This window comes from Chenopodium quinoa, unplaced genomic scaffold (genome assembly GCF_001683475.1).
Source record: "Chenopodium quinoa cultivar QQ74 unplaced genomic scaffold, ASM168347v1, whole genome shotgun sequence".
NCBI lineage: Eukaryota > Viridiplantae > Streptophyta > Magnoliopsida > Caryophyllales > Amaranthaceae > Chenopodium > Chenopodium quinoa.
Window position 1 is genome coordinate 2,536,734 of NW_018745063.1, and position 72,089 is coordinate 2,608,822.

The 72,089-nt window shown below is 38.3% G+C and overlaps 2 protein-coding genes across 2 annotated transcripts; both read right to left on the minus strand.

Annotated features, from left to right (window-relative positions):
* Positions 1 to 8,774: 8,774 nt before the first annotated feature.
* On the minus strand, positions 8,775 to 36,216 carry LOC110709317 (peroxidase 2-like). Its single transcript, XM_021887529.1, has 6 exons — positions 36,156 to 36,216; positions 35,295 to 35,518; positions 35,035 to 35,175; positions 10,019 to 10,200; positions 9,587 to 9,755; positions 8,775 to 8,873 (listed from the first exon to the last, which is right to left on the minus strand). The coding sequence occupies exons 1-6, from the start codon at positions 36,214 to 36,216 to the stop codon at positions 8,775 to 8,777; spliced, it is 876 nt and encodes a 291-aa protein (XP_021743221.1).
* Positions 36,217 to 36,938: 722 nt separating this feature from the next.
* On the minus strand, positions 36,939 to 40,367 carry LOC110709264 (late embryogenesis abundant protein ECP63-like). Its single transcript, XM_021887479.1, has 3 exons — positions 39,181 to 40,367; positions 37,602 to 37,717; positions 36,939 to 37,501 (listed from the first exon to the last, which is right to left on the minus strand). Exons 1-3 carry the CDS (start codon positions 40,240 to 40,242, stop codon positions 37,213 to 37,215), a joined length of 1,467 nt encoding a protein of 488 aa, XP_021743171.1. The 5' UTR covers positions 40,243 to 40,367; the 3' UTR covers positions 36,939 to 37,212.
* Positions 40,368 to 72,089: the final 31,722 nt, after the last annotated feature.

The following is a 72,089-nucleotide window of genomic DNA, read 5'->3' on the forward strand; positions in this document are numbered from 1 at the left end:
AGGCCGAATGACATAACTTTGTAACAGTACAACCCCTGCTCAGTTACAAACGCTATTTTCTCTTGATCTTCTTCCCATAAGGGAATTTGATGGAATCCGGAGTATGCGTCCATGAAACTCATCAGGGCATGCCCGACCGTCGAATCAACCAGTCTGTCGATTTTTGGCAAGGGAAAGCTATCCTTAGGGCATGCCTTGTTCAGATCTGTGTAATCCACACACATTCTCCAAGTTCCATTCGGCTTTTTCACGAGAACTACATTGGCTACCCAGTCTGGGTAATAACACTGCCGAATGAAACCGACGTCCAAAAGCTTCTTCACCTTACCCACGACCGCCTGATTCCTTTCCTCTCCATGATTTCTTTTCTTCTGTCGGACAGGTTTTACCAATGGATTCACGGCTAGCTTTTGCACGACCAGGATAGGATTTATTCCTGGCATCTCACCAACTTCGACTGCAAATATATCTTTGAATTCTCTTAGCAGTTGAACTAACTCATCCCAAAGTATACCCAAAGCTGTAGTGCCTACACTAACCGTCCGACCTGGTTGATCGGGGTCAAGCACTATATCTTGGTGACTGACGGTCGGATGGGGCTTCAACTCTTCTGGCCAACCGACAGTCATTAGCTGCTATGCTTGCTCTATCTTGGCCGCCTTACGCTTCTGGCCGACCTGGTTTGCTGGGAGTGAGGTTCCTTCTTCTTTTGGCTTGGACGATTTTGGTTCGCGTGCGGTAGGCTTAACAGCCAAATGATTACATTCCTTAGCCATTTTCTGGCTTCCCTGGATCGTTCCAATTTTTCCGTCCGTCCTCTCGAACTTTAGCAGCATTAGATGAGGTACAATCACTGTCTTTGCTGCATTTAGGGTGGGACGGCCGAGTATGACGTTATAGCCAGTCATCTCTTTTACCACCAAGAAACGGACAACCATATCTCTTCCTTCCCCTTTTTGCCTAAAGCGGACGGGTAGGTCTATCCGCCCAATTGGGTGGATAACATTCCCCCCAAATCCTACCAGCGGATGGGTGATGTCTTGAAGAGCGTCCTCTGGGAAGCTTAGATTCTTTAGGGCAGCCTAATGATGTCGGCCGAGCTACCCGTAACAATCAATATTCGTCCGACCTTCAAATTGGCTATCTTCATAATGAATACCATGGGATCATTATGTAGGGCTTTGACCTCCCCCCGGTCAGCCTCGCTGATGATTACTTCGGGAAAGGGTTTGGCCTTTACTGCATCCGTTTGCATCACCTTTCCCAAGTTCCAGGCATCCTGCTTGATCCCTTTCGTGGTTGGGCCGCCTGAGGCGAAACCTCCTGATATCACGGCCACAAAGCCTGAATCAGTGCTATTCCCATCATTTTCCTTATCTTTGCTCTTATCATTTTTCTATCTCTTCTCAGACGTGTTGTATGTCCATGTGTAGGTGAATTTGGACTTCATCACATAAGATTTCAGCATGCCCTTCTCGGCTAGCTTGTCCAACAATCTCTTTAAATTGATACAATCGTTCGTGTCATGTCCCACGTCCTTGTGGTAATGACAGTACTTGTTCTCGTTCCTGTACTGAGCCGGGCCTCTTAGCGGCTAGGGCTTTTCAAACTCAAACTTATCTTTGATTTCCATCAGGATGGAATAACAGTCCTTGTTGAACTCATACTGGGGCTCGTACTTCTTGACCTTCTTGGATTTCTGTGGCTGGCCATCGGCCACCCATACTTCTTTTCTCTTTTTTCCTTCTTTCTTTTGGTCGGCCGAGTCTTGCTGAGAAGATTGTTTCTTCTCATCCCCCTTGGTCGACGCTTCTGATTTTGTGAGCGAACAAAAGTCCGCAACCTCAATATAAGCTTCAGCTTCCCGCAAAACACCTGCGTATGTACGAATATTTTTCCTTACCAGGTCAAATTTAAAACTATTATGCCTTAATCCCCGGAGAAATTCAGAGTAAGCAATTTCATCCGGCAGATTATGAATTTGGGCCTTTTCTTGGTTAAATCGCTGGACGTACGACCTTAGGCCCTCATTTTTTCCTTGAACAATTGTTGCCAAATTAAGGCTGGTCTTTCGAGGCGGTATGTTGTATGAGAAATTTCCCACAAACAACAAACTAAGAGTAGTAAAGCAATTGATACATCCGACCGGGAGGCTGTTGAACTAATCCTATGCCACACCCTTCAAAGTGGCCGAAAACATTTGCACCAGGTAGCATAATCTACACTTTGCAAGTACATCAGGTTCCTGTATGAGGTGATGTGTTCCTTTGGGTTGCCCGTGCCATCATAGGCTCCCACGAGTACACTCTTTACCTTCGGCGGCTAAGGGGCGGTTAAAATATCTTGCAAAAACGGAGACGGATTATCCCTAAGATTCAACAACCGCATCTTCCAATCAATTGGCTAGGGATGCACAACAGCACAGGCTGTCCGGCCATATAAGGAGTCTGACCGAACGTCTGAACGAACGTACCATATTGTCCGAAAACCTGGGGGCTCGGCTGCACAATGCCGTTAAGACCCTGAGGGGGCGTATACTGCGGTGGTTGTACTGGAATGGGGGTTAGAGTACACACAGCTTGACTCTTGCTGGAGATGGCCGTGTTGCGATGCTGAGAGAAAGAGTGGTTGGAAAATTCATCCGGCATAGTTGGGGTTGAGGCCTTGTCTGACTATGCGGCACGTTCCCGTTGCTTATGCCGGAGGTAGTCCCTTGCATCCTTCCATCTTCTAGACGGCTCAGGTTCCTCTCTTTGTGGCCGCCTACCTCTCCCCCCAACCGACTGGGCTTTCTCCAGCAGATCAGAGAAATTCGTCCGCGGCACCCTTGGAGACCTACCATTCATTCGGCGAAATGGGGTGTTCCCAGCATCTGTTGCGTTGGTTGTCTTATTTTGAGCTTTCTTTGGAGCCCTCTCCCCCTCTTTCCTGGGCGGCTTCCTAGAGGTAGAGGCTTTGTTTCTCTCAAACTCCTTCCGGAGCTTGTTGAGTGCGGCCTTCAGAGAGGCTACAGTAACAGGAGGGTCATCGACCTCTTGAAATGAGGCGATTAGCGGATCACTAGTATGGATTGTAGGGATTATGTCCTCTACATGCTTGTCCTCGCCTGGACGAGGGCCGGGATTAGGTGTCTGACCATCTATTGCCATAACGGACGAGTATCCCCACAGACGGCGCCAAATTTTTCGGGTATTTTTGTGATCTCCTCGGATACTGGTCACGCTCTTCAGGAAATGAGACACGAACAGCTGCAAAACAACGAATATTCCTTTACCGGAATATTCGCCTCCGACGATCAAGTTAGAGATCGGGAAACGGAAAGTTTAGAGAGAGAAAGTAGAGAGAAGTTGGAGCTCTTTAATGCTCTTTTTTTAGGTTATGTCATCATTTTTTTTCCTCCCATCATAAATGATTGGGGTGTTTATAGGGGTGAAAACTTGTGCCCCTTTAGGGTTTGTACCCTAAAATTACGTGATGTGATTGGCTGTGCAATCACACACGCGATGCCACGTGTAACATGGGAGCGCCGTTTTGCGGCTTTCAGGGATATCTCTCGGAATTTGGGCCCTGATGTAATAAGGGCCCTTTCTCTCGCTGATTTTAGGTGCTCTTAAGGACATCTGACACGTTTCATCTTCCTGTAGGGACACGTGTCGCTCTTTGACTCTGCCACGTGTCACTATGGGATTGGACCACGTTTCTTGGGGTTATTTTTACCCTAAACAGAATCGGTTTTAGAATCTCTTTAAACCAGGAGGGAAGCTCTAATCTCTTGAGCTACCCCTCACTCTCTACATAAAATTGTATAACAATATTTTAATGTCATTATAAACTTTAGTAAAAAAAAAATGTACAAGTAGTAGTTTAATTTTATAACAAAACTAAAATACAAGGCTCCAAGCCTCCAACTCGTATAAAGATTGTTTTAAAAAAATATAGATTATTTATTTGCAAAATTAAAATTACTATATGAATATTAAAATACAAGGCTCCAAGCCTCCAAGTCAAGAACTTCTAATGTTGTATTCAACAAAGTAAAATCAACAAAAATTATTTTAAAAATGATTCTGAACATAGGAAAAAGTTTAGAACATAAGGTGTTCTTACATAAGAAAGAGTTCTTATCGAATCCCTTCCCTATATATATTTGGTGTATAGAGAGCCACTAAGAAATGGGGTGATAATCGATTTCAGAATCTCTTGAAACTGAGAGGGAAGCTCTAATCTCTTGAGCTACCCTCACTCTCTACTTAAAATTATATAACAATATTTTAATGTCATTATAAACTTTAGTAAAAAAAAAAGGAAAAATGGAAACTAATAATCCCACCTTTACTTGTTTTGCTCAAAATAATCCTACCTTTTGCCCCATTCTTCTTAAAACAAGCCCTTTTCATTAATGACCGGTTAAACCTATTTCCTTTAATTTTTAGCTGGTAATTTCTTTATTACCGTTGAGCTCCATTAATAACCCATTTACTCCATCTATCTTCCTCTGCAACTCTCTATAAATGCCGTAGACATCAAAGAAATTGTTCAACCCCCTCCTTTCTGTAATTGTTCATCTCCTCTTAAAAATATTCCCAAAAAAATCCCTTCCAAGTTTATATTTTTAGTAATGACAAGTCAGCAATCCCTTGGCTCTTCTTCACAGTCCAAGAATTCAGGCTCCCCACATCTCCCACTTTACTGTTACCACGACGAGGTAGCTCCGTTGAGGATTGTAAAGGTTGACGACCCCACGAAAGGAAAGCGTTTTACGGTTGTTCTTTTTGGCCGGTATATTTTCTCGTCTCTTAAATGTATTTGTAATTATGTTTGAATGGGTGATGAATTGATTTGTTGTGTTTGTTTGGAACAGAGGACATGCGGTTTTATCAAATGGATGGACGAGGTTGATGATATTCGTGTTCTACAATCGCACATTATGGATAAGAACTCAACTATCAATGAATTGGAGGACAAGCTTGATCTGGTGAAGGAGAAGGTCAGGAAGTTGAAGGCAAAACAAGAAGAATTGGTTGATGAAGTGGCAGAGGTGGAGATTGCAGCAACTGAGTCCCTCTATGAGATGAAGACGAACAACAAGGAGAAGAAGCTAATGATGGCTTTGATCTTGTCTTCGGTTTTTTTCACTGTTGTATTCTTGATGAAGTGAAGGTTGTAGTACCTAATCTGAAGTATTAGGTTGCGGTTTTAAATTTTTTTGTGGTATGATCTAGGTTTGGTGGGTTAATGTTCTGGGATTGTAGGTTTTTTTTAGGTCATGGCTTATGATGGTAATGTAAGTAGTTATTATCTAAGTAGATTTTCAGTAATGCAGCACTAGTAGTACTTTTATTGGTGTCATGGCTTTAGGATGATAATGCTGCATTATTTAGGGGTTTATTGTAAATCTTTTGCACTTAATGCTTGAATTAAATTAATATCAGTTATCTTTTGCACTTAATGGGTGAAGTAAATCTTTTGCACTCAGGGCCGTTTCTGAGATTTCGGGGGCCCATGGGCGAAAGAATAAATCGGGGCCCTATTGCATGTAGTACGAAGTATTTATTTTATTTTATTTTATTAATATTGAAGAGGAAATTTTTTATTTTTTTTATATATGTATATATACTTTAATATGAACAAATTATCATCCTTAAGAAAAAGTTTTGAACAAAAAATCTAGTTTTGACTATAGTTAAAAAAACACTTATAATAAATTATACTGAATGGAAAAATAAATACTTTTATATACTACTATAAGTCTACAAGTATATGGTTTGTAAAAGAAAGAAGGTATAAAAGAAGCTTTATGGTCGATTTTCTCTTACGAATGAAATGGATCATTCTTCATAATCTAAAATCTAAATCCATAAATAATATTTTATTTTATTTTTTTAGGAACATAGCAATAGATATTTTATTATAATATAATAATAATCATCAATTATCAATTACATACTACTAAAAGCGAATATGAAGGAACACTTGGCAACATATTATTAAAAAAATTCCCGCCAAAATTCCTTTCTTAAAAAAAATCGTTATTATATAAAAATAAAGATTGCATTTAATGTATATAAAATCTAAAATAAACTTCCTAAAATATCAACTTGCACCTTATAACTATAAATATTTTCTCTCACATGTTTTAATTGTTTTAATATATTTCATGCACTTTAATACCTGATGAATCGATTCATTAATTTTTATATAATTATATTATTATCATAATTATTCAACAACCGTGCATTTGCACGGGGTTTAACCTAGTATTATACTAAAGGCGAAACATAGAGAACACTTGGCAAAATATTGTAAAATGTTTTCCCTCCAAAACCACTTACTAAAAAAAACTTATTATAATTAAATTATGACTTTTAGTTTGTATAAAATCTAAAATAAATGTCCTTAAATATCAAATTGCCCATTATAACTATTATATGTTCAATTAATTTCTTTCACAATAATTCATACTTTTTACTACTAAGTCTATTTATAATATTTATATCCATTATTTTTGGTAAAATTTATTGTCATTAGAATTATTTAACAGCCGTGCATTGTACGGGGTTTAATCTAGTTTAGGCTATAGTAGTTTATATATATACTATGCAAGTAGTAATTTTATTTTCACAAAAAAGGGGAAAAAAAAAATTCAAATTGGAGCTAAGAGTAGTCGAACCACTGACTTATGTGTATATTAAGTACTTACAAACTTGTACCAACCACCAAGCTACAAAGGACAAGAGATACTAGTATTGATAATTTTATCTCTAAATAAACATAATTGTAATGAGGCCCTCTTTGAAGATGAGGCCCTCTCTATCCGTGGGCCCTGGGCGGGTGCCCCGGCTGCCCTAGGTCAACGACGGGCCTGTTTGCACTTAATGAATATGATGATTTCTAAATTGAAGTAAATTGATATCAGTTATCTTAGCTTGAATTTGCACACAAAATGTGTGAAGGTACTTAGTTATCATTACAAATAAACAGAGGGTCATTACATATAACAAGTTCCATAAGTGTTTGACAAACACATAATAAGCTAAATTAAACATTTGTAAGGGTTACAACCAAAAGCCCTAACACTAGTAGAAAATATCAAAAAGGCACCCCCTAATTGGCACCGGTTCAGTCCAAATCGGTGCCAAAAATGGGCTACAAAATTGGTGGGAAGTTAAAGCAGAATAAAAGGCACCGGTTCAGTCCAAACCGGTGGCAAAAACATAAAGGCCACCGGTTTGAACTGGTGCCTTTGTGAACCGGTATTTTAAGTATTAAAAAAAAAGCGGCTGCTACTTAAATTTTCTCAACCCTAACCTAATTCATTCCTCTTTCTCTTTCTCTCTCCTCTCCTCTCCTCCTCCTATCTTCTCCTTCTCGAGTAATTAGATTTTCAGCCGCCATTTCACCGCCACAACAACCACCGTCACAACCACCACCTCCGGCCCAGCCCAGCCCAGCCCACAAAAATGTCAATCTCCTTTCTCTTTCTTTCTCGATCTCCTTCTCTTTCTTTCTCGATCTCCTTCTTTCTTTCTATTGAAGACCACCACTTGCACCACCACATGCAACACCACCAAGACCACCACATGCATCACCAATTCGAGGTTTGTTTTTTTTTTTATTATTTTATTTTATTTATTTTCTGGGTTTGTTTTTTGTTACTCATTTGAATTCGTTTTTTTTATATTTATTTTCTGGGTTTTTTTTTAATCCAAGGTTTTATTTTCTGGGTTCGTTTTTGTTTTTTATTTCTGGTTTTTTGTCTTAATCAATTTATTGATCGATTTTTTTTAATTCGTTTTTTTTAAATTTTCTGGGTTTTTTTTTTATTTTAATCGATTTTTTTTAATTTAAGCGATTTTATTTCGTTTTTGATTTTTATTTTCTGATTTTTTTTTTATCGATTTTTATTTTTTATTTTCTGGGTTTTAATCAGTTTTTGATTTTTATTTTAATTGGTTTTTGGTTTTTTTTTTTCTGGGTTTATTCGATTTCAATTTTTTTCGTTTTTGGGGTTTATTCGAATACTGGGTTTTCAAGTTTTTTTTCGTTTCAATTTTTTTCTGGGTTTGAATTTTTGGGATTAAATTTCTGGGTTTAAATTTTTGTGATTAAAATTCTGGGTTTTTTTTTTGAAGCTTGATTATATTAATCGATTTTTATTTTTGTTCTAATTGGTGCAGGTATGTTATTTAGATATGAAATCGAAGAAACAAGTTACAAGAATATTGATTTAGATGTGAATGGGTTTTTTTTTTATTTATATTGTAATTTTTTTTAATTTATATTGTAATTTTTTTTCATACTTATATGTTGTAATCAAACTATTTTATTGATGTATATTATAATTTTTTTTGATCATATACTGTAAATATTCGATGATATTGGATTTATGTTTTGATGTGGTTATTAATTTAGTCTATTTAATTTTTAAGTGGATAAAACGATAAAACAAAAAAAATAAAATAAAATAAAAATTTTGGGGCACTTTTGGCACTGGTTAACCGGTGCCAAAAACAAGCAATTTTTTTTTTTGCCATTTTTAGCACCGGTTAACCGGTGCCAATTCTGAGTTTTGGCACCGGTTTGAACCGGTGCCTTTTTAAACCACTTATTGGCACCCCCCCACATTGGCACCGGTTCAAACCGGTGCCTTAGGCCGGGTTTGAACCGGTGCCAAATTCATTTTTTCACGTAGTGTAACCACTTAACAAGTACACAAAAGTAGCAACAACCAAAATGGGAAAATGACATGAGATTGCTTGTTGACTATCCTAGCTCTATTGCCCACCAGTTTTAGATGTTGAACCTTGACTGAAGTTGAATGTGTAGGTATTGGTGAAGGCAGAAACATCAACAGCTGCACTACTTCCTGGTTCCTGTAACAAATACCATTAAAGTCAGTCACTGAAGAAGGTTCTGTGAATACACACACTTAACAAAAAAAATAAATAAATTTGGGATCCTTAAATTTGTGAAGGATCTTCCATCAGGGGTGACAAATACACCAAATCCTTGAGGCATAGCATTGGTGCCACCCCTTACACCCCTTCTACCTCCCCTGCCACCAGTTCTCCCTCCCCTTTGCACTAAGTCACCTCCCCTGCAACTAGTTCTCCCTCCCGACCCCTTTGCCCTGAATCAGTACCCCTCCCACCAGTTCTTCCACCCCTTGCACCTGTTGGTACTACCCTGCCACTAGTACTACCACTACTTCTTCCTCCCCTTGCACCTCTACTACTACCACCTCTAGTGACAACTCTGCCTCCTCTGCCTATTCAAGAGGGTTCTGCAGTAAGGTTGTGGTGTGCAGTTGATTGTGGAAGAGCTTCCTCTTGTTGTGGGGCAGTTGTTTTCTTTGGTCTGCCCCTAGGTCTTTTAGTAGGTGGTTCTATTGGAGGGAGTGTAGCAGTACCAGGGCTTGGCAACCTCTTTTGTTGTGCCCTTTTTCTCTGCACAAACTACATGTCATTTCCATGCCATGCTTAGTCAAGCTCCCTAGCTTCTTGGGATTTTCAAAAGGGTCCTTTCTTCTGTTTTTCCTAAGTCTTCCAGGCCCCACTTTGATTGGCAAGGGATAAATAGGAAATACCTTCACAGGCAAATTCCTTTCACCATCAATTGGGGGAATAAAGTGTGCATAATCTTTAATGTACTTTGCAGTTGTGTATGCTGGGTCAACAAAGTCTTCTGCATTCTTGTGTAAGTAAAACATTGCTGCCACAACATGGCAACAAGGCAGACCAGTCATATCCCGCTTCCTACAAGTGCAAGTCCTAGCATGTAAGTCTATTGTTAAACTATCCAAGTGGTAGCTTACTTGAAATCTAGTTTGTGTGGATGGGAGTAAATGACATTATGCATCTTCTTCCTTCTCATGTGCAAGTTTCTTCACAATCCTAGGGCATAAGGCGGTCTTCCACTTCATCATTTCCTCCCTTTATTGACTAATCTCTGCATAAAGGTTGACCTGATGTCTTCTAACATATAAATCAAATGCTTTGTCCTAGCATTGATTATGTACCCATTAAAAGTCTCAACCATGTTGCTGGTTATAACATCAGCCTTCACATGTGTTTTTAAGAAGGCTCTACAAAACACACTAGGATTATATGCTTCCAAAGCTTCTACAGCAAGTGGATTCACCTTTGTTAACACCTCTAAGGCATCATTATAGTTTGCCTCACTATAAGCCTTTGCACATGTCTAAAACATTAATTTGAACTCATCACCCCTATAGCTCTTATGGCAGTTAGCAAATATGTGCCTTACACAATGCCTATGTTCAGCCTTTGGTATTACCACTGATACCCCCCTTAGAATGGACTGTACATGTTATAATTATCCAAAAGGCAAAATACAATTATAAACTTGGCAAAAAAAAAAAAAAAAAAAAAAAAATCAGAACAAAAGGGAATACAAATGGATACCTAATGTTCATCAGACATAATTATACATTGTTCTCCATCCTCTAGTGCAAGGCTTTTCCTCAAGTTCAAAACGAACCACTCCCAAGATGCATTATATATTCTCACCTTTTACCACAACCTAGGCAATGGGATACATTTGATCATTGCCATCCCTACCCACTGCTGCCATCAACTAGCCTCCAAGAAAAGTTTTTAGAAAGAAGACATCTACGCATATTATTTTCCTGTATCCTGCAATCCATCCCTTCCTCAGTCCATCAAAGCATATATATAGCCTCTAAAAAATGAGTGGACTGATGAATCTTATTTATATAGGTTTTATAGGCACGTTTATACTAGCTTTTATAGTTACTTTTAGGTCTTTTAGTCGCTTTTTAGGTTGCAAATGCATAATTTCTTTGTTTTGTGCTCTATTACGCTCCGTTTGTGTTTTTCGTAATGTTTCAGGTGATTTTATAGTTATTTGGATGCTTTCGAAGTGTTTGGAGTTGATTCGGATGATATTTAGATGGAAGTCGACGAATCAAGTTTATTAATCGAAGATACCATGTTCGTGAATGTTGATTTTTGAGATTTATATGCATGAGGAATGATATTATCATCCATAAGGGTCGCTATGCACTTTTCGGAAATGAATTTGAGTTAGAAACGAAGAAAAACGAAGGTTTTCAAAGTGTCAAAACTGACCTTTGGCCACTCTTTTGATCATAACTTGAGTTCTACATATCTTATTGAAGCAATTCAGATTGTTTTGGAAACTAGACTTGAAGATCTTTCAAACGATAGGTCACATTACTTTATAAGATCTCTAGAACAAAAGTTACAGCCTCTGCAAATCTGCCTTGCGAACTAATAGACGATCAGCGCCCGAAGCTCGATACGCCCAGCCACGAGCGAGCTTCTGCCTAGCCCGATGGATACCCAGCGGGCACTGGTTTGGGCGTGGCTGGCAGCTCGTGATGGACCTCGTTTTCCCACCTACGCAAGCTTCCTTGACTACGATTCCATTAATCGCCTTAGTCGACCAATCATAATACGACTTATGTGATTGCTATTTTTCTTATTTTATTTTATTTATTTATCTTTAGATTAGTTTTAGGATAATATAAATATTTCAGCCTCCTTTTCTCCCTTCTCTCTCCTAAACCTAATCTCCATTGTCAATTTTAAAGGGGCTTCCGTCGGATTTCACCGGTGGAAAGCCCCAATCTTTATTTTCTTTTAAGCTTTTTGTTTTAGGTTGTAATAATGTCTCCCTCGAAAGAAAGGGTTTATCTCCTTCGAAAGACAAGGTTTTTTCGATCTCCTTCGAAATACAAGGTTTTTTCGATCTCCTTCGAAAGACAAGGTTTTTCGTACTCCTTCGAAAGACAAGGTTTTATTTGTGCTTAATTTGGTCTCCGGTTGTGCGGGGCTACTATTGATTGTGGCTCGGATTCGGGTTACAGAATCAGCACAAGAATTTACTTTCTCACAAAATTGCGAAGCGACGACGGATCCACTCAAAAAGTTGTATGAGACAACAAATCGAGAATATGCCGAATTGTTATATTTATGTATTTGGATTCTTAGCCCTTCCCCGATTAATTCTTGTTTGATTTTGTTAAATTCGTTTTCATTATCGTTCATTGTCAATTGTAGATGTCGTATGGCTTATATCAATGAAATTTAGTGTCTTTTAGGACTTTTTTTAAAAAAAAAAGGATAATATAAATATTTCAAGGGATTATTATTTTTTCTTTATGCCTTTTTGTGCCTTTTATATCTTTTGTTATTTTACGTTCTTTTTAGTTTTCTATCGAACCCTAGTTTCTCATGGCGTCTACATGGATTCTTCCATGGATGATTCTTAGGTTTATTATTTAAATTCATTGAGGTATTTTATTTCTATTTCTTTCTTTTAATTATGTTTTATTCCTTAAATCTAGCTTTTATTATATATTTCATGTTTGAGTAGTTTATTTCTAGGGTTTGAGAATCCATATTTATATAATGAATCTTGATTGGTATTTTTAATATTTTGATGATTGATATCTCTAATTGATAGTGTTTTATTGTTAATCTTGCAACCCGATCAATTGTTTGATTAATTATTGTTAATAAAAGTTTGAATCGAAAGATCTTACTTTTAGAGGCTTATCTACAATTAGCAATTCTGATTATGTTAGCGACCGAACTACATATATTACCTACAATTGTCATCAATTAATTAACTTCAATTGCTCACTCAACATCAATTACACATGAACTAATAACAAATTAGACACTAATCGACATTTGCAAATTAGGGTTCGCACATTTACCTGGAATTATTTCCCCAATTCGCTTCACAAATCACAACACCACTGCAACAACCTTCAATTCCACCGTCTTCAACTACCTTTAATTCCTCCGTCTTCGTCTTCAACAGCGTTCAATTCCTTCGTCTTCAGCAGTGTTCAATTCCACTCTTTTTTTTCTTTTTTTTAAACAATTTGAAGAAGAGTTAGTTAGAACACTAGGATTATGTGAGAAAGAAGGAGGGAAATAAAAAGATTTAACATGTTGTTTAGGTAGCTTGTAAAAGGGCTTGTTTTAAGAAGAATGGGGTAAAAGGTGGGACTATTTTGGGAATTCGAAAATGTGGGACTGTTTTGGGAATTCGAAAAGGTGGGACTGTTTTGAGCAGAACAGGTAAAGGTGGGATTATTAGTTTCTATTTTTCCAAAAAAGAAAAAATGTACAAGTAGTAGTTTAATTTTATAACAAAATTAAAATACAAGGCTCTAAGTCTCCAACTCATATAAAGATTGTTTCAAAAAAAAAAATACAGATTATTTATTTGCAAAATTAAAATTACTATATGAATATTAAAATACAAGGTTCCAAGCCTCGAAGTCAAGAACTTCCAATGTTGTATTCAACAAAATAAAATCAACAAAAATTATTTTAAAAATGATTCCGATGCCGGGAATCTAACGTAGCCCAACATGATGGACGACATCGGTGAAAGCCAGATATCCTGGGTGAAAGCCAGATATCCTAACCGCTGGACGACATCGGAATTGATGTTTTAATTGTGTTACAAAGTGTGTACTCAAACGTAGCCCAACGTTCCCAACCCAGAAAAACGACAAAAATCATTGAACACCAACATTTTATTTTTATTTTTATTTTATTTCTATCCTTTTCTTAATCTTTCTACTTTTACTTACTGTAGCAATAAAAAGAGAGTGCGAATTGAGTCTTTTTAATGTTTTGGACAGGGTGTTTTTTGTACATGGCTAGATAGTTAGGTAATTTATGTCGCCTTTTTTACTACAACAATAATGTGGTTTATATCGTGGTGTTCATCCTTGAACGTAGCCGTCTAAGACCCGACTAGATTAACTGAACTAAAATTTACAAGTTTACAAATTACAACCCCAGGTCAACTGATCTTATTTGGTTAATGGCCATCAACCCATACACTGATATGATGAGGTAACCTAACGTCCTAACCCGAACATTGATACAAATCATACAATGTCTCAATCTCCATTTGTACCTGGCTAGCATATTACTTCAAGCTATTTCCAAGATGGTAATCTGTGTAATTGAGTGAATCCTGGCAAATTTAGGCCATGTTCACTTCACTTTAGAAAAAAATAATATTCTGTAAAAATAATTTAATAAGTTCAATAAAAATAATTTCAGTTCAGTAAAAATAAGTTCAGTTCAGCAAAAATAATTTCAGTTCAGTAAAATTAATTTCATTTCAGTAAAATAATTTCAATTAAGTAAAAATTAGTAAACTTAAAGAAGAAATATAATAGAAAATTAGTAAAAAAATTCAGTTCAGCAAAAAAAATTTCAGTTCAGTAAAATTAATTTCAGTTTAGTAAAAATAATTTCAGTTCAATAAAAATAATCTAAGTTCAGCAAAAATAAAGTGAAGTGAACAGGCTTTATAGTACCACAAATACAAAGTACAAATAAGTAATTTAATATGAGTCGAAATGCAATTAGGTACCCAGTTTTGGTACTTGTACCTACTTGGTCCAAGTATGATTCTTAAAATTAACTACTTAGTTTAACCAATTCCAATTCCAAGTCCGAGAGAGATCCGGACCTCCGATGTTGGATTTTATCTATCTATGGTAGAACTTTTCAAATTTAATTATGTGGTAGACCCTAACTTTTAGTTATATGTCTACTAGGTTAGTTCCCGTGCGATACACGTTTATACAAAAATAGTGTGTCAAATGCCAATATTAATTTCTCTCTATAAACTTCACAAAACCGCAATTCAAATTATCTCGACCTCAAAAGACAAACCTTAATTATTTTTTTTTAGCAAAGCTAGCTATTTGTGCAAACTCAAACAACACTAGGGGTGAAAGTTCGGTATTCGGTTTGGATTATACCCCAAACCGAATTATTTCGGTTTTGGATTTTTGAAACCGAATCCAAACCGAATTTGGATTCAATCCAATCCAATCCAAACCGAAATAATTCGGTTTTGGATATTAAATCCAAACCTAACCGAATTTCTTTGGGCTGTTTTTTTGGGCCTTGAATTCTGGGTTGTTATTGTACAAATAGTTTTGGGCCTTTTAAAGACCTAATTTTTGTACCTGTTCCTGAACAAAACATAAATTTTTAGACAAAGCTTCCACCACCACAATTAATGTCATGAATTACAACACTAAAGTCTGTCCAGCCAAAAAAAAAAATTACAGACAGTCAAACACAACAATAGTCTCAAACATAAAATGACAGTATGGCAGATTGGCAACAGCTTCATTCAAATCTGGCATTAGCTTCTTCATCTTGGTAGAGTACTCTTAATGCATTCAATCAAGCTCAACCAAGTTTGGGTTGATTGGATCAGTAATTTTCATATTCTTCAAGTCTAACATTCAAAAAATAAACAAGTTACATAATATATATGACATAATGAAAAAAAAAACATATGATAATTAATCATTATACTACAAAAATAAGGCTCATATTATAATGAATCTATCAAAAATAACATAAGTACTCACCAATTTGAACATAACAGAACAAAACATCACTATAAAGATTGAACAAAACATCACCAATTTGAATGGAATCAATTCGAACATAATAACCTAGAGATATCTCAAAATTCCCAATTTGAACATAATAAATTAATAACTCAATTTCACAATTCGAACATAATAAATTAGTTTCCCAGAAATAACTCAAAATTCCTAATTCGAACATAATTCAAATTCCCAATTCAAAAAAAAAAAAAACAAATGAAAGAGGAAGAGAGGAGTAAATAAAAAAATCCTTACCTTTGAGTGACCGAGAGAGGTGGTGGCGACTGTAGGGAATAGTTTCAAGCCTTAAAATCCCACTAGCTTGAACCCCACTATGATCATACACCAAAGTACGGTGGCGTCCAAAAGGGAAGAAGATAGAGCAAAAGAGTCGCCAACAAGTTTTTAAGGAACTTGTAAACCGTTCACGAGGTGAAGGTTACACCCCTCAACGATCCAAGAGATCGTCAACTCCATAAGGCCATGAACCAAATAAGGGTTCGGGGATGAAGGTACAAATACAACCTAAAAAAGATTGAACCTGCCCTAATAATAGTCCTCTACTTTATTCTGCTCGTATTCATGTGCGCTTTCTAATTAACATGCAACCAATAGGATTAAACCTAAACCTGTTTAATCTATGTTGGTTGAATATTAATGCACAAATAAATCTATTATTGGCGATCACTTGAATTTATAATCACATTAACCCTAACAAGATTATTAATATCTTATTAAACGCGATTACAAGTACCAATTCCCTTTAAACATGCAATAAAAGGTGATCAAGCAATAAATAATAAGCAAGCAACATAAAATAATCATGTTAATCATCATAATAAATAATCAATCATTGGAATAAACATAAATAATAATATCAATCATAATTAATAATAATAATAATCATGTTAAATCATAGCAAGATCTTAGGCATGATACTAACAAGATTAATAACAAACCCTAGCATGTCACTAAACAATAAAAATCAAATCTTTAGCCCTAACATGATACTAAAAATCATAAATATTAGGAAGAGAATAAAAGTCATCATACTTTTAATCATACTTAATATTAAAGTTACCCTAAACATGATACTAGGAATCAAAATAACAATCTAAGCATGATTTCTATATCATAATATCAATTAAACCATTAAAGTACTTACTTGGATGCCTCATACCTCTTTCTAATAACAAAATACACACGTTAGTAACTTCAAGAAAAATAATAATCAAAACAATTAAATTAAATAATTGAAAGAGAGATTTGGGACCAAACCCTCAGAAATTAAAACCTTTCACGTTTAGGGCGAATGCAACTTCGAATATGGCTAGGTGTTTCTAGATCTTGTGAATGCGGAATTTTGTATGAAAAAGTAAAGTTTAGAAAAGAATACTAAAGAATTAATATTATTGAGAATTGATGAAAGAAAGATGATGAATGAATGAATTGTGAAGAATTAGATGAATGATAATTGGTGAATGATGAAGACTTAAGAATAAGGAGAATTGGTGAATGTTGGTGATTGAAAAAGGGGAGATATGACCTCTATTTATAGGAAAAAAGAGGGTCGAAGAATTAAGAAAAGAATCCAAATTCGAATCAAAATAAAACTCGTAGACAACAGTTTTTGCAGATTTTGTTTTTATCATATCTTTTGATCCAGGAATCGGAATAAGATGAAAAGAAGTCGTTGGAAAGATCTTGAAGTCTACTTTTTAACCCAATTGGAATCAGATTAAAATATGTTGTAGAATAAAACATATGAACGAAATAGTGAGACGTTGTCAGTTTTGGATAGAGTTTGATATCATATTCATATCTTTTTGGTTATAGCTCGGAATTATTATTATAATATGTAATTGGAAAGATAATTTCAAGATCTATCCAACCATATAAAATTTGGATAAAAAATATGAGGCAAAAAAATAATATCTGACCTTCTTTGAACATGTTTAAATCCGAATAGAATTAGGACTTTAAAAAAGGAAAGTTTTATAAAAAAGGAAAGTTTATATTTAAATCAAATTCCTTAATCTTATCTTTTCAAAAAAGGATAATTTAGATATTTTAGAAACTTATAGAAGATTCTTATCAATCCTAATTAGTTAAGGAATAGGATTAAACCTTTGGACCCTCCTCATGATCATCGGGTTGTAGGTAAAATCTGGTTTGGGCCCAGTTTAGTATTTTGGCCATAACTTCCTCATTATCCATCAGAATTGGGCTTATAATATATCGTTGGAAAGATCTTTTCAAGCCCCATCCAACTACACCATTATTGGACCCTTATCATGGACCAAACTAAACTGGAATGGACGTTTTCATAAAATAGAGTGGGTTTTCGAAAACAGAAAGAAAGAATTTTAACAAAAACTAACCGCAACACTAGACTTTTCACACTTTCACCTCATTCGATTATGGTTTGAAGTGAAAGGTATTCATCACTGGGTTTGGTTTTGGGGAGACACAAATGGGTGTCTACAGAAGCCCCCACTTTGACTGAGTTTGGAGAAACGCAAGTTTCGAAAACGAAATTCAAAGTAGCGAAAGAGACGGAGAATGATTCAGAATGTTCTGCGATCCTAAATCAATCTTGTAACGCCGATACATGCAAAACTAGCGTTAGTTGAACAGATAAAAGAGTTAAGAAACGCGTATCTTGCACCGTCGAGCACACGTCTCTGAAAGTAACCGATCTGCTGCCACTTTACTGTTGTTTTGATGACCTCCTGCAAGCTAGATAATGCCATCCCGCTTGAAAACTGCTACGCCTGTAACTGCTTCCAAATTAGAAGCTTGCTTCGCCTAAAACGATCCTCCTCCGCTTTGATAATATTCCACGTCCAAGGGAATACCATCAAAAATTGCTTCTCTTGAAACAATCCTCATCCGCATTGATAATATTCCGCGTCCAAGGGAATACTATCGAAGATTATTTCTCTTGAAACAATCTTCAACTGTTTGTGACAACTCTCCATAATCCAGGGAACGCCACCTTGCTGTTTCGATGTTCACTCGTCTCTGAACAAAGAGCTTCTTTTTGATATGTCCACGCGTCTCTGAACGAAGAGCTTGATAATAGGATGCCCACGCGTCTCTAAGCAAAAGAGCTTGAAAATAGGAGATGTCCACGCGTCTCTGAACAAAAGAGCTTTGATGGTATGTCCACGCGTCTCTGAACAAAAGAGCTTTGATGAAATGTCCACGCGTCTCTGAACAAAAGAGCTTGACTGAAATGTCCACGCGTCTCTGAACAAAAGAGCTTCGGTGCTTGAATGCTTGTTGCGATAATGTTCTGAAGAAAAATTTCCGAAGACCAACGTTTGTCGATCTTTAAAGCTCGCCTGAACTTTTCTTTCGCTAAAACCAGTATGTCGGTGTTTCCGTGATTAGGCACTTTAAGTTAAGTGAGACGATCTTTCATCAGGTCGAACACTTATTGCAATTGTAATCAAACAGACTACTTAATCATGTCAAATTGCTTATAGGGGCTAACTGGCGCACCAAGGAACCCAAAATTGCTGTATGAAGTCGAAATCACCTTTCTAAGAGGCTTCGAGCTTTGTCGTTGCTGAAATATTTCTGGCGCCAAGAATTGATTCTGTCGCCGAACGCTGTGATAGGGTCTCCCCTGTTCTGCTGCACCTGTATTTATTTTTTACTATAGAACTTTGCCAATTTCTTTAATTATCTTAGGGTTGACCTAAGGCTTAGCGTTATCTTAGGGTTGACCTAAGGTTTAATGTTGCTTGACTCATCGACTTGACACGACTCAAGGTATAAACTTGACTCGTCGATTGAGTGACTCGAGGTTGACTCGACTCGAAGTGTAATGACACATGTGTTAGACTCAAATCAAAGTGATATGGCACGACATGACTTAATGTGTACATGACTCATGTGTGCATTGTAATGTGATCGTGCGACTCGAAAAATGTAAAAAAGAAAAAATTCAAAAATTTTCCGTCATTTTTGTGGAGGGTACCGACTTTCTCCCGAAAAGGAAAGACGCGAAAAAGAATCGAAAGTTTGAAGATTCATGTTGAACGAGCTTAGTCAAATGTAATTTGATACTATCTCTCAAGGTGCAAGGATTAATTCATTCTAGGCTATCTCAACTGTTGACTCCATGATGAAAGTATTTGGGTAACTTAGGCACGGAGGCTAAAGCACTTCATACTTTGTGAAGCAATGACAATTATGAGTGATTTTGACGAAGCATGCTTCAGCGTTAAGATTTCATGACAAAGGGTTGCTAAGGGAAATATATTTGGTCATGTATGCGTGATGTGTGTGATAGTGACACTAATGTTAGGCCGCAAGAGCTAAGTGTGTGGAAAAATATATTATTGAAAAGAGTCAAATGGTGGTGACTCTTAGGCTAGGTAAGCTAATGATGTAGGGATCAAGCCCCCAAGTCTAGCTCTAAGTGAATAGGGATGAGCATTGGAGATCCCTTGATATGATCATGGTGTATGTGTGTGAATGTGAATATGAATGCATGTTTATTACGGCCGCACCTCGATGTGAGGTTGCCTACGTATCCGTTAGGAATCAGGTCGAACGTAGCTCTAGCCAAACCTCGCACAAGTGTGTGTATACCTCAAAAAGGTCTTTTTAAGGGTTGTAACGTGGTTAGGCTAAAGGTTTGAAGAAGAAGGGGATAAAGGTTCAAGACCCTAGATAAGCCCCCAAGGTGTGCAACCTCGCTTTTGAATATTTATTTTTTTATGCTTGAGTTCCTACTCTCTTTTTTTAGCTCACTTTTATCTTTTGCTTTATCATTTATTTTATTTTTGTAAGCGTGGGCAATCCCGATCATGCGGTCTATCACTCACTTGGCATTCGTGTTTCTCAGGAACGGTACCGAGCACTCGATAAGAGACGCAATCTGAGACGTGTTCTTATCGAAGATATTTTCATATCAAAGACATTGGAACACTTGCCTTTTTGTACACTTTTATTGTTTTTTATTATTGCTTATTTTTACTATCTTTTGAATTACACAAGCTTTCTTTAGAATTGCAAAAGTTGCACGCTATCCCATCCCAAGGTTAGATAGATGTAGGTTGAAAAAAGAGAAAGGTCGATCGTTAGACGAGGCTCAAAGTGGTTTATGAAGAAAGGATGTATAATTGAAAGATGAAAGGAGATATGATGTGGCTACAAGGGGTGCCTTAAATCATTGGTATACCTTGTGCTTAATTCGACATGTTTTTTTTTTTTATTTTTGTTTTTTTTTAATGCAATATAATGAAATGATCATATATAAGGAAATAAATGCTCATTTTATTAAAAAGGAAAAGAAAGAAAATAATCTACAAAATTAATCTAAAGGAAAAGAAAAGGTGCCTATGCTAGACTTATTGGGGAAGGGGTAAAATGAAAAGAAATAGAAAAAGAGGTCATAAAATCTTGTCATTAAAGCTCGCCTCTTGTCTTGTGTTGTTTGCCTTATCATTACTCGCTCTTCTTGTTAACTGGAGGTATGGGAAGCTTGTTGTTATCAATTAAATACTGGATGGACTCCTTTAGCTTCTAACAGCTCTCAGTAGTATGACCCCTGCCTTGGTGGTACTTGCAGTGTTCGTATGGATTCCAACTAGGCGATCGTTTCTTAAGTGGGGGATCTTTAGTAGTTCCAATGGGAGTAATGATTCCCTTGGCATGGAGTCGATTGAAAGCATCATCGTAGCTAATTCCGATAGGGGTAAATTCCCTTTTCGGTTGCTTTCGATTACCCATGGCTAGGATCTTACTAAGGTCGAAAGTACCAACACTATTACTAGAGTAGGTGTTTTCGGAAGAAGAAGGATAGTCGTTCTTTTTCCCTTTACAGCCACTGTTACCACTGTTACTAATCTTGGCCTTCTTATCGCGCGGAGGAGCATGAAGGAGATTTGAATCAATGAAGTCTTGAACACGATCCTTGAGGGCGAGACACTTTTCAGTAGTGTGACCGCGACCTTTATGGTATCGACAATAGGAATTTGGATCCCAATTAGGAGAACGTTTTTCAGGTGGAGGGTGTTGACTGGGACCAATGGAGTGAATGAGACCTTGATCGTGAAGACAGTCAAAAGCTTCATTATAAGTCATTCCTATTGGTGTGTATTATACGATGGTCCGTTTTGCTTGTGGCTTAGGAGCATTGAGTTCTTCATTAAACCCTTGGCGAGAATTTTGTTCGATGGCCATCACCCGATTTGCTAATCCTTCTACCACATTCAAGAGCATGGCAATGACATCTTGCAGTTTTCGAATGTCATCTTTTAGACTTGACGAGTCTTCCTTGGTATCTAAGAAAAGAATTTCATCCTCCTCAATTATGGCCACTTCATCGAGAGAGGTCATATAAGCTGTCTCGATCATAGGCTCTCCTACAGGTGTGATGAGAAGTGATGGATCAAAGGATGCTTGGTCATCTTTGATGGCTAGAATTTCGGAAGTTTCATTGTCATCGATCAGATCTTGAATAGCTTCTTTGAGTTTCCAACACTCTTCAGTGTCGTGACCCTTTCCCTGATGATATTTGCAGTGCTTATTAGGGTCCCATTTAGGTGGCCAAGCTTCTGGAACCGGATCTTTGATGGGCCCTATGGGCATGACTAGTCCTTTGTGATGTAGCTTCTCGAAAGCCGTTTCATAACTTATACCAAGTGGAGTGAACACCCTTTTTGATCTTTGGATTCGTGGTTTAGAGGTGTTTGTAGCATGTACCTCATTAGAGGAAGAAGAAGGATGGTCGCTCTTCTTTCCTCTTGCACTATTATCTTTTAGAAGGTCATCTTCAATGTCAATGCCTATATTATAAACAACTTTGAAAGTATTCAAGTTGTGTTTGTACTTTAAGTGCTTTGAATACTTCCCTTGGAGATTCTTGATAAACATCCTCACAGATTCTTTTTCGGTAGGAGCCTTGACCATATTAGCAGAAGTTTCCCTCCATTTATTGAAGAAAGAAGTGAACCCTTCGTTTCCCTTTTGTTTTAACATCTCAAGTTGTATATGGTCTGTCTCGTCTTGAATGTTGCACTTATATATATCTATAAAAGTGTTTGTTATCGACTCCCAAGAAGAGGTTTTTTCTTTCTTGAGAGAAAAGAACCATTGTTTACAAACGGTTTCGAGGGATAGTGGGAACAGAGAGGGGAAAACCTTCTTATCGATACCCTTAATTCTCATTATAGTTTCAAAAGCTCTTAGATGGAAGTAAGGGTTATCTGTCGCTTTGAATTTAGGGATGTCAGTGGCGTTGAACTTATGTGGAAGAAGTTCTTTGTCCAGCGAGACCCCTTGCGAACTCATGCCCTGAAATTTATAGTCACTAGATAGCTTGCTTAGACTCTCTTGCATGAGGTTCATTTGTTGTTGTTTCACGGGATCATCAACCTTGAGGGTGAGTAGCTTCAGTGTTTCAGTCATGGTAACCAATTGGTTCCTAAGCTCATTGACTTCTTCTTGAGTTGCCATTATCTTCTTAGCCTTCCTCTTTTGACGAATCGGTTTATCAAAAAAGCGAGAATTGAATAAAAAGGATGTCCTTGATTAATTGCCCTTCTCTCCTCGACCAAGTACTGTGGAAAAGGAATTTGGGGATACTTATTGTTAATTATTTGACTGAAACTTTATTCAACACGCAATGGATGGAGGAGGTGAAGAAAAGTGGAAGAATGTGGAGAAGAATGATTTAGGTGGAGGGGTGTGAAGAATTAGGAATAGAATTTACCCCCCGACTCAAATGACGGAAAGACGGACTCATGCATGGACCTAAGACATGGTCATGCTGATATGTGCTCAAAGTGTGTGCTAAGACTAGTGAGTGTAGGTGACATGTTAAGACTCGTTTCATGACCATGTGGCTAAACTATGTGACCAAGACTCGATTAATGACTTGATAAGGTGTTATTGACAGCGAAAATTAACCGAATTAATTAGTAAACTGGCTAATTAGACATTAGGTGATGACTCGACAAATAATCTGAACTGTCGGCCAAGCGACAGGACTGGCGTCACAACACAGTGATTGGCGCCAGACTTTTTAGTAAATGTCTGGCGCTACACACCATACAGTGGCGCTACAACTCAGACTTTGGCGCCAACATTGGAGCTTTGGTCTGAGACTGTTTTCGGTATTATTAGTCAACTGGGGTATGCCTAAAGTCGTACTAGGTCAATTCCGATTAAGAAGAAACTTTATTGACTCAAATTAATTAATTTATTAATTAATTAGGCAAAGTTCTTTAAGTCATTAATTTTAATCTCAACACAAATCAACAAACGGTTAAGAGAAACATAGAATATATATGCACAACAAATAATGCACAATTATCAAGTAGGCACAATATGATGCAATGAGTTCAAAACCTAACCATGGCTCTAGTTCTCTAAAGTTCGGGATATGGTTTAGTCAAATAGGGTCCATGGTTAATTGTCCAGATGCACCGCGTAGAAGCCTAACCGTGAAGGGTTAACGCGTGTGGATAGGACACCGCGAGTTTTTAGAAAAAACTCACTTCCATGGTTTTGTGAATTCAACCTCTCAGATGTACCCTTTGTTGCCATGAGCGTTCAATCGGGTAGATAGAGCATGAATTCCCAGAGGGTTATGTCCATATGTAGAACACATATGGGTTTCAGAAAAGTGAGAAAAATTCAATCAGGAAGCAGGATCGAGCAAACAATACGAAAAACCGGTCGAAATTAGAACGCATATTTCTGGCTCGGTATTGGGGGAAATTGGCGCCAGCAAACAGAGACTTGCGCCAACTTTTAACTGTAGCGCCTGGCGCCAATACTGGCGTCTGGCGCTACGGCTAAAAGTTTGGCGCCAAGCTCTGGCCCCTGACGCTACTTCCCACATGCCTCAGCAGCTTTCTGTGCTCAATGAAATCAACCAGTTTCGCGCGGTGTTATTTCAGTCCTAGTTGTGAAAGACATTTCTCAAATTTCCTACGTGTAAAATCCTATGTTTTTGAGTCAATACGGATGTTCTTTCCAATGAGAACCTTTTTATGCATATGAAAATAATGTTAATCAAAATTACGCACATGAAATACTTAGAACTTTTCGAGTCTCATCCACTTATTCTAGATCATTGTCGAAACAAATTAAGGAATTAAAATAGAAATCCTCCCCAGTGGAGTCGCCAAAAACTGTAGGGAATAGTTTCAAGCCTTAAAATCCCACTAGCTTGAACTCCACTGTGATCATACACTAAAGTACGGTGGTGTCCAAAAGGGAAGAAGATAGAGCAAAAGAGTCGCCAACAAGTTTTTAAGGAACTTGTAAACCGTTCACGAGGTGAAGGTTACACCCCTTAACGATCCAAGAGATCGTCAACTCCATAAGGTCATGAACCAAATAAGGGTTCGGGGATGAAGGTACAAATCCAACCTAAAAGAGATTGAACGTTCCCTAATAATAGTCCTCTACTTTATTCTGCTCATATTCATGTGCGCTTTCTGATAAACATGCAATCAATAGGATTAAACCTAAACCTGTTTAATCTATGTTGGTTGAATATTAATGCACAAATAAATCTATTATTGGCGATCACTTGAATTTATAATCACATTAACCCTAACAAGATTATTAATATCTTATTAAACGCGATTACAAGTACCAATTCCCTTTAAACATGCAATAAAAGGTGATCAAGCAATAAATAATAAGCAAGCAACATAAAAATAATCATGAAGAATAATAATAATCATGTTAATCATCATAATAAATAATCAATCATTGGAATAAACATGAATATTAATATCAATCATAATTAATAATAATAATAATCATGTTAAAGCATAGCAAGATCATAGGCATGATACTAACAAAATTAATAACAAACCCTAGCATGTCACTAAACAATAAAAATCAAATCTTTAGCCCTAACATGATACTAAAAATCATAAATATTAGGAAGAGAATAAAATTCATCATACTTTTAATCATACTTAATATTAAAGTTACCCTAAACATGATACTAGGAATCAAAATAACAATCTAAGCATGATTTCTATATCATAATATCAATTAAACCATTAAAGTACTTACTTGGATGCCTCGTACCTCTTTCTAATAACAAAATACACACGTTAGTAACTTCAAGAAAAATAATAATCAAAACAATTAAATTAAATAATTGAAAGAGAGATTTGGGACCAAACCCTCAGAAATTAAAACCTTTCACGTTTAGGGCGAATGCAAATTCGAATATGGCTAGGTGTTTCTAGATCTTGTGAATGCGGAATTTTGTATGAAAAAGTAAAGTTTAGAAAAGAATACTAAAGAATTAATATTATTGAGAATTGATGAAAGAAAGATGATGAATGAATGAATTGCGAAAAATTAGATGAATGATAATTGGTGAATGATGAAGACTTAAGAATAAGGAGAATTGGTGAATGTTGGTGATTGAAAAATGGGAGATATGACCTCTATTTATAGGAAAAAAGAGGGTCGAAGAATTAAGAAAAGAATCCAAATTCGAATCGAAATAAAACTCGTAGACAGCAGTTTTTTGCGGATTTTGTTTATATCATATCTTTTGATCCAGGAATCGGAATAAGATGAATAAGATGTCGTTAGAAAGATCTTGAAGTCTACTTTCTAACGCAATTAGAATCAGATTAAAATATGTTGTATAATAAAATATATTAACGAAATAGTGAGACGGTGTCAGTTTTGGATAGAGTTTGATATCTTATTCATATCTTTTCCGTTATAGCTCGGAATTATTATTATAATATATCATTGGAAAGATAATTTCAAGATCTATCCAACCAAATAAAATATGGATAAAAAATATGAGTCACGAAAATAATATCTGGCCGTCTTTGAACATGTTTAAATCCGAATAGAATTAGGACTTTAAAAAAGGAAAGTTTATATTTAAATCAAATTCCTTAATCTTATCTTTTCAAAAAAGGATAATTAAGATATTTTAGAAACTTATAGAAGATTCTAATCAATCCTAATTAGTTTAGGAATAGTATTAAACCTTTGGACCCTACTCATGATCATCGGGTCGTATAGGTAAAATCCGGTTTGGGCCCAGTTTAGTATTTTGGCCATAACTTTCTCATTATCCATCGGAATTGGGCTTATAATATATCGTTGGAAAGGTCTTTTCAAGCCCCATCCAACTACACCATTATTGGCCCTTATCATGGACCAAAATAAACTGGAATGGACGTTTTCATAAAATAGAGTGGGTTTTCGAAAACAGTAAGAAAGAATTTTAACAAAAACTAACCGCAACACTAGACTTTTCACACTTTAACCTCATTCGATTATGGTTAGACGTGAAAGGTATTTATCACTGGGTTTGATTTTGGGGAGACACAAATGGGTGTCTACAACGACAGAAGGTGGTGGCGCGTCGCGGATTGAGGGAGTACGAAGTCTACAAACACCAGATCTGAAGAAAGGAACTGATATTCGACCAAGGAGAGAATATACGGTGGCCGGAGTGAGATACGGTGGCCGGAGTGAAGGAAATGAAGGGTTTTGGTGAGGAAGTAAAGGAATTGAGGAGTGAAGGTGGCCGAAAGTCAGAAAAATGAAGGAGAAAATTAGGGTTTGCTATATATATGTAGGGGAATTGGGCTGGAATCTATATGGGCTTTAAACATTTCGGTTTGGATTTCGATTTTTGGTTTTTTAGGACCCAGAACCGAATCCAAACCGAAATAATTCGGTTTCAGGATTTTGGAACCGAATCCAAACCGAAAATTGAACCGAATTTCTAGTTCGGTTTGGTTTGGATCGGTTTTCGGTTTTTATCCAAACTACTTTCACCCCTAAACAACACCATCCAAACCATATCATTCCTTAACTGGAAGAGAAATTATCGAGTATGGAACATGGACCATACCTAAATTCTACAAGGTATTCGATCAGTTTAATAATTCTAGTCTTCAAAGAAGTACATTAATTAATACTAAAAGTTTGTGCAGGCCCGTTTCTGAGAATTTTGTGGCCTAAGGGCGAACCTAAAATTTGGGGCCCTAACACTTACATAGTATTTATTAGATAAGTAATTTGGGTATGCAAAAATATACTTTTACACAACACTCTTTATTCCTAATACTACTAAATATGATAAATAATTGAATAAATTTGACAATTGTATATTTCAATTATCTTCAAGTTTTGAAAAAAAAAATTAAAATCTAAAACCTAATAGAATTTGTTATATACAACTGGAAGTGCCATATACCCGGGGTAATTTACTCTTTTTTTTCTCATTTAATAGATGAACAAACAAAATTTGCTCATTTATTAAATGAGCAAAAATCAATGAGCAAATAACCCGATGTACAGAACAGGCTCTCAAAACCTAAAGTAATACCACAAATTGGATGAGCAAAAATTAGGAACAAAGTAGATAATAAGGAGTAAAAAACGAAAAAAATAAAAATTGAGAAATATAATGTGAAGAACAGTGAAATTAAAACGTTTATGTGAAATTCTTATGGCTAGTTTGGAATTTATTTAGAGAATAAATTGGAATAGAAGTTGAAAATTTCTCCGTAAAAAATAAGGTGAAGATTTTTAGGGGAGTAATTGATTGAGTTTAATTAATTCAAATTTTCCAAGATTGTTGAAGGAGATTATTTTTAACTTTCCAAACATTAGAAGAGGATTTTTAACGTTAAATATGCATTCAAGTTGTACAATACACTTTGAGCTTCCTATTTTGGGGCCCTGGCAGCTGCCCCAGCTGCCCTGGCCCAGATACGGCCCTGAGTTTGTGAAACTCAACGATAAAGTTTTGTAATTAGATAGCCTATAAGTAATTTGATTGATTGTAATGAGGAAGGTAGAATTAATGATATACCCTTGTTTGTGCCCTTTCTTCTTCTCCAATAGCAACAAATGATTTCATAACATAAAAGTGACATGATAATTGAAATTACTTGGTCAACACAATAAATCTCAAAAACCCAAGCAAAGCAAACTTTTACAATTGATAGGGTACTCAAAGACAATTAATTGATCCAAATCATTTATTTTGTTTTTAAAAAACTGAATTATACAGTAGGAAGTATCAACATATATGAAGTACATTAAAGTATTCTTATACTAGAAGCTTGAAAAGTGAATTGATTATGGATGAGAGAGTAAGATAATTGTTGTTTGCAACAAAAAATGGGTAGTAAAAAAGTTATGTCGGAACTCTAGAATCTTTAGGGATTCTTCTGCTTCCAGGCCTTTTGATTCACAGCTTGCGGAGGTCATGGCCACTCATTCAGCCTTTGTTTCATTGGTACACTCAGTAAGTACCCTTTGTACTGCCGGAGGTAAAACGGGAGCCTCTGCTCCGCCGAGTTTTTACACAGCTCAGCTTGGTCTGAGTAACCATGGGAATACGTTACTCTCACTACAAATTGATGGCGCTTGGTTTCAAGAATCTCTTCATGCAGGGATGAGCTGGTGCTTGGATAATGATGACCCGTTGGATGATAGGATCATAGGAGGTAGCAACTTCGGGGTGTGTAACTCGGCATTACATGCAGAGGCTCTTGCGTGCTTGTATGGCCTCCAATGGGCCTCTGATCGAAGTGATCCTTCTATCATGGTTTTTACGGACTCATATAATCTTGTCACCCTTCTTCGGGGGACGGTCATAGTAATGTGGGTCTCCTGTAGCTCATTCGCAAGATCTAGTTACTTGGTTTAACCTTTCAGTTCTGCAGCATACATAAGGCAGACCGATCGCGCGTTCATCGAGCTCACCTAATTGCTAGGGAAGCGACGGTTAATTTTATTTGATTTAGTATTAGTTAGTACTCTCTTTGTATCCATTGTCAAAAAAAAAAAGTTATCCTTGTGTAAAGTTTTGTTTTACGTACTAAGGGAACTCACAATAAGGGGTTTGTATGGAGTTTGTATTGTGATTTTTGAGGTTTGAAAAACAAACCCTTTATTCTTAGTGGTGTGACATGGGGTTTGAAAGTTGAGAGGGGTTTGTATTTAGTAAGTTGTTTTTATTTGGTGAGGTGGATTGGAGTTTTGGTAGGGTATTGGGTATAAAATAAAAGCTAAACTAAAATCAAATTGAATGTTGAGGAATTTTGGTGGGGTATTAGGTCCCACATACAAACCCCTAATAAGGTTTAAAAAGGTTTGTTGTGTGAGGGATTTGTAGTAAGATGATGTGGCTTGGGGACAAACCCCTATCAGTAAACTAGGGTGTCAGTTCGGATAATCGAATTGGGTATGATAAGGTCGAGTCGAGTAAATTTGTAAAGTTGAGTTATACTAAATTATTATGTTCACACGAGTCCAAATCTGAATCAGATATTTTTCAGATCGGTTTTGAATCGGGTCGGGTGTGCTTTTGACACCTCCGGAGTAAACACAATGGTTGCCCACAACCATTGTGGTTATCACTTATTTTATTAGTTTCTTTATCTTCCACCCAACTTATAATCACTCTTATACCCACTTAATAACCAATATACCCCAATGGTTGACCATGGCTACACATTTTCTTTCTCCTACTTTTACCCAATCCCACCATACAATCTCCCTATTTCACTCAATGACCAATCAAGCTGATACTACTATTTTGCTAATAACCAAGGTTTATAACCTGGTTATTTCCACAATCAGGTTATTGGTTTCTTTTTTCCCTAAAATTTCTCTCTCTTCATTTTTTAATACTTCTTTCACATTCTCTCTCCTAATAACCACCCTAAATGGTTAATGGTAGGTTATGCTCTAAGGGATTTAAACTATTGTAAATGCCCTTGAAGCAAAAAGATTACAAAAGTTTTGTTTAGATGACATCGTTATTAGTTTAAGCGGAAAAATATTTAGGAAAAATTGACAGGAATAATCCCAACTTTGCATTATCCGTCTAAAATAATCCCAACTTTTGATTAATTTTTAATAATCAGAACTTTAATATCAATTTGATTGTAATGGTCCCGAGTGACTTGCAACCTGTTGAGTTTTTTTTTTTTTTTTTTTTTTTTTTTGGTGTAATTCTATTGTACATACTACATATATCACTACATGATTGGTCAAAATAAGTTTAAATTTTTATTTAGTTACAAATTAAGGGGATGTTCTCATTAAATGAAATGAGCTGAACTAAACTGAACTGGCTGAATTTATTACAGCTGAACTTAACTGAAATGAATATTTTATAAGAGAAGGAAATTAGGAGCTGAACTAAAATGAACTTAACTGAACTTATTAGAGCTGAACTGAACTGAACTTAACTGAACTTAATCATATGAGAACAGGCCCTAAATCTTAACTAACACTTTTAACTACCTTTTTTTTTTGAAGGAAACTACCTATTTAACTAAAGAGCTAATTAAAATAAATAATTTAAAAAAAAAAGCACCACAACACCACCAGCCACCACTGCCCTACCCTCACCACGGCTTAAAGCGCCCATTGCTCCTCCCCCAACCCTCGAAACTCGTATTCATTAGGGTTCTGAGAGTGGGCGAGATGGAATTTGGGTGGGTGGGGGGGGGTTGCGGCAGAGGTGTTTTTTTAGGTAAATCTGGGGTTTTGGGGTTGGGGACGATGGCAGATGGTAGGCAATGACGTAGCCGGAGAGGGGTTGGGAACGGGGCCCTGGCCTGGGTTTCGTGGGAGTGTGGTGCCGATTTGTGACTACTCAATAACCTGACTGGACTGGAGCTGCCAAGGAGGGGCAGTGGGTTTTAGTTGATTAATTGAATTTTTTTAATTTTGTTTTTATTTTTTTCAATTATCTTTTGACCAATCTCGTCTTGATATATGTCTGATAACTTGTTATAACAAGTTGTACACCGGTTGGGACCATTAAAAACAATTGATATTAAAGTTTATATTATTAAAAAATAATTGAAAGTTGAGATTATTTTGGGCCAGTGAGGTAAAATTGGAATTATTCATGTCAATTTTTCAAAATATTTAATAAGAAGACAACATTTGTCTCATTTAAAAGTGTGGTGATGTAAGCAGTATTCTATTTTAGTAAATTGAATACATAGTACATAGAATTTGAGTGATATGATATATGTAGGATCATGATTCAAACACTTCAAACAATGAAATAAAAAAATTCTAGGCATATGTGATTAAAATAAACTCTTGGCTCTTAATGGATAGAATTTCTTATTTTAATTACAAATTCTCATGTTCTACCAAACACCTAAAACCCGTGTCATGCACGAATTTATTAAATTAATTTGTAAAATTTGTCTATTATAAAGATTCGTTAAATAATTATGATGATGAGATTGATAGGTGAAAATTATGTTAAAGTAATTAAGTGAAAGTAAATTAGCAATTATTGCATAATTTTTACACGTGTCTTACTTATGTATTTAGTGAAAATTATTTATAAATTAGTTCTAATTTACAAGCAAAAATAAATTGACATATGTCAAAGGTGATACCTTGCCAATTAAAGAATATACTCCAAAATCTATCACATATGTCGTTTTGGCAAGTAGATAAGTATAAAATAATATATAAATAGAGGTTTTTTATCCATAAAAACGATTTACTTCCTAAAAAAGAGAGTAAAAAAATAAGCGGGAAAATTTATAACCATAATGTGACGTGTGGCGAGTTAGGCTTTGAGTCGACTCTGAATTAGTATAGTACTAGATTAGTACATGTGCGTTGCACGGTGGTTGATAAGTAATTTTTTGTATAATTTTTTATCTTTTGTTGTTGATAACTTTCTAATATAATTTGGCTCATTATTTATTTATTTTTTTTATAAAATTTGTTACATAAATATTTATACAAAAAAAATGTACTTAAAAAAAATAGTTATAAAATGCTGCATCATAATGTAATATTTACTATGTTATTAAATATATACTCCGTACTAAAATGATGGTTAGATTAAATATATTAATGTTATATAAATGTATAATTCATTAAGTTTATACGTTTAGAGTGGAAGCTAAATAAATGTGTATTTACTATTTAAAAAAATTAAAAAAATGTGTGTTAATTTGTTCAAAAAAAAAATGTGTATAATTAGCTACCAATATCTATGTCTATTTAATTTTGTTATATTATGAATATCCAAAAGTAGTGTGGAGTATATACTACAATATTGATGTCAAATTCAAATTTCACACCTAATTGGTCCTTGTTTTCAGCCAGAAAAGACACCAAAAAAAGGAAGAAAAAAAAAAGAAAAAAGAAAATGATGACATCATAGGTAAAAATTGTAGGGAAAATTTTTATGAGAGTTTGACACGTAAGCACTTTAAGAAATTGATGACATCATTAATGTTTTGTTTTAGTTTTAGTTAATAGATATGATATATATGTTATGATATGATATGATATAATATGATGATATGATGGTAGACCTTTTCAAACTTAATTACATAAAATCGTTAGTTAGGGGGTGAATTGTTGTTAGTTTATGTTAACCTAGGTTTGCTATGGTTAGTTTATGTTAACCTAGGTAAGATTTCTCATCTTTTGAGCGAAATTTATCATATTTTATAAATTAATGTTATTAGTATATATGAAAAACCGAGTCAAGGATTAATCTCTATTATATAACGGAAGGGGGTGGTGGTGGTGGTGGCGGTGTCCACTTGAAATGTCTATTTTACCCTTAATGAATGTTAAAGGCTATGCATATGATTTGCCTAACTTATCCTTTCCCACTTAAAAATGAAGACTACATTTATTATATGACCTAATTGATGTAAAATTCAAATCGATAAACATTACTTTAAATGAATTGAAACATATATAAGAGTCTGTTCACATTTACTGAACTGAAATGACTGGAGCTGAACTGAACTGATTGGAGCTGAAGTGAACTGAACTGAACTGAGCTGAAATGAATATTTTATGAGAGAGGGAAATTAGGAGATGAACTGAACTGAATTGATTGGAGCTAAACTGAACTGAACTGAATTGATTGGAGTTGAACTGAACTAAACTGAATTGAACTGAACTGAACATGAACTGAAATTAAGTAAATGTGAACATGCCCTAAATTGCATATATAATTCATATCTATGTCATATATAGTTATTTTAATCGATTCCATTACTAATTAATTATAGGAAAAATTAGAAAATAACACCATAAAACTGTCACGATTTTAATTATAACACCACATTTTTTTTTTATTATAACACCACAAATAAAAACCAAAAATTTGGTTTCACCACCACTTAACTTTGCCATCCAAAAAACCATTAAGTGGGCCCTACCTAATACACATGTTAATCAACTATTGGATTAAAAAAAAAGAAAAATTGAAAAATAAAATTAAAAAAAAAAGAAAAATCCTAAACTCCTAACCCAGCCACCACCCCACCACCGGCGCCAGTCCCTACCGCCGTCAGCCGTCACCCTAACCCAGCCACCATCGCTGTCTCCATGACTTGACACCGTTGCCGAACCAACCAGACCCCAACCCAAATCAGCTCAGCCTCCATCTTGTTGTCTCCCCGACCCACGAACCACGACCTAAACCCCAACGCAACCTAGTCGAGTAGCTGACAGCAGCACATCAACCCACCACCGTCGTCGAACCGCCGAACCCCCAACCCACACCCATATCCAAACCCACAAACCGCCCTACTCCTCTCACCCTCACCTAAAACTCGTTCCCTGAAACCAAATCAGGGTTGGTTTCGTGGGTACGGTTGGGCTGGTTTCAACGGATGAGGGTGGTCGATCGGTTGGCTGGTTTCGTGGGTCGAGGGTGACGGCGTGGGGTTGTGTTGGGGTAACGGGCGGTGGGGGATAGGTCGGGGTGACGGCGGTGGCTAGGTTAAGATTTAGAGATTTTTATTTTTAATTTATTTTTTTGTTTTTTATTGTTTTAATCCAATAAATTTATGGCACGTGTACAGTGTAGGACCCATTAACGAGTTTTTGGATGGAAAAGTTAAGTGGTGGTGAAATCAAATTTTTGGGTTTTTTTTTTCTTTATTTTTTTTTATGGTGTTATAATAAAAGTTTTAAATTTTATGGTGTTAAAATCAAATTTTTGTGATTTTTATTGTGTTATTTTCTAATTTTTCCTTATTGTAAATGAATTATGCCAAATGAACATTTTATGCCAACACATACTATGTACAATTTTCATAGAATTAAGCACGCAAAAACTAGTACTTCGTATATGATTAGCTGTCAAATACTATGTAAATATACTCTTCTGTTCTGTTTTGCCTTTTACTTCCTACAATCTACATTCTGCATTATACTTTCCTAGTTTTCTTTGCTGATTTAATTATAGAACACAAGACAACTGTTAAAACATTTGCAACCTCAATAGAAAATACATTCCTTATTATATGCATCGATTATACATTCCTTATTGTGAAAATAAAACACTTAGCTTACTGTTATACTAATAAACTCTGAGAGATGAATAGTTAACTAATAAAAAGCCTTTTATCGAACTAAAATGAGTTAACGCCCTACAACTTGTTCTGATTTTCCCTGCTGTACCAGTAAGCTCCTTTTCAAGAGAATGCTGGCCATCCCTTCGCCCTGATTGCACTGCATAAGAGACCCCTCCAAGCACTCTCGCGAGCTGCAATAGCTATGATGTCGGCACAAGAGACCGTTTGGGAACATTGAGCTTCAAGTTGAAGCTTGGCTTCATCAATCACTTCAAAGCCCCTTACGCTAGGCTTGTTAATGAAGTGATCCTTCTCTGTTGGATGCCCTGGAGTTGAGTCCAGTAAAATGGATGCATCACATCCCTGGAACAGAACAGAATACAAGCCTACGTTAATGCTGGCTTGAACATAAAATGTGTTTGCTGAAATAAAAAGCACATCCATTGTAAATTAAAGCAAATTAAAACAAGATTATAACATACCCTCACAAAGCAATCATGGAAGTGCATTCTGATCAGAGCAGCTCCAAGTCCAGGATCCTTTGCAATCGCGGACTTTACAACTCCTCTGACAGTAGTTTCAGCGCAGGGACAGGTCTTGTTGTAGAGCCCAACTGTTAGAGGAGCAGAGGTCGGCAACAAGGCAGCAACACTGGAGACAGAAACCAAGGCCAGAAGAAGCATAAGCTCAAGCAAAGGAGTAAGACCTGTTCACATCACCTTATTTTTGTTGAACTAAAAATATTTTTAGTGAAACAAAATTATATTTGCTGAATTTAAATTATTTTTCTGAACATAAATTAATTTTATTGAACTAAAATTATTTTTGCTGAAGTGAAATTATAATTCTTCTTTGAGAAAACTGTTTTTTTTTTTTTTTTTTTTTTAACTGAACTTATTTTTATTGAACTAGAATTATTTTTACTTAATATTATTTTTTTATTGAACAGGGCCTAAGTTAGAAGTGAACATGATTTCTTTTGAGAGGTTGACAAAGTTGGAATAATATGCAAGGATGAAGAGAAATGAAAGAAGCAGGGGAGTTTATTTATAGGCAAGGAAAAGCAAGCATGACATCTACGTATTTGCAGGGTAATATATCAGTTTCAAACTCCATAAAGCTACTTACATGCATAAATATATGCACCATACCCTACTTTGTTGATTGGTATGTTAAACAACATACTTAGCTTACAACTTAATAGTTACTGCCTTAGTTACTTTATAGTTAATTGCTTTTATGAGTTTTATCATTGATTCCATAATCATGACATCATCAAGTTATAACTAGCCAAACTATGCCTTTTTTTTTTTGTTTGACAAAGACAAACTATGCCTTGTTACTTGAACTGTGTCTCATATTTGCTTTATGTCCAAAAATAAGCCTCTCAAGTTTTTTGCTCATTATTGTTGTAATTATATTCCATTGTGTTATGGGGTGTAGAGGGGAATCATTAATTTTCAAGGTACCCGGATAATTTCGTGAATCAATTAAATTAATAAGCTACAAACACCTTGCTTAGCTTGAATTGCACAATTTGATCATCCACAAAGAAATTGGTCTTTATTTCTTATGCTTACTGTTCTAAGTGATGAATCTGTCTTGTCTGATTTATAAATCATTGGCGTGTAAGTTTAAAAGGACATAATGTTAAGTTGGCTCTTTGTAAGTTTAAAGCCTCTGGCTCTGATATATTCCTCTGGCTTCAGTTAATAGCTCCGTATGCATTCCATATGTTTCATCTGAATTTACTATTCAGATTCCATAAGTTAAATTATGCCACCAAATCGATAAATTAATAAACTTAATTTTTTTTTTCTTTCGATTTGTATTTAAAAAAAAAGATGTTTTTTACATTCGTATATAGATATTAAAAAAAAAAATGAAGATACAAGAAGGACAGATACAATACAGTGCCTCGATGTTCCAATACCAACCCAACAACATACGACTTCTATACTTTCTACGGAATGAAAAAAAAAAGAACAAAAAAAAAAAAAAGAATACATGTATTAGTTGTAAATAATATACAACGGAGGTAGTACAAAGAAGAACAAAGGCTGTTGCACAATGTAGTTTTAAAATTACCGTAGTAAATCATTAAAAGATGGGACCAACATCACATATTCATGAAGAAGGTTCAATTCATTATCAAGAAACTAAAAAACAAGGGACTTTATTAAAGCCATTTCCCACCTTAATTATAGTAGAGATAATTTATATAAGAACCAAAATGAGCTTACAACATAACAAAAGTTTCAAAAGCTAGGTGTAACAAACAAAAGATCATATATGACTTAGAAACAGCTAACAGATAGACCGGCCAACAAAAACCATGCATGGTCATATATGTTCATCTATTATAGTGTCGTTATATAATGTCCACCATTGCTAGCTCAATCAACGGCGACGTCCGGCAGGCTTTGGGAATCCAGTCCCTTCCTCCCCCATCTTACCCACATCATTAGGGGTGTAACTCTGCCCGGTAATCTGATCAGCCGCCTTCAGAAGATCCGCAGCTGCTCCAGGCCGCGACTCCTCAACAGTCACTGCTACTATCTTCTCATCACCGCCCCTGCCACCCTGGGTCCTTCGTTTCTCCTCTTCGCTTGGAACAGAAAGCTTGCTCTTCATAGCATCTGTTAATCCACCTATTGCCCCTAGTATATTGTTCTTGGCATCCTCTCCCCTGTTTCATACAAAAGAATACTCTCATTAGTTATATGATCGATCAATTTAATTTCTAATCCCTACATTGTTGTACAAATTGTATCCTGATTAATCACTACCTCAGTGCCGCATCGCGGTCTTCATCTTGCATATCATAGCCCTTTTGTCTCAGCTTCTCTACCCTCATTTCTTCCTTTTTCCTTCTTGCATCCTCTTCTGTAGCCTTGTAAGCATCCTGTCCAAGGAATATAATCATATATCATTTTTCTTTATACTACTATGAGTAAAAATCCCATGTTAAAAACGCAACATATCTAGAAAGCACATATCAACCATATTGAAACAACCACACTATCGAATTTCGATCGATCACTATTGAGTATAAAATTAACACTTCCACAACTACATCTTGTGCATATACATATTGCTGTATTTCATAAATGATCACAATGTTTGTACATATTAACCAATTGAATTTATCTCTATCTATGTTGATTAATCACTAAAATTTTAGTTAGGGCCTGTTCCGATTGACTGAACTTAGCTGAACTGAACTTATTAATTAGTGATTTTTAACTACGGATTAGTGATCTTTGATTATTTATTGATTATTTATTACTATATATATGTGTATATACAAATGTACATATTATTTTTATTATTATTATTAATTATTGATTATTATTATTATTATTATTATTATTATTATTATTATTATTTATTGATTATTATTATTATTATTATTATTATTATTATTTATTGATTATTATTATTATTATTATTATTGTTATTATTTATTGATTATTATTATTATTATTTATTGATTATTATTATTATTATTTATTGATTATTATTATTAGTGTTATTATTTTAATTATTATTGTTATTGTTATTATTATTATTATTATTATTATTATTATTATTGTCTTTGTAATAAGAGCTTAAAAGAATAAAATTTGGCTTTATATCATTAGCAATATCATTAGACGTAAATTAAGAGCTGAACTGAACTGAGCTGAATTTCAACGGAAGAGAACAGGCCCTTAGCCTATGCAAAACAATATCTTATATACAAATACATATTATTTCATAAATAATCACATTGATCTTATACAAATACTACATATTATTTCATAAATAATAACATTGTTTTGTATTTAACTGATACATTCAAGATCCAGCCTCAAGCCCTCAAGAATGCAATACAACTATATCTAAATTTTCGCAATCTATCAGTATTAGACATTTTAATTTATATGCAAAATTAACCAATGCTATTGAGAAAAGTAAGATATCCCCAATTATATCAGCAATTCAAATTGTTTTATTCTAATGCTTTTCTCAAAATCTAATACTCCGTATCAAGAATGCTACAGAAGTACTACCTCAACTATATCAAAATTTTCACAATGTATCAGCACTAGACATTTTAATTAAAGTCATAAATAAACAAAACAATTGAGAAAGTAAAAATGTACCCAAATTATATGCAATTCATAGATATCACAAGTCATCTTGATCTGATCTAAAAAGTTTTTAACATTTTATTTAACCTTGAGAAATGACTACATTGTTTGAGATACATATATATCTAAAACATACCCACAAATTATATACTAATAACACATTAGCTAAGACTAGAATCACTTATTATATATGCAGAGTATTAGATCAGAGAGAGGACAACCGAATTCTCACCTTGGCTTCCTCTTTCTTCTGCCACGTCTTGTTCTTAGCAGCATTCGCGGTCTGCTTAGCGGACTCCATAGTCTCCCTCCCTTTCTCCTTAGCCGCCTCGGCCGTCTCCTTGGTCTTCTGCACAGCAGCATCAGCAGTCTCGCTCGCCTTCTCCGCAGTCTCATCTTTCTTCATAGACAAGAAACCCATCGCCCTTTTCGCAACATCAGCAGCAGAATCCTTCAACTCAGTCAGCTTCCCAACAGTAGCATCCTTCCCTTCCACCGCCTTTTCAGCAGTATACTCCGTGTACTCCCCTGTCTTATTCGCCGCTATCCTTGCATTCTCAGCAGCAACATCCTTCGCCTCCTTACTCTTATCCGCCACATAACTCGCAGCATCCTTAGTCTTCCCCACGGTAACATCCTTCGCCTGCACGGCCGTATCAACAGTCACATCCTTCGCCCCTCTAGCCTTATCTGCAACATAACCTGCAGCATCCTTAGTCTTCCCAACAGTCACATCCTTCGCCTGCACGGCCGTATCAACAGTAGCATCCTTCGCCCCTTTAGCCCTATCAGCAACATACCCCGCAGCATCCTTAGTCTTCCCAACAGTAACATCCTTCGCCTGGACAGTCTTATCTGCAACATAACCAGCAGCATTCTTAGTCCTCCCAACAGCAGCATCCTTGGTCTGCCTTAAATTTTCAGCAGCATTATCCCTTCCTTCCCTCGCCAACGCAGCATCCTCCCTCGCACGAACAGCAGCATCCCTCTCAGTCTCCTTCATCTTCTCAGAAGTATACGCAGCAGTCTCCTTAGTCCTCTCAGCAGCATCATGAGTCTTCCCCGCGACCGCCTCCTTCGCGTGCTCGTATGTGCTTCCAATCGCACCGATCACCGAGGAGATGATCCCCGGCCTATTTTGTTGTTGCTGGTAGTTGGTTTCTTCAGTGTAGTGATCTTTCCGAACTTGCTGATCTTGTTTTGGCTGGGTTTCCTTTGCCTCCCTCTCTGACTTCAGCTCGTCTGCGGCGTACCTCGCCGCCCCCTCCGCCTTCTCTACCTTCCTGCTTGCCATTTTTATGTGTTATACTATAATTTCTCAAGAGATTTTGTAGAACTAAGAAGGAAATTTTTCTCTGTTTTCTTTCCTTTGTTTTTTTTGGTTGAATTTGATTTTGATGGTAAAGAATGAAGAGGTGATGATATAAGAGTGAGGAAGAAAGAGGTTAGGGTGAGGAGGAAAGGACGCGTGGAGGGAGAAGGAAGAAAGTGGACACGTGACAGGGAGAGAGTGAGGAGGAGATGACACGACGTTAAAGCCATGCAGATCGAGGTATGAAACGAACAATTGATAAAATAGTGAAGATGAAGAAACCAAATCAAAAGGGTTTTGGGATGAGTTCGAGAAGTGTGCCCGTAGTAATCCTTTTCTTTATATTTTTAATTTGGAAAATTAGAGTAGTAGTCATTTTACACCTTTTATATTTTTGGAACCAAGCGTCACCATTTTTTTATTCCTATAATTGATTGATTAGAAGATCAGCTAGCTGTTAGAAGTGTTGATGAGAAAATGAAAACAAAGCCCTCATCTTATTTCATTCAATCCGATCTGAATAAAACCCAATGTAAAACTTTATAAATATAATTATATTTGCTGAACTTAAAGACATGGTCTAATTTAGAAGATAATGAATTGTAAATATTATCATTAATAATATAATCTTTGTCTGTTTTCTTTTAAATAATGCAATCTTTAAATTATATACCGGAGTATTACAATCTTTAGGGAGCCTCAACTTTAATCACGATAAAATTGAATGTAACTTGATAAACAAGTTAACAATGCCACGTGTCGATATATAATTGGCTTAAATAAATTTTTTATTTTATTTTTTTCTAATCTTTCTTCTTTCCCCTAACATCACCATTGCTCCACCTAACGCCACCACCACTGCACAACTCCGGTACCCATCCTCACTATTAGAACCTGCACCTTCCCCTCACGCCACCACTGCCAACCCCAAGTCCCCCACCACCAGTCCGAAACTCCCCACCCCCACCATAGTAGGCCCGATTCCCGACCAGCGTTGCTAAATCCCACCACTAAAAAACTACCACACTTCTCGATTCCTCCCCTTCCCGACGAAAGGAGCAAGCCCCTATTCCTCTCCTTTATGGCCACAACGCCCCGATTCTTCGTCTTCCCGACCACAATAACCCTAAGTCCTCCCTTCCCGGCCATCGACTCCACCCCTTTTATCCATTATCAAAACCCCTTCGAATCCCACAAAATTCACGCTGGTTGGGTGAGGAAGATAAATTCAACATTCGCCGATTGGGTGGGGATTGGGGAAGGGTAGAGTTAGGGTGGTCAGAGGTTAAGGATGTGCGTTGAAGGTAAGCTTGGGGTGGGGGTGGGGAGGTGGCCTGACCACCATGGCGGTGGGGGGGTGGAGGTGGCCTGACCACCATGGCTAGTGGGGGAGGGTTGGGAGGATTTTTTTTTTTTTTGAATAAATTGTTTATTTTGAAAAATCAAAATATAATATTTAGACCAATTACACTACAACACATGTCATAGGTAACCGGTTTAATAGGTTACATTTTTTTTTTGTTTAAAGTTGAGACCCCCCAAAGGTTGTAATATTCAAGTATAATTCAAATGTTGTATCATTAAAAATAATAAAAAAAAAAGGCCAAAGGTTGTATTATTTAATGTCAATTTTTCGTAACGGATTTGATAATTGTTTGGGTCCAATTCAACCTAATTGGGCCAATCTAGAAATAATTTAAATAAAAGCCCAAAGAAGGTTCAACACTCTACAAGCATGTCAAGTAAGTCAACAAATTCCTAGCCAGCGTGGCAAGCCCACCTGGTTCAGAGGCCCATTAAAGTTATTTGAGTAAGGGTATAGAAGCCTTCACTTTTTCCTAAAAAAAAAAAACCTTCACTTCTCTCTCTCGATTCATGTACATTAATAAGTCTCAAACAATTAATTCTCTTGCATAACTTTCTCTCATGAAGCACTACACTGATTTTGGATCGGAGGGGTCTTTTCCTCGTCGGCACAACCCCCGAGGCCAATTTACGTGTATTTATTGTGCAGAAAATCCTCGTCCCATTCATTACCTGGGCCGAGTTAGCCCATAAAAAAGGTCCATTCGAAGGATTCATTGTTTTCACCCGAAACAATAATAATGTGTGAAATTGGAGAATTGGCAGGATAAAGTCGTATCACCTAGTTAAAAAGAATTCCTAAGTCATCTAACTACGCAGATAGGGAAGAAGGGTCGAACTACAAGGAAACGAGTCAATTTATTCCTAATTAAATTAAATAATCTAAATTATTAAGTAATCAATTTATTGTTATAAAAAGAACTAAGCTACGAAAATTAAAGTTTTAGGAGAAAATCAAATAATAAAAGCCTAGGGTATAGGTTCACCAATAAATAATATTTCAGGGTAAAACACAATAATCAATCATCAATGCATTAATTAATCAGATCATTAAGCGCTTTCGCTACGTATTACAATCACAGAATTAATCTACCGGTATTAAATTGCATCTTTTGAATCTTGACTTAACCATTTATAAATTAATCTGTCTATAGAACCTAAGTCTAAACATCAATTCTCATCTGTCGAATCTCGAATCAATATTGCATAACTCATACTATTAAACCAGACCTAATAATCTAATTGCATAGCATTAAATCAATTAATATGAAATTAATCAAGCATTGACAATCAACAATAATAAATTACCCCTTCATATTATTTATGGATTCCCACAACCCTAGAAAATAATCTACTCACACATAATTAAATCTAAACTAATCAAAGCAATAAAGCAAAACACGATGAACAAAAGCAAATAAATTACTGAAATAAAAAAGGAAGAAATTGTTACCAAAGTTAATGGAAATAATGAATTGAATTAAACCAAGAGTTGTAGAGAGAGATTCAAGAGAGAAGTTTAAGCTTTAGAGAAGATTTAACTAATGAAAGAGAGATAATTGTATCTAAAGCAACTAAAATGTATTTATAAAAAATATAAAAATCCTAAATGAAATCTAAGTAAAAATCCGCCAAAAATACGCTCCAAGACACGCCCCCGGTCGCGCGCCAGCTCACCCGGCCGGGCCCGCCTTTTTCCGATCCTTAAGGGTTCTCTCGCACCCGGTCGGGCGCGAGATAGGGTGAATGGTAGCTTCCTTTGTTCTTCCGCCCCGACCGACCGGGCGTGCCTCAAAGCGAGGAGCATGACTGGGCAAGGCCACTAGGGCAACCTTGGAGTCTTGATTTGGGCTAAGAACTTGTCCCAAATGCTAATTTCCATTGGGGCTTTAATCACTCGGTGTCCAATGCCTCGCTTCTCAAATGTCGAGCCCTTAATCACCGGTTTGATGACTCTAACTGGCCTTAGGCTATGAAAAATAATCGTGCTCCTCCAATGCTCGTAGTTGCTCCAAATAATCCCGGGAAAATGCTGTAAATATGCAATTTCCTATAAAATATAACCAAGACTATGAAAACACTAGAAAGCACAAATTAGTAATAAAAGTGGCTTTAAAAAGCCAAAAATACTCCTAATTATGACCAAGGGATGGGGGTAAATCACTATATAAAATAGACATATCAAGAATACAGTTCTGTTTTATTCATCTTTGATAGATATTATAGTTATGATAATATTTGTCACAGATTAGGATAATACTTGTATATATTATATATCCTTATCGTACTAGGATTACGAGCCTTGTAAAACTCTATACATATTGATCCATGGTACACAGTCCAAATTGAGGAATTTTCCCAAAATTTAACATGGTAACATAGCTTAGGTTTTAGATCCTAAAATTTTTATTTTTCCAAATTTTGATTTTTTGCTTTATTTGGGACCTTGCCTTCATCAAGCTTCCGCACCTTTATCTTGTTTCTTTCTCACTGATTTTGGTTTTCTACAATGGCTAAGGACTCTATCCCGCCCCCTCCTCCACCACCATCAACGAAATACCACCTGGCCCTTTCCGTTAATAATATCAAGAATGTTATTTCCTTAATTCTTGATAGGGAGTCAGTCCAGTACTCCAATTAGGTCGAACTATTCGAAATCCATTGTCATGCCTTCAACGTTCTTGATCACATCGACTCAATTGTTCCTCAACCATCTAATATTTTCGATTCTCTTTGGTTGCGTCTTGAATCCATTGTTAAGCAATGGATTTATGGGACTATTTCCACCGATATTCTTGAATCCATCCTATGTAAGGGTCACTCGGCTCAGAAAATTTGGAAAAAATTGAAGGACCAAGACTGTACAACAAGAACACTCGAGCAGTATACCTTGAAAACCTATTCAACAAGCTTCATCTGTCAAATTTTTCTGATGTTTATGCTTATTGTTGAATTAAAAGTTTTGAAGGATCAATTAGCCGCCGTAGATCAACCAGTGTCAGTGGGTCTGGACGAGGACGTGACAAGGGAGGTGCGAGCAAGGGTCGTGGTAGGGGGAGAATCCAGGACAATGGCCAGCAACATCAACAACAAATTGCCGCACCTCAATAGGCTTCGTGGGTAGCACCGCAAGCCCAACAATGGGTCTCACAACAGCAGCCCCAACAATGGACTTTTGTTCCCTTTCCTTTTCCTCAACAAACAAGGCTAATTAGGAAGCCACTAAGGCCCAACCAAGGAGTCCAGATCCTTCCCCAGCAGGCCTATATACTTCTCAATACCTAGTTTATCAAGCTGGTCCTCCTTCCTATGGGCCGTTGATGACTCCCACCAAATTGAACTTAGTAATTTGTTTGCAACGATTTCTCTTTCACAAGACAACTCTTGGTACTTGATTCCATTGCAATGTCTCATATGACGAACAATTCAGTTACTCTCATGCCCTTATTTAATTTGAGCACAAGCAATCATATTTTAGTTGGTAGGTTACAAGTTATGGTCATACTACCTTGCCCTATACCAAACCCCCTAAGCTCTTCGCGATGTCTTATTAGCACCTCAAATTGTTAAAAATATTATCTCTCTTCGAAAATTCACTTTCGATAACTCTGTGTCAATTGAATTTGATCCCTTTGGTTTTTCTGTGAAGGATCTTCGTGCGGGGAAACTAATATCGAGATGAAATAGCTCGGGAGACCTTTATGCTATCATCACTAGTACCACCCCTTCTACTTGTCTTGCTACTTCTTGATGTGTCTATTTTATATAATATTTTACCCCCGTAGTGTCATAATTAGTAGTGTTTTTGGCTCTTTAGAGCCAATATTATTACTAATTGGTGTTTTCTAGTGTTTTTGTAGTTTTGGTTGAGTTTTGTAGGAAATTGCACTTTTGGAGCATTTTCCCGGGTTTTCATGGTCAACTACAATAATTGGAGGAGCACGACCATCTTTGAAGCCCAAGGCCGGTTAGAGTCATCAAGCCGGTGATTAAGGGCTCGGTAATCAGAATACAGAGGTATTTGGACCGAATGATCAAGACCCTAAGTGGATATTCGGATTGGGCCGAAGAAATAAGCCCAATCGAAGTTCCAAGCCTCGAGGTGAAGCAAGGGCCCGATCGGGAAAGCTTAGCTCGATCAGGCGTGGCGCGCGAGAGTTGTGCTGGTGCGTGGCCAAAGGCGCGCCCGATCGGGTGAGCTGCTAGATCGATCGAGCGCGGCTGCTTAGAAGAGTACGTAGAGAAAAAGGCGGGCCCGATCAGGCGGCCCTTCGCCTGATCGGGCGCGTGTTTTTAGAGGACCTTATTAGTTTTCAATTAGGATTTGTTTTAGGGAGGTTTAAGTACGATTTTTGTATGTAATTTTAATTACCTTCTCATTTAGACTTTCTCTCTCTACTTAGGATATTTTCTCTCTCTTAAATTCTCTCAACTTTGTTCTTGACTCTATTCTTAATTCCAGATTTCCTTGGTAACAATTTCTCTTCTTTTAATCTTAGTTATTTATTTATATTCCTTTGATCATGTCTTGTTTTATTACTTTGATTAGTTTAGTTTTAATTATGTGTGAGTAGTTCTATTTCTAGGGTTTGCGGGGATCCATAAATAATATGAAGGGATAATTTATTGTTGTTAATTGTCAATGCTAGATTAATTTCCTATTGATTGATTTAATGCTCTGTGATTAGATTTGCGCATATCTTTTATGCATGAGTTTAACAATATTGATTCGAGATTCGATAGATGAGAATTAATGTTTAGGTCTAGTTTCAATAGGCAGGTTAATTTATAAATGGTTAAGTCAAGATTCGAGAGATGAGATTTAATACCGGTAAATTAATTGTTTGATTGTAATACGTAGCAAAAGCCCTTTATAATCTGGTTAATTTATGCATTGATAATTGATTATTATGTTTTACCCTGGAATATTATTTATTGGTGAACCTATGCCCTAGGCCTTTTAATTGATTGTTTTCTCCTTATTCTTAATCTTCGTAGTTTAGTTCCTTTTTATTATAATATTTTGGTTACTTCATAATCTAGATTAAATTAGTTAATTAGGAATAAAAAGACTTGTTTTCCTGTGGATTCGACCCTACTTCCCTATCTATTGTTTTTTTTTTTGAGAAATTTTCCTATCTATTGTTAGTTAGTGGTTTTAGGAATTACTTTTGATTAGGTGATACGACTTTAGCCTGTTAAAATTTGGAGCCGTTGCCGGGGAAACGGTTTTATTTTTGTTTCTGATTATTTTTGTAGTCTAGGTTATTTCTTTTTGTCTCAGAGAACGTTAGTTCTTTGAGGCAAGTCTCATATTTGATTTTAGTTTTTTTTGTTTATGCCCAGGTGTTCTAGATCAGGGTACATCCCATTCGATCCTGAGATCGAACGATCCTGAGATCGAACGATCCTTCCATAGACAAGAATTTTTACAAGCAAATTCTGGCGGATTTTGGTGATAATAATAATCACCGAGATCCTCCAACTGGTTCTAGCGATTCAGAGGTATCTTTAGATCCAGAATCAGAGATGACGGCTCCAAAGAAGCTTAGTGATTACTCACATCCAAAGCTTACAGATTTTCCACACCTTACTCCCACTCCAGCTCTTGACGGGGTACAATTTGAGATTAAACCCCAATTTATAACGATGATAGAGAGGAAGAAATTTAGTGGAGCTAAGGGTGAAGACCCAAATCTTCATATTGTAGACTATTATCAGTACTATAATACCATCAGGCAAGCTGGGGTCACACAAGAGCAAATCAGGGAGATGCTCTTTCCTTTTTCTTTGACTGGAAAAGCCAAATTATGGTTTAATGTATTAAATAGGACTACACTTGGTATAACTGACTAGGAAACTCTTGTTTTAAATTTTTATAACAAATTTTATCCTGCACAGAGAACAGCTGTACTACGGAGTGCAATTCAGAACTTTGCCCAAGAAGCCGATGAAACTTTATATGAGGCTTGAGAAAGGTTCAAGGATCTACAAAGAGAGTGCCCCCACCATAATTTGGCACAATGGCAGTTAATCCAAGCCTTTTACAATGGCATTGGAAATTCATCTACGATAATCTTAGATTCTGCAGCTAGTGGGAGGTTTATGAATTTTAATGTTGATGATGCAGGTCAGGTTATTGAAGATATGGAGATACATAATTCCCAATATGGGAATCCTAGAGGCTTTCCTAACAAGGGGAAGCATAGTGTTGACTCTGTATCCTTTTTGCAAGCTCAATTAACCTCTATCTGCCAGAAATTAGATAATCTTAGCAATGCTAATGTAGCTAATGTTTCTGCAATTAATAATAATGCTAATGAAGCTTTCTGTGAAAATTGTGGAATTTTAGGTCATTGGGAGCAAGATTGCAGGAGTTCCGTGGAGCAAGTTAATGCCTTTCAAGCTTATAGGCAGAATAACCCATACTCCAACACCTACAATCCTGGGTACTGGAATCATCCTTACCTTTCCTACCGGAGTACTAATGTTCAAAATCCACCACCACCACAAGAACCACAGGTGCCACAACAACAATCTCAGAAATATTACCACCCCAATGCTGGCCAGAAGAACCAACCACAACAATCCTCCTCATCTTCCGACCCTGCTTTGGTAGAAATTAGAGCGATGCTAGTTAATATGCAGAAGCACATGGAGAGTAGAGATGCACAAATTGATTCGATCCTAGCACATAATAAAATTGTAGATAATCAAATTGCGCAACTTTCCGCTACTCTACAAGCCCGTCAATAGGGAGCTTTTCCAGCATAGCCGACCAGGCCTACGGATCAAGCCTATTCAATTACTCTAAGGAGTGGTTCAAACTATGAAGGGCCCCCTATGCCTAGAGATGATGAACCTGTTTTAATAAATAATGCTAATCTTGATTCCCTTAAACCTGACAATGTAGCTAATAGCCCTGCAGGGCTAAAGCATAGTACTAATATATCTGATTTTACATTGCAGGGTACTAATCTCTAAGCAGTTTGGTAAGAGTGTAGTGTCGTACTTCAAAATAATCTCCACCCAAATTAAAAGATCCGGGTAATTTTTCTATCCCTTGTCATATTGGCAATCTAATGATTGATAATGCATTGTGTGATTTGGTTGCTAGCGTTATTCTTATGCCATTATCTGTGAGTTCCAAGTTAAATATGGGTAAATTAAAAGCTACTAATATTACTCTACAAATGGCCGACCGTTAATACCCCATAGGCGTTTTAGAGGACGTTCCTGTTAGAGTAGGTTAATTTTATATACCTGTTGACTTTGTTGTTCTTGATATGGCTGAGGATATGCAAACCCCAATTATTTTGGGTAAACCATTCCTTAACACTGCAGGAGCAATTATAGATGTTGATTAGGGGATTTTGCTCCTACCAATCGGAATGCGCCACGTGGGCCAATCAGGACCTGCCAAGTGTCCCCTAGTTGGAACTGTCAGGGCTTGCCACGTGGCACGCGCTTATTCGTCCACCTTGGACCTGTTATGTCACGACATGTGGCATACTCCATGCCTAATGGAGAAACCGGCCACCCAGGCCCAACTTCCGAGGGAAGCCCAATCGGCCCTAGGTTTACCTAAACCTAGGATGGGCACGTTTCCCAAGGTTATAAATACCTCCCTTAATCCTCATTAAGGGGGAGGACGAAAACAACACGCGAAAAACATTACGGAACACACTAATAACCGGCTGATCTCGCTAACAAAGCAGATTACCTACATTAAACACTCTCACCTAGAGAGACCTTATTACTTTAATTTCCGCATTAATTACTCCTTAATCAGGTACTAACTTGACCGTTAGAGGCGGAGCTCACAGGAGTCTCCGTTATTTTGCAGGTACAGGCGTCCGGTTCCAGTCTCGGAATTGTAACTCTCCCGCAGGACATCAGAAAACCCCGAAACATTTGGCGCCGTCTGTGGGGAGAGTACTTCAGAGATGGCATCCAAGTCTGTACCGACTCCTGAAGAGAGGCGTCCCCTAGACGACCCTCAAGTTCAGTCAGACCATGACACCGAAAGTGAATTTGAAGTTGAAACTCATACAGCTTCAGACGGGACCCTAAGGGCCCGACGTACCCGTCATACCGAAAGGAGGGAACGGGAGCATCTTCAAACAGGAAGCGAGCCAGCAGGCGCACCGCCTGTTCGGCAACAGCCGACTGATGGGTCTGCTCCCATCACAAGGAACAAACTCATGACCTTCATGAGGGACTTCAAGGGAGAGATTCAAGAGTTGATCAACAAGAAGCCGCCTGCTTCAGTCAAGGAGCAGTCGGCCAAGAAACCCTCCACTTCACTGAAGAGGAAGCCAGTTCAAGGGCGAGAGGCGACTCCTCATCCTAAATCTAGGAAGCGGGAGCCACCTGCCCTTGATTTCACAAAATTCCGTTATCCTACAGGAAATAGGAAACCGGTTCGTCATATTCAGGCGGACGGGTCAAAGCAAACATTCACAGATGCTCGGCTACTGCTAGAGCAGAAGAAGAGTGACCGATTGTCAGAGTCGGCTTCTACTTCAAACTTTCAAGACAGTTTGCGAAATGCCTCGATGAGGCATACTCAGTCGTACCATGAGAGTCAGTCAGGCGGCACCTCCCGTCAGTCCGGCTTTCATAGTGCCCAGGCGGTACCAAACTTACCATTTGTGTCGCAACAACAGTATTTTATGCAGCCACCTCCATTTGGTTGACCTACAGCAAAAAACGTCCAACTTATGGACTGACAGCTACGGTTGCTTAGACTTGGTGAACAGCCGTCGGCCTTCTCCAAGGAAATTACTGAAGCCGCTCAGCCGGCCAAAGTGAAAAATGTACTAGTAGGCGCCTATGACGGCACTACTAACCCAGAAGACCATCTGATGGCATTCACCAACCTGATGTACCTTCAAGGGTTGGATGATCCCACTTGGTGCAAGTGTTTCCCAGCGACTCTCAAAGGAATCGCACAGCAATGGTTCGGCAACCTGCCGACTGGTTGTGTAAATAGCTTCAGGACGCTTGCTTACTTATTTGCCTCCAACTTCGCCATGAACATCCCTGCGAAGAAAACGACCCTTGATTTGGGAACAATTCAGCAGGGCGAGAAGGAGGGGCTTCGTTCTTACATCAGGCGGTTTAACCTGATGAGAATACAGATTCAAGGGTTACCGGATGAGGTAGCTTATACCGACTTTTTTAGAGGTCTCAAAGACGGGTCTACCTTCAAATTTGATTTGGTTCGAAAAAGGGTGGCGACTCTTCAAGAGGCCTTGATTGAAGCAGAAGCCTATATACAGGCGACTGATCTTTGTGCGATAAAACAGTCGGACGGGAAAAGGTTCGACAAAAGAGAAGGACGACAGAAACAGTCGTCAAACAAAGATGAGAAAAGAAAAGAGGTCTGGGCGGCTGATTCCTCTAAACAGCCGGCCCAGAAAAAGAAAAAAGAATTCAAACCATACTCCCCAAAGTATGCGTTTAACAAGGATAACTAGTTTATCCTAAAAGAAATCAAGGGACGGATCTCAATTGAGAAGCCGGTCCCCATGAAGGGTTCTGCAAACAACCGGAACCAAGATAAAATCTGTGCTTATCATGATGACGTTGGTCATCACACCAATGACTGCATCAGTCTTATGCGGTACCTAGACCGCCTGGCTGAGCAAGGTGATCTTGACACTTATGTCAAGAAATCTACGGGGAACACTTCCTCAAAAAAGCTGTCGGCCAAAAAGAATCAACAGGCCGACAGCTCCGATACAGATGATGCAGTCGTCTACACCATTGCAGGCGGCTTCTCAGGAGGCGGCCCCACTATTAGGGGCAACAAAGATAATATAAGGCGGTTAGATGTAAATTCCGTTCACCAAGAACGGCCGTCCAAATATACATTTCCTGAGATTGTCATCACTGAAGAGGATCTAGGAGGGGTAAGGGGGCCGCATGACGACCCTCTCGTTATTGAATGTAAAGTGGCCAACCAGAGAGTTGGCCGAATCCTCATAGATACCGGGAGCTCCTCAGATCTCATCAGCAGCAAATGTCTGTCGAAACTGAAATATCAGACTGACTGCATACATCCGGCCTCCCACCCTTTAGTAGGGTTTGGAGGAGGAGTCGTCCACCCACTGGGACGAGTAGATTTACCCATTCGCCTGGGCGAAAAAGGGGAAGGACGACACATAGTAGTCCGGTTCCTAGTAGTAGAGGAACTCTCGGCCTACAACATGATTCTGGGTCGACCAACCCTGAATAATTCCAAGGCTTTTATAATCCCGTCTCTTATGTTGCTCAAGTTTGAGAGGGATAATGGAACAGTCGGCTCCCTAAGGGGAAATCAGAGGATGGCCCGAGAGTGCTATCTCTCGGATGTCAAGCCCACTGTTATGGCCACTGGGTCAAGTGGAGAAAAAACAGACCTTGACAATGTCAAGGAGAGTGCGCCTGTTCAAGAAGCAGGCGGCAAAAAGAGAAAGGCGTCCCAGACAGAGTCCGCAAGAAAAGCAAGAAAATAGCAATCATTGGCAGAGGAGCGGCCGGATGAGTTCCGCCCTCAGCCGGCTGGTGAGCATGCGGACCTGATCTTAGACGACTCACGTCCTGACCGAACAGTCAAAGTTGGGACGACTGCTCTGAGAAACCTTGGTGACGACTTTCACAACCTATTGAAAGAATACAAGGACATCTTTGCATTTGAAGTCCATGAAATGCCAGGCATTAGTCCTGATCTGGCGGTACATAAACTCGCCGTGGATCCGAAAAAGAAGCCGGTACGGCAAAAGAAGCGGAACCATGGCGAAGAAAGAAGTCAGGCGGCAGCCGCCGAAGTTAAAAAATTACTTGATGCAGGGTTCATTCGGCAATGTTACTTCCCAGACTGGGTTGCAAATGTGGTGCTTGTTAAAAAGCCGAATAGCACCTGGCGAATGTGTGTAGACTACACAGACTTAAACAAGGCGTTCCCCAAAGACAGTTACCCTCTGCCTAAAATTGATAACCTGGTCGACTCAACAGCCGGCCATGCCTTGATGAGTTTCATGGACGCCTATTCTGGTTTCCATCAAATTCCCTTATGGAAGAAAGATCAGGAGAAGACGGCCTTCGTCACTGATCAGGGGTTATACTGTTACACGGTCATGCCGTTTGGTCTTAAGAATGCCCCGGCTACCTTCCAACGAATGATAAACACTGTGTTCTTTGATCAGATTGGGAGAAACGTCGAGGCATATATTGATGATATGATTGTCAAGACTAAACTTCAGAAAGATCATCTGTCGGACCTCCGAGAAACTTTCGCCACACTCAGGCGGCACCATGTCATGCTCAATCCCAAGAAATGTGTATTTGGAGTTGAGTCTGGGAAATTTCTCGGATTCCTTATCAATCAGAGAGGAATAGAAGCGAACCCTGAGAAGGTGCAGGCGGTCATTGACATGCAGTCGCCTCGTACCATCCGAGAGGTTCAGAAGTTAACAGGTTGTCTGGCGGCCTTGGGAAGATTTCTAAGCCGATCAGGCGACAAATGCCTATACTTTTTCCAGGAAATTAAGAAAAAGGCAAGGTTTGAATGGGGGCCGGATGCTGAGGCCGCCTTCCAGAAATTAAAATTTCACTTGCATTCCTTGCCGAGGCTGGTCAGCCCTTTGCCCAAAGAGGTTCTCTACATGTACCTGGCCGTCTCTGATCATGCGTTAAGCGCTGTTCTCCTTGCTGAAAGGGACGACTGTCAGCTCCCGGTCTACTTTGTCAGTCACGTACTGAAAAATGCCGAGTTGAGGTATCCCCTAGTGGAAAAATTTGGTCTTGCACTCTTCATGGCTGTTAAAAAATTGAAGCCCTACTTTTTGGCACATACAGTCGTCGTGTATACAGACCAACCTATCAAGCGGCCGCTGACCATCATGGAGTCGTCAGGCCGAATGATCAAATGGGCCATAGAAATACAGAGCCTCGAAGTTACTTTCGAGCCTAGAAAAGCAGTGAAGGGGCAAGCCTTTGCTGACTTTATTGTAGAGATGACTCGTCCTCCTGACTCTCAAGTTCCAGACCAAGTATGGAAGGTATATGTGGACGGAAGCTCTACTTCAAATGGTTGTGGAGCAGGCGTCATATGTCAGTCGCCAGAGGGCGACAGGTTCGAGTATGCTCTACGCTTCAGTTTTCAGGCTTCAAACAATGAGGCAGAATATGAAGCTTTACTAGCCGGGATCCGCATGTGCAAGGCGGCAGGGGCAAGAAAAATAGACGCCTGTTCCGATTCACAATTGATAGTGAGTCAGTACAATGGCGAATACGAAGCAACCCATCCGGCCATGATCAAGTATTTACAGGCGGTCCGACAAGCAGTCGGCTCCCTTGAGGATTTCCATCTGATCCAAGTGCCGAGATCAGAAAACAACCAGGCGGATGCACTGTCAAAATTAGCATCATCCGCCTCCTCTGATACTCCTCGAACTGTTTTTTTGGGAAGTAATGGAGAAGAGAAGCATCGAGGAAAACCCTATTGGAATCCTAGACAGAAGCTCAACCTGGATGGATTCAATCAGGGCATATCTGACAAACGGTACACTGCCGGATGATCCTCAACAGGCGGCAGCACTGAAAAAACGAGCCACCTGTTTTGAAATGATTAAGGGAGAACTTCACAAGAGGGGGTACCTTCAACCCTTCTTAAAGTGTGTTACTCCAGAAAAGGGACGAGAGATACTAGATGATCTTAACTCTGGTTACTGTGCTTCTCATATAGGCGGTAGGACGCTTGCTCAAAGGGCAAGGCGGCAGGGCTACTTTTGGCCTACTTTGGAAGCAGATGCAATGGAGATGGTGAAAAAATGTGACAAGTGCCAAAGGTTTGGCAAACTAATTCACCGTCCGGCTACTGACCTCACTACCATTCACAGCCCACTACCGTTTGCTAAGTGGGGCATGGACATTCTGGGTCCATATACGCCTGCTACAGGCGGCAGAAGGTACATACTTGTTGTCGTTGACTACTTCACTAAATGGGTAGAGGCGGAGGCGGTAAAGGGAATCAAGACGAAAGATGTAATTTCATTCATTTGGAAAAATGTCATCACTCGGTTCGGGGTTCCCATGTCTATGGTTTTTGATAATGGTCCCCAATTTGAGACGCCTGTTCTCAAAAGCTGGTTGGGTGACCAAGGAATAGCAAACTACTTTGCATCTGTCGGCCGTCCACAAGCAAACGGCCAGGTAGAAGCCTTTAATAAAATCATCTCAGACGGTCTCAAGAAAAAGATTGAACGAGCAGGCGGCCTATGGGCGGATGAACTACCACATGTTCTCTGGGCCATTAGGACGACTGAAAAAGGGGCGACTGGAGAAACTCCATTCCTCCTAACTTACGGTGCGGAAGCTGTTCTTCCAATAGAACACTACGAGCCGACTCTTCGAGTAATGCTATATGACGAAGAGGCAAACTGGGAAGCCATGCGCCTGGCATTAGACTCACTTCCTGAAAAGAGGGGCAATGCTGTCTTGCGCCATGAGATCTATCGCCTGAGAATGACTAGATCATACAACAAAAAAGTACACAGGCGTCCACTCAAAGTAGGGGACTTTGTACTTAGAAAAATGGAAGCAGTTGGTAGGGCTAATGAGTCTGGCAAACTAACTCCCAACTGGGAAGGACCCTACCGAATCTATGAGGAAGTCAGGGACGGTACCTACCGTCTGGAAACACCAGACGGACAACCGTTGCCTCGAACTTGGAATGTAGATAATCTTAAGAAATATTTCTTTTGAATGATGTAAAGTAAAGAGCTACTTAATAAAAGTTTGCACTTACTATTCAATTTTGTATTACGAGGGGCATGCCGTCTGTACCTTTACAGTCGGCTACTCTCCATTGAGTTTTACACTCTATCTTCAGAGGGGCATGCCGTCTGTACCTTTACAGTCGGCTACTCTCCATTGAGTAATTCACTCACAATAGGGGCATGTCGCCTGGGCATATAGTCGGCTACTCTCCATAAGAAGATGGCCGACTAGTTCCAAACACATAGCCACCCCCCTAATATTTAGCTAAAAAGATTAGGGCCTGGCCGACCCTGTGCCTAACAGGCGGCTACCCTCCTTTTATTTAGCACCTACGTTCACCAAGAACTTACCAAGGCCACATGCCGAATGATCAGACCAGGCGCCAAGCCAACTGATCAAATCTACAAAACTAATACGACCTGTCCCAACATCATAGCAGGCGTCCGACGGCATCCCTCCGGATGAAATTCGTCGCAGAGAGCAGCTCCCTTTTGGGTGGAACATTGTTCTATAAACTAATTACACGGCACCTATACGACTGTCCCCAAGGGCAACCACGTAGCCGTTTTTGAGACAAGGATAACTCTATCACTAACCAAACCAGTGGTAGCAGTTGACATCTGAGTCAGATGACCGCCTGTATTACTTGGGATAAATGCAGGGGGTACCTATTGAGTTAATAGCCAACAAACATTGGCGAATCAAGGGGTCTAGCCGGCCTACGCCGCCTGGTACCTCTACTTCTCAAACAAAAGTGACGGCGACTGAGTAACTCCAACGTTAACTCATAGTCACTCCCTCAAATTTGGTATGGAACCTAAAAGGTTTGAGTCGTCCGCCTGTTTTTAACAAACAGGGGCACTCAAACCCCTATTCCTACTAGGTAACCTATTGAGTTAATAGCCAACAAACATTGGCAAATCAAGGGGATCAGCCGGCCTCCGCCGCCTGGTACCTCTACTACTCAATCTAGATTGTGACGAAGACTAAGTAACTCCTATGTTAACTTAATAGTCACTCAAACTTAGTATGGAGCCTAAAAGGTATGAGTCGTCCGCCTGTTTTTAACAAACAGGGGCTCTCAACCACTACTCTTGCTAGGTTAACAAATTATGAGTTAAAAGCCAACAACATTGGCAATAAAGGGAAAAAAACCGGTACCCGCCGCTTGTTATCTCTACTACTCAATTCCTTGGCGACTAGGTAATACTCTATTTACTTGGTCATACCACTTTTCTACTTGGTTAAATTTACAAATGACAGGCCCGCCTGCCTAAAAAGGATCCAGACAAAATAGTTCGAATACCGATTGGATAAATGGCCGACTGATCGTCTACCCTGGAAACAGACAACCAGTCGTCCAGGGGCATAGGCGGCGTACTAACTATCCGTACCTGTCTGCAACGTTCGGCCATGTAAAACAGTCGGTCTAGTAAACAATTGGATATTAGATATGAAATACTTGGACAAATTTGAAGCAAAACAAAAATTCATTAAAAATAAGCCGGTCATTAAAGACCAGCAAAATATTCAAAGCCCCGGCCCCCTGGCCGGGTAAATACAAAGCAAACGGTACGCAGGCCGTGGAAAGAATACATTAAGCTTAAGAAGGGGGCAGTTCAGTATTAGCAGTTGCCGCCTGGTCAGCACTCTTCTTGCTGGACTCGGCTTCAGCTGCATCCTTTTTTGATGCCTTACCCCCAAGTGGCACAAGCGCCGCAACCGGCTCCTCCTCCTCCTCCAACGCTTCTCCCAACGCCTCTTCTTCAGCAGCCGCCAGGATCTCTTGATTATATGTTTCCGAACACTGGCGGTACGTTCTTTCCCAAGAGGCAAAGTCGGCACTGGGGAAGAGGCGGCCCCAGGTCATGCGCTGGATTTGAGCGGAGTCTTCCATCATCTCCCGGACGAGCTCTTTCTTCTCTTGCTCGGCCTTTTCCGAGAGCTCTTGGGTAAGACTCTTCTCTTGGCTCACCAGGCGTTCTTTTACGCTGGCCAAGGATTTCTCCATGGCTTCGTAAGAGTACATTTTTAGGCGAAGAGGTTTCAGCTCGGCCTGGAGATTTGTGATGGTCGCCTCCAGCTCGTCATTCTTCTTCTGGGCCGCCTCTAACTGAGCCCGAACAGCGGCGGTAGCCTGCGCCTGATAATAAAGAATATCAATGGTCAGTACTTCATTTTGGGCAATTTGAAACATTGCCTTGTCACAGTCAGAGGCGGCCATAGCTTTTGCAGCCTTTACCTCTTTGTTTTTCCGATCAAGCGGCTTGCGAAGGCCGTTAACTCGGAGCAGGGCCTAAGTAAAAAACAAAAAAAAAACAGGCGTCAGTTTCCAAACAAAAAAGAAAACAGGCGTCCAGAATATTCAAATACTCAAAAATATGCTAAGTATACCTCAGCAAGGACCCCTGCAATCCCGTCAAGGTCAAGGGTGCCGACACCCCTGACCGCCTCCTTTTCAGCCGGAGGAACTGCCCTGATCATAGACTTGGCCATCTCTACCAAGTCAGGCCCCTGGGGGCCGGCTGCATCAAGCATAAACAAACGGATTAGACTTAGTAACAAAGGGAGCAAGTCTAAAATTTACAAGGACAACTTCATACCTCTAGGTGGTCCAGTTGGAGCTTTAGAAGAAGTGGCCGGCTGTTTCTCAGCCGCCACCTGTTTCCTGGCAGAACCAGGAGAGCTCCCAATAGTCGTCTTCCGGGCCTTGGGGTCCGGCTGTTGGGAAGATGAAGCTCTTGGAGCACCCGTCTAAAACAGAAGAAAAAAGTCAGTATATGCATAAACACTCCAAAAAGAGGGTGAAAGGTTCGGAGCTCACCAAGGGTGCCCCCTTTTTGGGGGATTCGGTTGAAGTTTGTTGCATAATAGAGGCCCGCAACATGGCCGCCGCAGTCTTGGAGGCGGTGATTTTGCTCATGGCGTCAGCTGCAAAAACAAACGGCAAAGTTAATAAAAGATAAACAGCAAATGTATGAAACAACAGAGTATTCGATAGGCCGACTACCTCTTGAGCACCGACTGCTGAGGCCACAGGCGGCCAAAAAGTACTCGTCATAGAGCCACTTGAAGCTCGGGACGCAGTGCAGGGGTACTTGCTCTCGTACCCCTGAAGTAGAGTCGACCCTCGACTCTACTTTAAAGAGTCCTTTGTCAAGGATCTCTTTCTTAGCCTTGGGGGGAACAGGCGGCATGCTACGGCCGCCTGCAAGAAGGGGCGGATTCCTGTTCCACCTATTGAAGCGCTTGTTCAGCTCAATGTCTGAACTCTCAATGATGAGGAAGGTGCTCCGCCAGTCCTTCCACTTGTTTGCTTTACCTCTCGTCATGAGGTAGCCCCTGTGGCTTGTTAATTGATACCAGCCGGTACCGCCTGTCTTAGGGGTCCGGCTGAGATAGTTCATATGGGCGAAAGCCTCGAAGCTCGGCTTCACCCCGTGCAGTTCGCACCCGGCCACATAGCCGAGTACGTTGACCCAGGAGTTTGGGGCTAACTGCCATAACCCCAACTCATACCCATCCAAAATCCGCTGAACAGCCGGATGTAATGGGAAGCGCAGCCCTGCCTTGATCGCCGCCTCGTAGCAGCCAAAGCAAGCGCTATCATAACTGGAACCAGCCGGCCAGACGACTGTGTCTTCTGGATCCGGCACAAACACTAGAAAGTCGGGGCCCATGGTGTGGTTTGCAATAAAGCTCTCCACTTTCTCTTGCATGGCTGTGATTCGGCCCCGAGGTACCGTGCAGTAGTAGGGGGTATTTAGCTCTCGGTAAGAGGCGGATGGTTCCGCCCAATTCTCCCCCTTCTCAACTGTGTGAGAAAGTCTCGCCTCTTGCAGGCGGCTGTTTTTCTCTTCTGTACCCAAAGAAGCATGGCCAGAAGAGCTTGACGAGGAATCGTCCTCGGACGAGTCTGAAGAGGACGACTCCTCCCCTCTCCCGGAGGGGCCCGCCTCCTCTCTTTGAAAAGGAGCAGATTTGTTAACTGTTAAATTGGAAGGGGTCACTATGACTCCCCCCACAGAATTGCCGGCATCCAGGCCGCCTTGTCTCACTTCAACATCTGGCGCCTGGTCAGATGTTTCACTAATCGGCACCCTGTGGGAGGAGTCGTCTGAATTTGAGATCCTAGCTGTCTTTTTTGTTCTGGCCATCCTGCTTTGCATAGACACAGATACAGTCGGACTTTGTATAAAGGGCAAAGATGGGTCCGGAAAAGGGCAGGCGGCACTCCTAGTCCTAGATTCAGCCGTCCCCGGTGACCGGCTGATCACTAACCTAGGTCGTGTCGTGTGCTTCCGTGGTGCCATTTCAGAAAATAAAAAGAAAATTAAGAGTAAGAGAACTGAGTTACCTGAACGAGTGACGGTTGATGAAGTTCTGGAAATCCGGTGCAGTCGGCTTGTCAGAACAGGCGGTAGGCAGAAAAAGTCCAAAATGTCAGAGCAAGTTCAGGGGTCCGATTGTTCTCAAATAGTTCTCAAAGTGTGAAAATGACTCAAGGCAACTCTCCCTTATATAGGCGAAGTGAGAAGGCGAAGGGTCACTTCCAGAATTCAAAATTTGGGCGGGAAAATCTCTCGTGCATTCGCCGACTGACACCTGTAGCAGGCCGTCGCCCGTTACAGTGCGACACCTGTCACAGGTAACACGTGACCAATCACGTGCCACCTGTGAGGGGCAAATGATTAGGGGATTTTGCTCCTACCAATCGGAATGCGCCACGTGGGCCAATCAGGACCTGCCAAGTGTCCCCTAGTTGGAACTGTCAGGGCTTGCCACGTGGCACGCGCTTATTCGTCCACCTTGGACCTGTTATGTCACGACATGTGGCATACTCCATGCCTAATGGAGAAACCGGCCACCCAGGCCCAACTTTCGAGGGAAGCCCAATCGGCCCTATGTTTACCTAAACCTAGGATGGGCACGTTTCCCAAGGTTATAAATACCTCCCTTAATCCTCATTAAGGGGGAGGACGAAAACAACACGCGAAAAACATTACGGAACACACTAATAACCGGCTGATCTCGCTAACAAAGCAGATTACCTACATTAAACACTCTCACCTAGAGAGACCTTATTACTTTAATTTCCGCATTAATTACTCCTTAATCAGGTACTAACTTGACCGTTGGAGGTGGAGCTCACAGGAGTCTCCGTTATTTTGCAGGTACAGGCGTCCGGTTCCAGTCTCGGAATTGTAACTCTCCCGCAGGACATCAGAAAACCCCGAAACAGATGTGAGAAGTGGCTAACTGACACTATCAGTAGGGGGCGAAAAAATTATTTTCAATCTTAATAATACCCCTAAAAGCCTCATGATAAAAGAGAAGTTCTTTAGTATTAATGTGGTTCAAACTTATTCTCTCTTGTAAAAGATCCCTTGGAGGCAGTATCTTATGTTGCATCCTTTTCAGATGAGATAGTCAAATGGAAAAAAGAAGTTGATGCAATAGAAAGAGCCCTCTACACTGTCGGTCTTGGCTTTGAGGATGAAAAGGTGGAATCAATTGAGCAAGTTGTGGAAATTGAGCCTACGGTGAGTGTTCCGCCAGATTGAGTTACAAGTGCTAAATGCAATGACAATTTGAAGCAACCCTCGATCGAAGAGGGATCTTTAGTGCGTAACATTGAAGAGCCCCCAATCCAAGTCAAGGTGGACCCACCAGATAAGGTGAATTGGCGTCCCACAGGGTATGTCAGGAAGCCGCGTCGTAGCCTAAACACCGCTCGACCGGGTGAGAAACCACCTGACCAAGCGTTAGGTCAAGGGTCATAGTTCTTGTACTTGGTAAGAAGGTCGTGCGGGACCTAGAAAAACCAGCGCTTTGCGGGAGGCAACCTGTATTTCTTTCTTTCTAGACTAGTTTTTCTTTTATTTTACTTTATTTTTATTTTATTTTTTTTAGAAAGGAGAGGAGAGTGCAATTTTACCTTTTACAAGTGTTTTTGTACAGGTATAAATTTGACAGGTACGGAAACTTAAGAAAATAAGTTGAAAAAGAAGAGATTCGATTTGGGCACGGGCGCGAAAGTAAAGAGAATTTCAGCTTTAGTTTTTGCCCGATCGGGCACAATTTTTGAGAAATCGAGTAAGCAGAAAAGATATGTCGGGCGAATCTCGCCCGATCGAGCGCGCAATTAAATTTTCAGAATACCTTATTTTCGCCCGATCGGGCGCGCTACTTTGGCCGACCTATTACTTTCTTTCCTTCCTCTTCTTTTCTCACTTTCTCCTTATTTCATCTTCTTCTTCATCACTTTCTCTCTCTAAAACCCCCATTTTCATACATTCAAACTCTACTTCTTTTCAAGATCTTCTCTAATTCTTCCATCCAAAGTCAAATTTTTTTACATATTCTTAATTCTCTCATCTTTCCCTTCGATCTACACTAAATTTCGACCACTTTCTCTCAATTTTTTTTCAAAACCCTAAGAGAGAGAAAGCTTCAAATTCCACCATTTCTCACAAAAATGGCCTCCAAAAGATCTAGAACCATAAGGGGTAAAAGCTCAAGGAAACAACAACCACCATTGGTTGACCTGGAGTTGCAAATTCCGAGATGGAGCGAGGTGGTGATAACCTCACAAGAATAACGACAAAGGATGCTCAACCTCATCTCAAGGCAGGTAATTCCTACACGCTTTGTTCATCATTTTACGCTTTCTAGATTAGGAATCAATAAACCGGTAGAAAAATTGTTTAAGGGTATCGGAATGAGCGGTTTATTTCAATTGCATTATGATACTTATGACTGTCTAACTTTGGAATTTATTTCTAGTTTTAATGTGATAAAATCTAATGCTTTTATTACTCATGTTCAATTTCGTTTGCTAAATAATGATGTGAGATTGACTTTGAAAGAATTTGGTAAATTATTTGAGTTGAAATCGGATAGACCTATTGAACCGTCTCAAGACAACATTGCTGTAGTCTATCAATCCCTCATGGGGGATGCTAATCTAAACCTCCAACATGCCAAGGGCACTTGGATACAACATCCCGTGCCAAAATTTTGGCAACGGTTTGTTGGCCTCACTATCTTTAGGAGGCATGAACCCGCCAACGTAAGGAGGGATGAACTAGAGTTGTTAGGGTCTTACATGATCCCTAGAAGTGACAAACTAAACATACCTCATAGGATAGCCCAACACTTCCAACGGGCGGCCAACGCGGCCAAGAGTGGTAGGTCTAGGGCCCTTATTTATTTTGGCGGTTTAGTCACCCACATAGCGGTCAAGCACCTTAACTTTTTACCTAACGACTTTAGGAAGGTAGTAGGCCTAACTCATATGGAATTACCCTACTTAGGTAGCCTCAACTGGATCAATGTCATAGGGGGTGAAACTTGGTGGGTAATCCAAAGGGAGTCGGGTAGAAGGGACAATGCCTCTACGTTGCCTAACCCCGTTTTGACTAAGTTTGAAAAGGGTCAACCTTCTTACACTTTTGTTTTAGGTAACCAAGGTGAGGCTCAAACGACTCACCAAGCACCACCTTCACCACAACCTCAATTTCACCCTCAACCACCACCCCATCCCTACACTTATGACATCCCTACTTCTTCCACAAACTATAACATCGACCCAAACGCCCCTTATGACTTCTTGGCTTTTAGGAGCCAGCTAGATAGGATTGAGATGGGACAAGGGAGACTGGAGAGTATGGTGCGAAGCCTAGACACTAGAGTAGGGTCCCTAGATATGAGGGTGGGGCATGTGGAAAGAAACTTTGGGAGGGGTTTATACCCCATGTATGATGACTATGCACGTCGGGGGGCTATTCCCCCCGAATCACTTGTTCCCGATTGGTTTCAATATCCTCAAGGAGGATATTCGGACCCAAGTGCCTTTGGTACCTATGTGGACTACTTTTCGGTCCACGGTTATGGGACCGATGCTCCTTTTGGTGGGCTTGGGGGAAATGTAGACCCTAACTATTTTGCAGGTGGTTTGGGGTACGGAGGTGGTGGTTCGAGCCATGGAGGAGCCGGTCCAAGCCATGGATGAAGATGAGGAGTAGTTACTCTAGCTACAATCCCAAGTCAATGAGGGCATTGATTGATTTGGCTTGGGGGATGATCTTGCTTTGGGTACTTCTCTTCCTTTTCTCTATTTATTTTCTTTCTAGTATAGTTTTATTTGCTTTCTAGTGTAGTTTTTATTGCTTTCCTTTATGAAAAAATACAAAAAAAATTGAAAAATAAAAAAATCCAAACATACGTTCGAATGAATTATAAATCATGCTTCCCTGTGCCCCATACTTGAGAAAAATTCTTTTAATTCTTGGTATATGATGATAAGCATTGTGAATTTGTTGATCATGATTTGAAGCTTAATTGTTTGGATTCCTAAACATGCGTCAATTTTGTCCAACTATTGGTGAATATAGTGCTTAACTAGTTGATTTGATTAGGTATGTGTGATAGTTCCTGGTATGTCAAGGAATTTGAGTATTGATTTGCAACTATAAGTAACGTTTATATGATTCATTATTATGCACATTGAGGAGGACGAAGGCGTTCATTCTTTTAGGTAGCCTCCAGATGATTGTAGATGCATTTGTTTCCTTCTTGCTACCCATGTTGTTGCCTTGACTTTTTGTTGTTTATTAACCACATTACAAGCCTATTTTTCCCCATTGGTTACTAGTCCCAAGCTTGGCTTGAGGGAGCTATTAGTGAGTGAGGCGAGGGAGTTTGTAGTGTGCTTATTATTTGCACAATTTGGGTGGGTTTTGAGAAGTTATTTTGTTTTTGATCATATTTATTTTTGATGAGTTTGAAAGTTATATCTTCTTGAAAAAAAATAAAGTATGATGTTATGAAAAAAAGAGAAGTTCAAGAGAAAAAAAAAAGAAAAAAAAATGGGAACTTCAAAAGAAAAGAAAAGCAAAAAGAAAAAAAAAATTGTTCAATGTTCAAATGTTCTATTTGGAGTTTGATCAAAAGGAAAAAAAATTGAGCTTCAATGAAAAATTCAAGTTTGGAAAATAAAGTTTGTTTATTCACTCCATTTCTTTATTATTGTATCTTATGAGTGAAATTGTAAGAGTTGGGATTGTTTATATTGTTTGAAGTTGTATTTGGTGGATTTTTGTTAGAGTTGAGTTATGTAGGAGATGTTGATCATTATTTATTTTGATCATGGGTTTTATTAGGATTTGCTCCCTTAAGCATATTTTTTCTCTCACTTTTTCCCAAATGATTCCTACCCTTTACCCTAGCCTTACATTACAAGCTTTAAAGACCTTCCGACCTTTGTGCATATGTGAAAGTGTTGTTTATCAATGCAAGTTATGATTTGACATATTTCGAGTCGACTAGTAGGTTGAGCGTACATTATTTTATACACACGAGAGTGTGAGTTGGGAGGGCATTGTTCATATTAAAGGGGTTGTTTGGAGAGCGATCGAGTACATCTTTTACTCGCCACATAAATGAGAGTTGAGTGTGTGAGCACTAGTCTTGAATTCTATATGCTCTTGTGGTTTGCTCTATTTGACAATTGCTAGGGAGGAAGAGTAATTGGATGGATTTGATTGATTGACTTTGAAGCATGTTTATTGGATTTACCTAGAAGTGTTTGTACTTGATTTTTACTTTTTAGGGTGAAGCATATTTATTTAATCATTGATGAGATCTTTGCTCAGGGACAAGCAAAGGTTTGGCTTGGGGGAGTTTGATGTGTCTATTTTGTATAATATTTTACCCCCGTCCCTTGGTCATAATTAGTAGTGTTTTTGGCTCTTTAGAGCCACTTTTATTACTAATTGGAGTTTTCTAGCGTTTTCGTAGTTTTGGTTGAGTTTTGTAGGAAATTGCACTTTTGGAGCATTTTTTCCGGATTTTCATGGATCAACTACGGAAATTGGAGGAGCACGACCATCTTTGAAGCCCAAGGTCGGTTAGAGTCATCAAGCCGGTGATTAAGGGCTCAGTAATCGGGATACCGAGGTATTTGGACCGAATGATCAAGACCCTAAGTGGATATTCGGATTGGGCCGAAGAAATAAGCCCAATCGAAGTTCCAAGCCTCGAGGTGAAGCAAGGGCCCGATCGGGCAAGCTTAGCTCGATCAGGCGTGGCGCGCGAGAGTTGTGCTGGTGTGTGGCCAAAGGTGCGCCCGATCGGGTGAGCTACTAGCTCGATCGGGCGTGGCTGTTTAGAAGAGTACGCAGAGAAAATGGCGGGCCCGATCGGGCGGCCCTTCGCCTGACCGGGCGCGTTTTTTAGAGGACCTGAGTAGTTTTCAATTAGGATTTGTTTTAGGGAGGTTTAAGTACGATTTTTGTATGTAATTTTAATTACCTTCTCTTTTAGATTTTCTCTCTCTACTTAGGATATTTTCTCTCTCTTAAATTCTCTCAACTTTGTTCTTGACTCTATTCTTAATTCCAAATTTCCTTGGTAACAATTTCTCTTCTCTTAATCTTAGTTATTTATTTATATTCCTTTGATCATGTCTTGTTTTATTACTTTGATTAGTTTAGTTTTAATTATGTGTGAGTAGTTCTATTTCTAGGGTTTGCGGGGATCCATAAATAATATGAAGGGATAATTTATTGTTGTTAATTGTCAATGCTAGATTAATTTCCTATTGATTAATTTAATGCTCTGTGACTAGATTTGCGCAGATCTTTTATGCATGAGTTTAACAATATTGATTCGAGATTCGAAAGATGAGAATTAATGTTTAGGTCTAGTTTCAATAGGCAGGTTAATTTATAAATGGTTAAGTCGAGATTCGAGAGATGAGATTTAATACCGGTAAATTAATTGTGTGATTGTAATACGTAGCAAAAGCCCTTTATAATCTGGTTAATTTATGCATTGATAATTGATTATTATGTTTTACCCTAAAATATTATTTATTGGTGAGCCTATGCTCCAGGCCTTTTAATTGATTGTTTTCTCCTTATTCTTAATCTTCCTAGTTTAGTTCCTTTTGATTATAATATTTTGGTTACTTCATAATCTAGATTATATTAGTTAATTAGGAATAAAAAGACTTGTTTCCCTGTGGATTCGACCCTACTTCCCTATCTATTGTTAGTTAGTGGTTTTAGGAATTACTTTTGATTAGGTGATACGACTTTAGCCTGTCACTTCTCACACGGCCGCTTCCTCACATACTTAGCACGATCGTCTTGGCCACCCGGAAAATCTAGCTTTAAGTGTTCTAAGGTCTAGGAATTTTAATCCTTGTAATAAAGAGTTTGACTCTATTTTTTGTGTTTCATGTCAATTAGGAAAACATGTACGTTTGCCGTTTCATACTTCTAATTACTTTTCTTTTACCGCTTTTGAAATTATTCATGCCGATTTGTGGACATCTTCCTTTTGTAGTAATAATGGTGACAAGTATTATTTGGTTTTATTGGATGATTTTAATCACTTTGTGTTGTCTATTCCCTTAAAATTCAAATCCCTAGGCTTTCAGTGTTTTTTTTTTTAATTTTAGATCTTATATTCTAACTCAATTTGAACAACCAATAGAATCAGTTCAAAGTGACCATGGAAGAGAATTTGACAACGACCCATTTAAACGTTTTTGTGTCACTAATGGCTTAGATTTCCGATTTTCTTTTCCACACACATCCTCTCCAAATGGGAAGGCCGAACGCATGATTTGAACCTTGAATAATATTTTTTGCACTCTTCTAGTTCATGGTTCAATCCTTCCTTCCCTTTGGGTACATTCCTTAAAAACGGCAACGTACCTTCGTAATATCATGCCTACCAAAACCCTGTCAAATGAAACTCCCGCTTTTGCCTTGTTTCGCAAAACACTATGCACGTTCTTATGATCATTTAAGAGTCTTTGGTTGTCTATGTTTTCTTAATCTATCAGCCACGAAGCACCACATAAGTTGGTCCCAAGATCCACTTCTTGTTTTTTTTTGGGTACCCTCCAATCATCGAGGGTATAAGTGTAATCTCTACTCACAAGCCCATTATTTCCCGACATGTCACATTTGATGAGTCATCTTTTCCTTTCCAAAACTTAAATAATACCCAAACATCTCACTATGATTTTCTCGAAATCTAACAATCTTATTTTTAATTAGAGTTTATATGTTTAGATTATCTCAAGATAAATGTAGCAAAAATAAGTTCATTTAAGTTTTTATAAAAGTTACCTAATTTTTAGATAATGGCTTTTGTTGTGTGTGACCAAAAATCATAGATTTACCAAAAGAGGAATATGTAAGAAAATCTTTTACATACTACTAAAGGCGAAATTAAGAAGAACGCTTGATAACATATTATTAAAATATTTTCGTTCAAAATTTCTTGTTTTTTAAAATATCATTGTTACATTAAAAGAAAGAGAAGGTCAGGTTGTACATAATTATATGAATTTAAATTTGTTCAAAACTTAAAGTAAACTTGCTAAAATAACAAAATGCCAATTATAAGTATTATAACTATTACATATTTATTTATTTTTTCATTTGCATATTTTTAATATTTTAATAATATATATTAGAATTTTTATTACTTTGTTAGTCGATTTACAATATTTTATACTCCATCCCTGTTTTTAATAAGTGTTACACTTAAATCAATACATAGTTTAAAACAATTTAATTGACTTAAATAAAATTGTAAAAGAAAAATAGTGGGGTTAATAATTTATACTCCATCTGTCTCAGTGACAGATCCTGAAAAAAAATTAACGAGGTCAAAATACATTTAAGAAATTTTAATGGATCATTTGATAAAAAATACAAGCAATTTTTATAGGTTTAATTTTATTGGAAATTTTTTCCCTTTACATGTTCAAGTGGGGTCAAGGGATCCTACTCAAATACATGTGCATCCGCCACTGTCTGTCCCCTAATATTTTGCTACATTAGATGGTTCACGGTCTCCAAGATGTATCCTATAACGGTTTTATCTTTCGTTTTCATACGTGTAAAAATTTGTAAAAGTTAGATATTAATAAAATATACAATGAGATGGATCCACTATTAAGTGTACCTATGGTTAAAAAAAAGGGATTAATTATTTAGAAAATGTTAAAGGTGGGCATAGGCCGTGCCGGCACGGCCGACGTCCTAGTTGTGGGCCGTAGGCCGTGCCGTGAACAAATATTTTAAAATTTGGCACGGGCACGGTGAGAGGCACGGCCTTCGGCCCATGGGACGGCATGCCGACATGGCCCACCAACATGGCACTTGGCACGGCCAGGCACGGCCCAGCACGGCACGCGGCTCGCCAGGAACGGCCCGTGCAAATATATCTGTTAAAACTAGATGTATTTCGTATAATAATATGAATATATTCACCAATTATTGTACGATTTTTTAATTATCATTATAAATTATTGTATTATCGATTCATCGTACCGGCATATAATGAAATAAGTTATTCGTCAATTTCTGTGTTATCGGCTTATCGCACTCGTAAATTTTTTTAATTATATGCATTGTTATTTTTTAGCTAAATAATACGGAGTAATATAATAATACAAAAACATAAACATAAATTAATAAAATAATTTATATAAACTCAATTTATTTATATATCGATATATATATATATACATATATATTAAAAAAAATAAAATTAAAATACCGGGGCAACCCGCTGCCTGGCACGTGGGCTAGGGTGTGGCAAAAATTGGCATGGCACGGCACGACACATCACAAGCCCCACCCAGACAAGGCCAGACACGTCCCGCGGCGTCCCGACACGGCACGATGCCCATATTTAGCAACCATGTATTGCACAGATTTAAATGACTTTAATCTAGTCATAGCCTCTTAGGATAAAGTTGTATATCAAGAGTGTCTGCCCAATTTCACTTGATTATGGCCCACTTTAGGACAAATGTTGGCCCGATTCAATATAGATAATTGTTGATGGACCAATTTAAATGGTGGCCCATTTCATTTTTGCCTGAACTTTAAAATGAAAATCCAGGACAAATGGCCCAATTCAATATAGATAATTGTTGTTGGACCAATTCAAATGGTGTCCCATTTCATTTTTGCCTGAACTTTAACAGTGTGTTTAGATTGAAAGAAATGGAGGGAAAAGAAGGGAAGAGAAATGGGGAGATGGAGTATCTTTCATTTGGATAGCACATGAGGAAAGGAGAGAATTGGAGGGGAGAGAAATGAAATGATTAAATTGTAGAAAATTGATCTCTCCAACAATGGAGAGATTTGGAAGAAAAACTCACCATTCTTTCCTCCCCTTCCTCTTCTCCTCCCTCCCCTTCTTTTCCTCCCCCTTTCTTTATCCAAACAAACTGTAAAATGAAAATCCAGGACAAATGTTGGCCCAATTCAATATACCTAATTGATCTTAACCTGATAATTCATCCGATGCAACATTACAATAGTGGATCAAGAAAAAGCATTGAGCTCATCACCTGTCAGCTGTCACACTACAAGTCTACAACACTATGTGTCACATTACAAGTCTACATGTTTTCCAAGAGCCCATAATCTTTCTACAAAATGTAGGAAATATGGTTGATTCTGAACACTTGGATATCTTTGAAACCACTGCCTAAAAAAAATAAAAAACCCTATTTCACATTATTCCCAACATTTTAATTTACACTTTTTTGTAGTAACACACAATTTCGACCATTTTGTTTTTGTTTTTGTTTTTTTTTTTTTTTGACAATCAAGAATAACACAACAACCATTGTTATCATTAACTATTCTTAGCCAAATATACTTCGTAATACTTCATACAAAGTATAAAAATATACTTTTCATTGAATCTAAATCAATATCATTTTACATAGTTACATTTATCTTTAATAAATTAATGTGGTTACAAAAAGTGAATGAATAATATTTTTTTTACCTTATTTTCATATATTTCAGGTTTAATAAGTTCAGATATGTTAGTTGAGACGAATAATACAAGATAGATTTTAGGAAAAGATTTTCTAAAAAGATTATTTTTCTCTAAACTCGGTTTATTAAGAAAGATAAGTCTTCTTAATAAATATCTTTTATACTTATTTTCGGAAAAGATTTTATTCCACTTTATTTGCTAAAACCGTGTTTAAAAGATAAGTCAAGTTAACATATTTATCTTTTTAGAAAACCTACCTTCTATACAAGTGTTACTTGTATAAATAGTAGAGAGAAAAATGTTTTAGGTTTTTGTGAGTTTATGCGTGGAGAAATCATAGTGCTTTAACTGATTAAGTTTACCAAGCTTTTAACTTATCATATTAGTTTCGGATTTCGTGCATTGCTTACCTATCATAATAGGCGTCTTATATTTGTATTGGTTGGGTTATTTGGGTGATATTTATAGTTTGTGTTACATACAGTTTTGTGTAAGCTTCTTGGTGAGGCTGTGAGTTTTGTACTAGGGTGGTACGAGTGTTGTGTACTTTGGGAGTACGTGTAGTACTTTGGTGGTACGAGTGAATCTAAGTGTCGTGCTTAGATTGGGTAGGATAGGGTCCTATCAAGTAGCAAGTCCAGTGAGGAACTTGTGAAATAAAGGTCTGTGTCTAATAGGTTGTAACTTGGTGTTTGCCCTATAATAGTGAAGTGTTTTGTGTTTGAAATCCCTAAGGTAGGGTCAAGGTTTTACTTCCAGTTGGGACCTAGAAGGTTTCCTCGTGAAATCTGTGTGTTTGCTTAAGTTCCTAATACGCATTGTTTATTTATCCGCAAAAAGTAGTCATTAGGAACTCTTTTCACCCCCCCTCTTGTATTGATCATCTCAACTAACAATTGGTATCAGAGCAAGGTAATCTCGTATAAGCAAATAACTTTACTGAGTAAGTTCCTGGAGAGATGAATTACAAAGAGAAACTTGAAGAAGGGTATTCTACCCAACGTCCACCCATGTTCAATGGTAAGTTCTACACCTATTGGAAGAACAGGATGGAGATATTTATTAAGGCAGAAAATTATCAGGTTTGGCGTGTTATTGAAGCTGGTGATTTTGAAATAACCATAACCAATGAAAAGAAAGAGGTAGTTCCTAAACCTATTTCTGATTATGATAAAGAAGATTATCATAAACTTGAATTAAATGCTTTAGCCATAAAGTATTTGCATTGTGGACTTGGACCTCATGAACATAATCGTATCATGGGATGCAAGTCTGCTAAACAGATTTGGGATCTACTAGAAGTAACTCATGAAGGTACAAATGAGGTAAAACGTTCTAAAATTAATTTGTTGATGTTTAGATATGAAAGGTTTGAAATGCAATAAAAGGAAACTATAGAGGAAATGTTTACTAGGTTCAATGATATTATTAATGTACTGAATTCCCTTGGCAGACACATTCCAATTGATGAACAGGCTAGGAAGATCTTGAGGAGTCTACCACAAGATGAACGATGGAGATCAAAGGTTACTGTTATGCAGGAAGCTAAGGACTTCATAAAGTTCAACATGGAACAACTAGCTAGATCATTGATGACTCATGCACTACATCTAAGTTCCAACTCTGAAAGTTCCAAAAACAAGAGTCTAGCTCTTAAGGCTTAAGACTCAGAGGAATCAGAAGTTGATGAGGAAGAAATGGCAATGCTAGTAAGAAAGTTCAAAAGGATGATAAACTACAAGAAGTTCGATAGGAACAAGAAATATGCAAGTTCCAGAAATACAACATGTTTCAAGTGCGGCTCAAAAGATCACTTCATTAAAGATTGCCCATTACCAGACGGTGAGAAAGGAAAGACTAAGGGCAAG

Excerpts from the sequence above, each read along its gene's own strand:
- LOC110709317 (XM_021887529.1), bottom strand. The coding sequence starts at position 36,216 with ATGAGCAAAAAACTTGAGAGGCTTATTTTTGGACATAAAGCAAATATG. Across the intron at positions 35,519-36,155 it reads AAATATGAGACACAGTTCAA|GTCTTACTCCTTTGCTTGAG; the intron begins GTAACAAGGCAT and ends TGATGTGAACAG. Across the intron at positions 8,874-9,586 it reads AAAGGAATTTGCCTGTGAAG|GAACCAGGAAGTAGTGCAGC; the intron begins GTATTTCCTATT and ends TATTTGTTACAG.
- LOC110709264 (XM_021887479.1), bottom strand. The coding sequence starts at position 40,242 with ATGGCAAGCAGGAAGGTAGAGAAGGCGGAGGGGGCGGCGAGGTACGCC. Across the intron at positions 37,718-39,180 it reads AGAAGAAAGAGGAAGCCAAG|GATGCTTACAAGGCTACAGA; the intron begins GTGAGAATTCGG and ends TTCCTTGGACAG. Across the intron at positions 37,502-37,601 it reads GACCGCGATGCGGCACTGAG|GGGAGAGGATGCCAAGAACA; the intron begins GTAGTGATTAAT and ends TGTATGAAACAG.